The sequence below is a fragment of the Hesperophylax consimilis genome, chromosome 18 (assembly GCF_061612785.1).
Source record: "Hesperophylax consimilis isolate HC1 chromosome 18, BYU_Hcon_1.0, whole genome shotgun sequence".
Lineage (NCBI taxonomy): Eukaryota > Metazoa > Arthropoda > Insecta > Trichoptera > Limnephilidae > Hesperophylax > Hesperophylax consimilis.
The window spans coordinates 31,473,827-31,545,915 of record NC_142853.1 but is presented as its reverse complement, the minus strand read 5'-3'; the positions used below and the strand labels follow the sequence as shown (position 1 = coordinate 31,545,915).

Genomic DNA, 72,089 nt, shown 5'->3' with positions numbered 1-72,089 from the left:
AACACTCCGAAATGAACAATATATTGTAACACACTTTTTAGAGAAATTAAATTAATCTAAGGAGTATTGTAGCGGATGAAGGTCGTACATAATAATGATACTTGAACTTGTACTGATATTTATTGGGGAGCTGCTTGTAACAAAAGAGGGACAATCCTAGAATGCATCGCCTTTTATAGCCTCTCGCAAGCATGCTATCTCGCTTGCACTTACACACATTCATACACACATCACAACTAGTAATATCCTAGCAAAGCAAACGTTGTTTTCTTTAATTTTTATTTATTAAATGAAAAAAAACACATTATATAACATCACTTTTATTAAATTAATGCATGACAGACAACTATGTTGGCGTATTACAAGAGGTTTATTACAAAGTATATTTTTCGAGTATTTGTTTCTTTAAAAATAAGTTTTTAGTTATTTATATATATTTATTAATAATTACAGATGACAAAAAATAGCTTACAAGTGAAAAAGAACGATAAGAATTTAAAAATATGTTCAATCGCTCGATGCTCCAAAATAATAATAAAAATGTCAATGTTCTATAGTGATTCGTTTTTGGGGTACTATGCCGTGTTGCGCTACCTCCTTCTTTAGCCAACGTTCGGGACAGCATTGCAGTGTCCATCATCAGGTGATGATGCAATGCTGCAACCCTGCAATGCTGTCCGAAATGTTGGCTAAAGAAGGAGGTAGCGTAACACGGCATAATACCCCAAAAACAAACCAATTAAATAATTTTGACCGTGAGAATCTCAAATCAGACCTGATGTAAATGTTTTAAAATTTTAAATCTCCGAAAGTTAGTCACTGATTGCTTTGAAATTTTTACCTAACGTTGTATTCGAATACGCGTGTGTTTTTATATACATACATTATAAAGATGTCACCTGTGATAGGTTTAAACAGGTTTTTTAACAGCGCCATCTGTTGGACGTAATAGCAACACGCGCTATTGTTTATCTATCTGCACAGACAGACTGAGCAGCAGCAACAATAAATTAAGGTGTTGGCCCCTAGCGGACAAAACTTGCAACAAATATTTAAAGTTGTACAAAAAAGATTCTAGATATTAGTTAGTTAGACATTTTGAAATGTTTTATTTTTATTTAGATTTTTTTTTACACCAACCCCACATAAAATAATTTCCCAGAAGGCCTATGTCATCTCTGGGGATGCTGTATGGAGGGTATTTTTAAGGAAAGGATGGAGAGGACGTTGGAAGGAAAAAAGTGAGAGGAGTGGGTAGGAATCTAGGGATCAGAGTATCCAGGAGTGATGGACTTATGAATCTATCAAGAGAGACAAAGGAAAGGGCAAAGGTTCTTCATAAAACCGCCTCTTCCGATCTGTAACGCCACGCATCTGTATTATCCAATAAGGATTTGGCTTAGGTGTTAGTGTTGTTATGTATTATAGCAAAATCTTTTTTTATGGATTGATTTTACTCACAATTATTTCAGACCCAAGAGGCGCGTGTCTTCTGGCTACAGATTAAATTCTGGAATTGAATAACCATAACATTATGATAGGATGGGAATACTCACTTTACAGGTTGTTATGCGCATATTAAACAATGTAAATACATCATTAGAATATCGGTCATAATATACTCTAACGTAATAAGTTATTTTAATCAAGGCTCATTACCAATTTACATTACTATTACTCCAGCTTCTAACCAATCATCGAAATTGACAAAATAATATTAAATACAGAGTTTGGGTAATCCATCAAATCTAATAAGAACCCATGGGATGTCTCGTGGATTTAATGAAAATTACTAGTCAATTGCGTCGTAATATCGTAATAGAGAAGATATCTTTTCTATTACGATATGATATCCAGGGTATCGATTCTCCTATCCAGGTCGCTCGCAATCGCTGTCGAAAGTATACACATTGGTCGACATTCTTATTATTAATTATCGTCAAAGGTATGTTCTTCCATACGCCAAACGTTAAAATTGGGACGAGTATCAAGGCCCAAGGCTAATCAATTTGTAGAGCTACTCGTACCCAACAGTAAGAGGAACACAAATCATATGGTTGTATCACGACACTAATAGCTGAAATAACTGCCAGACATTTATCTCGGCGAGATGCACGCCTGCTGCACAAATACTCTTGTTTGAATTGAAAGCTGAAATAATTAGTTTCGAGAGTGTGTTATTTGGATTTCTACAGTTTTTTCACGGATAGGCCCTTTGCATCACATCACATCACATCCCATCACATCGCATCACATCGCATCACATCGCATCACATCGCATCACATCGCATCACATCGTATTGCATCGCATCACATCGCATCACATCGCATCACATCGCATCACATCGCATCACATCGCATCACATCGCATCACATCGCATCACATCGCATCACATCGCATCACATCGCATCACATCGCATCACATCGCATCACATCGCATCACATCGCATCACATCGCATCACATCGCATCACATCGCATCACATCGCATCACATCGCATCACATCGCATCACATCGCATCACATCGCATCACATCGCATCACATCGCATCACATCGCATCACATCGCATCACATCGTATTGCATCGCATCACATCGCATCACATCGTTTCACATCGCATCATATCGTATCACATTCGTCACATATTACTCCCCACGTCCTGCTCGGGTCGGAGACCCATCGCTTTGACAAGACGCCTCCTGGCGTCCCTGTCCCGGCGGTCTAGCACAGTGAAATTGATAACTTTACAATCCTAAATGGTGGCCGTTCACAAGGATGATACTTAAAGTATGTGCCCTTCTGACCAATAAAGAACTGAAAAAGATTAATAACTAATTTATACATTTTAAGGGTGTTGCTATTATGCAAAAGGGACAGATACTTCAACAGCGACGCCTTGTACAAATCTCAAAAATGTCCAACAATTAAATTTGAGAGCCACAATACTTAATAAAACTACTTGATTCTGTGCAAAGGAGGGCGGTCCGTCTGATCCATTTTTAACAGACCGATTGCCACTCTAATGAAAACATTTACTGTGGGCATGCTGAGTCTGTTCTGCAGCATTGATCACCGGTGCATCAGTGCACGTGCGTGATACTCGACGTACACGAGCGGAACACACGTTCACAGTTGATATTGGCTTCACAAGAACGGGACACTTCTTCTTAGACTCGTTTTGTGTGGAACGAGCTACCGCCATTTGTTTTTTTCTCCTTCATATAATCAAGACCCGCATTGAATACAATGATACACTAATTAATTACTTCCTACAGCCCCTACTTCAACCCGCCTCACAATGCTCCCCAACCGGGTAGCATATAAAAAAATAATAAAAATAAATTATTTTCACATATTTTTATCGAACTAAAATACATTATTTGAATCCAACCGAAAAAAAAGTTAATGAATTTTCAGGCTGCTTATATTGTAGTGTCACCTTCGACCTATGACTGAAAATAAAAATACTAATTTAAAAAATGTAATCAATTGAATGAGTTCAAGTAACATGTCAAAATTGATATTCATCAAACGCCCATTCCTGGAAAGGCCAATTCAGTATCTGAAAAGTAACACGGAAAAGGAAATTTACTGTTGAAGCGCTGACTGAATATTTTAAAATAATTAAATAAAAATAACAGGAAGCTTCTAGCAATTTAACAAATTAGTATTCACTCATTAATGACTTTCTAATTATTTCAAATTGTGGAAATCAAATTATATTTTGGTTGATTATTTTTTTCACAATCAAGGGGTAATATTGCCTTAGATGCTGTGGGGAGGATCTTTAGAAGGAAGTAGAAAAGTTTTGTTTATATATTAAATTAAAGTATCACTTATTTCACAAATACATTACATTTCACAAAATAATATATCGACAAATGAATCAAGTATTGCATTTATATAATCATACACAAATTTCGACTATCATAATACGGACATGTGTCTAGTGTGGTAGTCGAAAAGCATGTAAAAAACTGTAATATATTGGTATGAATAAAAAAAAATACCACATAAAAGTCCCTACTGCTCCCAACTATCTGGAGCCAGGGAAACTATGGCATCGCCATTTGGGTTATGTTGTGAGGCTATAAGTCACCTCTACGTACCTCTTGTGGTGACCTATGGCAGGGGTGTTGGTAATCCAATAAATGGTTCCCAGGGCGGCGGAACCCTAACCCGTTTTACTTTGGTTTGTAAAAACAGTCTTAAACCAGGCTCAAGGCTGGCTTTACCAACGTTAAACGTGCGTCTAAGAATGTAATTAGTATAACAGTTATATTATCAAATCTTAAAAATTTGTTGATTCCATTCTTCGTTTAGAGGTTATCAAAAAAGAGATTGTTAATGTTTATACGCTCTTGGCCAGTGTTCCTTTTACCATTTACAGTCATTACTGTATAAGAGTATAATTTTTTATAGTTTTCTTGTACTTGTGAAGTTCTTATACAAGTTTTGTAAAAGTCCGTTTTGGATTGAAATTAAAAAAAAAGAAATTCACAAAAACCCCATTAATATTCAATATGATGACGGGCTTTATATCCGGTTTCTGACGGCTAAACCAAAACTAAACACCGAAAACTACATTAATTTAAACAACTAATTATACTGAAATATCGGCTCTCATAATATTGAAGTACGAAACACGGTATCGCTTTTACAAAAATAAATCTCGATAATATTGGTTAAGAAGTTTGAATGTGATTTTTCAGTGATTGGGAGCTCATACAAAATTGTTTACATATTAAAGAGCATTTTTACACTTTTTTCCCGTTATCTTTACGTGTAAATGTTATGACGTGTTATGACGTGTTCCGCCGAGATCGAAATTACTGTGCAACTGGTCAACGCTTGGGCGGAGGTGTCTTGCTCGCTGTTCGACGCGAACTGGTAGCCCGCGGGCGTCCAGAGTGGCACTCAAAAGCGGAAGACTTATGGTTATCCTTACAAATTAAGAGTTCGTTGTACAATACTTTAAACATATGTTGTGTTTACCTTCCCAAAGGTCCAGCGTATAATGAAAACATGGAAAGCTTTCTCAGCGAAATTTCAAGATTAACCTTACAATGTCCTTGTGAAAAATTTCTTATTTTAGGCGATTTCAACCTCACTGACATTCTGTGGAACAAAAGTCCAAACAACACTTCATACACACCTACCAATCGTTTATCTCCTCTCAGCTCTGCATTTGTTGATTGCCTGCATTTTTCGGGTCTCTGTCAATATAATGGGATTTCAAACTCCAACGGCCATTTTCTAGACCTCGTCCTCTGTAACGATTGCGTTAAGGTATCAGCCTGTAATGACTCACTAATCGTCGAAGATATTCACCATGCATCCATAACGATAGATGTAGCATTCTCAGAACCCGTTGCATTAAGGGAGGAAATACGAAAGGTTCGCGTCTTTAAACGTGGTAATTACGAACTTATAAATTTTCTTCTTAATAAAGTAAACTGGCACGAGCTTCTCTCAGTTGGTGATATAAATTCAGCTTTACTAAATTTTTACTCACAAATAAACCAACTTATAGATGCTCACATTCCGCAAAAATCGAGTAAAAACTCAAAATATCCTCCATGGTATAACTCAGCTCTTATAAAGTTAACGAAGGAAAAATACAACTATTTCAAAAAGTTCAAAATTTACAAAAATCAATCTGACTACTCCATTTTCTCTCTCTTAAGATCACGCCATAAAAAACTACAACGAGAATGTCACAATCAATACCTAATTAATGTTGAACACAAAATATCCTCTGATCCAAAAAATCTTTGGAATTATGTTAAATTAAACTCCAAATCACAGGGTGTGCCAAACACTGTATTCCTAAGGGATGAAAAAGCTGAGAACGGATCTGAGATTGTTAACTTATTCTCCAAATATTTCAGTTCTGTCTACACCAACGACATTCAAACTTCTCAAAATATGCCAGACAACTACAACATTCATAATTCTTCCACTATTCATTGTATTGAAGTTGACGAACGTCTGGTGCAGACATATCTGGAAAATTTAAAACTAAATAAAGGCGCAGGCCCAGATCAAATTCCCCCCTTCTTCATCCTGAAATGCGCAAGCAGTCTCTCTAAGCCGTTATCCATTATATTCAATCGTTCCTTAAAAGAGGGTGTGGTACCTAATACTTGGAAAACTGCCTTCATAACACCCATTTTCAAAACTGGGCAAAAATCTGACATTGAAAACTATCGTCCTATTTCAAAATTGTGTGTCTTCAGCAAGGTGTTTGAAAAAATAATATACGATCAGATGTTTCCCGCTTTGAAATCCTCACTCAATGTTAACCAACATGGGTTTATGAGTGGAAAATCAACAACAACCAATCTAATAGCATTCACGGAATTCTTGCAAGATTATATGGATCAACGTGTACAAGTAGACGCAATATACACGGATTATAGCAAAGCTTTTGACCTAGTGAATCACGACATATTATTACGCAAGCTTATGCAAATCGGAGTCCACGGTGATCTTCTCAGATGGCTCTCATCTTATGTATCAAACCGTAGTCAAGTCGTAGTTGTGGGTGGCTTTAAATCGGACTGGGTAACCGTCCCATCAGGTGTGCCTCAAGGATCTCTATTGGGACCGTTACTATTTAACATTTACATCAATGATATAGGCCAATGCTTCAAATACTCCAAAACATTACTTTACGCAGATGATATGAAGGTTTTTTATCCTATCAGATGTACTGCTGACTGTCAAAAAATGCAAGAGGACCTAAACCGTCTTAATATTTACTGTACACAGCATAACCTTAAAATTAATGTTAAAAAGTGTTTCGTTGTGAATTTCACACGAAATAAAAATATCATTATCAATGAATATAATCTGAACGGCTCAATATTAATCAACAAAAAAGAAATCAAAGATTTGGGAGTGACATTGGACTCTAAGCTAATTTTTGATATTCAAATAGACTTAGTGACATCAAAAGCCTCTAAAATGTTAGGATTCATTCTTAGGACATGTAAAAAATTCTATAACCTTAGAACAATGAAAATCCTATATTTTGCTTATGTCCGCAGCTTACTAGAATATGCGTCACAAGTTTGGAACCCGCAATACATATCGTATGTGGAAATTCTAGAACGTATTCAAAATCGTTTTCTACGATACTTGGATTTCCGCAGCTACCGCCCACATCTAAGTCACCAAGATTCAGCAGCGTACTTCAATATACCATCATTAGAAGTTCGAAGAAGCTCGGCCGATGTACTTTTTCTTCAAAAAATAGCCAGGTCCGTTGTTGATTGCCCTGAACTCCTAGAACGAATTCAGATACGAGTTCCTAACAGACGAACCAGATCAAACATGATTTTTAGCCTCCCCCAATGCAACACTAATTCTAAGCAGAATTCTTTCATATATCGTGCGTCCAACACTTTTAACACACACTATTCACAATTTGACATATTTAACTCTGCACCACACTCCTTAAAATCCCACAGACACTCTCTCGATACATTACAATAACAATAACTACAGATACCATCTAATACAACCACCACTTTATTAACTTCCTTTATACATACCTCAACCTAACCGATCCCTCCTCATCCTACCCCCTCCCTATTCCCCCCTAAATAACATGTTTCTTGAAATGTAATTTTCATTAGTAAATATCTCGGAATCACACTCAGATACACTTGTATATAATACCTATGTGGAAACCTGTAAATGGTTTATTTACTGAAACTAAATTATTATTATGCTGTTATTGATGTAAACTGTTGGTATCCCAAATAAAATAAAATAAAATAAAATAAACACAAGAATAATCTTTTTTTTAAAATACTCATTCTGACTAATCATTTTGACTAAGCTTGACAGTGGATTATTGATTTTCTGATATCTTTGAAGCGTGAAGAGCACTGAGCAGGAACCCGTTATTTTCCCTCTTTATTGGGAACGCAAACGGAATTCCACGAATTTCTAAAAAAACACGATGGAGTCTTGGTTCGTCGTCTTTCGGAAATGAATTTTCTGACAGTTTCTGTTTGTCGGTTTCAGCAAATTGAAATAATTTTGTGTAAATTATATTTTCATATTATTTTTACAATTTTATGGCGAAACTGACCTGACCCTAACCGAACCTAAAGCTACGGACAGATCCTCATTAGTAGCACAAAATCAGGCTACTACAGGCGACATTGTTAATATTGATCATACTCCCGCGAGCATACTCATGAAATTATATACAAAATACTAATAGAGAATATAAACTATAACTATAGATTTCTATCTGATGTTATTTTTGTTTTTTAAATCATCAAATCCCTTATTGACAGCCTTGCGTTATTGCAAATGATTTGATTTTATCCTCCTAATAGTCACACGAACCAAAAACATATTTAAATAATGTCAATACCAATTCGTTTATTCCCTTTTACCTCGTATACACACTCAGCTTAAGTACCCAACCAATACCCAGAAATGTCAGATATTCTTGATAGCACTACCTTTATAGCTTTTTACGAGCACCACTGCGTAGGTAACCAATATGAAGAAGTAGCAAATATTATTGATAGCACTGCCTTGATAGCCTTGCACTTGATAGCCTTATACCACTGTTTGGGTAACCAATATCCAGAAGTAGCCGATATTTTTGATAGCACCGAAATATTTTACAATAAACGATTCGCGTATTTCTATAACAGTAATTAGTTAACATTTTTGATCCTGATATTCCATACAGAAAACGTTGTGTAGACGATGTCAAAGCTCTCCGTTGAAAAGCTTTTGCTACATCAGTCACCGATTTGATGCCACTCTAAATAAGAATACGAAAAATCTGCACTCTCTCCGTTTATAAAATCTTCACGTTCCACTGTACTGGAGTGGTTCATTGGTTGGCCTGTAGTGCAGCTAAATATGATAATAATAATATTATGGAGCTGTTGAGTGCTAGCTTTGGTTTTAGTATGAATTTGTGAGTTGTGAATCTGCAGTGGTTCCGTAATGGGGTGTGGACTTTCAGGGAGAATGCTTAGTTGGGGCTGACCGGATTATGGTAACACGATTAATTATTTATTTAGCGAACGCCCGTAAAGTTTTAAAGACACAATAGAAAAAGGAATTGAACATAAGGCAGACATTTAATATATAAATTACATGTAATAAACATCAGTAGGTCCAATAAATACTTTTCATGTTCTTTGAAGTTACATTATCATAGAATTTGAATAAAGGAATTCAGGAAATTTATAGAAAGAAAATTTATTATGTGTTAATGTCAGACTGAACAGTATTTTACATATCCAGAATTAAACAATTTCACGGTACAAATCAGCTATATTTGATGAAGAAAAACGTATGAAAGTCAACTTCAATATTATTGAACTAAATATACCTACAACAGAGTAAACTTTTAATAAATTTTTAATTCATAGGCGTATGATATTGCGACATTGAAGAATAATTATTACAACAGCAGTTAAAAACCCGCTCCGCGGGTGGTACTTGATTGGGCTTCGCCCAGTTTAAGTGATTCTAACAACAGTTACATTTAATAGGTAGGTCATTCACAGAGAGAGGGTGAGTATATATTGTTAATACATGGAACAGGAAGGAGTTAATGGATAATGAAATGCTCAATTTAGGCATAATAAGAATGACAGTTGTTTGAATAAATAAAATGGATTATTTTAAATGAAACACTATTATTCACTACATGTCTACACCTGATATTAACTGTTGCCGTATCTAATACAATTTGCTCATAAGAGACTTGCAGTGCTTAAATATGTGTTACAACCTTCAATGTCTATAAGGTAAATCAATATCGTATAGTTTGTCACAACAATTAAAGATAGTTATAACAAAGTTGACTGAAATAATAGATTATTACATATTGATTAATTGTCCCCGTGTTTATGAATACAAGAAGCATAATTGTGCGATGAGATTAGCAGTCGCTTAGTTAAAAGGTGTTAATTTTACTCCAACTGATGGTAATTTTTTTACCTTTTACTGTATCTAATAAAGTTTAAAGTTAAAACAAAGAAGAATGAAATAATAGATAAAAATTAAAACATAATGTTTACATTTTATTGCGTTCATATACATTGATATACAATGGGAATAGATCAAATAATGTAATATTATTAAACTTTATTTTATTAAAACACAAATAACTTTGTTTACATCACTTTATTATATACAACCAATACATGTTTCATGAACGAAGTTCACCTCGTAGGAGTAAGGAGTAAGCTTCCAGAAGAAATCTTCTTACTAAACACTTGTTAATGGTCAAGTAATTTCGCATAACTATGCGTATTGTGAGCTGCATATTTAAATATTTGCGCCAGTCATTTGGTTCGTTCTCCTACCGCCAGAGGTGCGCTCTGTCGGCCACCAGGGAAACTATAGCTGGCGTGTGTATTGGCCATTTTCAAGGACATTGGAAGTGATTTTTTACAAACGTCAAACATTATAACGTAATTGTGGACAATTTTCATTGTAATTTAATTAATCCAATGGATTATGAACTTTCTAAAACATATTTTCTTCGATATTATCCTAAAATTATGACGCGATCCTATTTCAGTATGAAATCGGGTCTTAATTTTAAAGTCTTATTTTTTTGGATCAGGTCTCCTGCAAACCGAAATGTGGTTAAAATTGAGTGGCAGAGTGGTCGAATTTTGCCTGCAGACCCCCTATTCGGGATTTACCCGAAACATACAATTTGAATTCGACCAACCAGAGGGCCTAGATCGTCCAGACGCTAGCGTAATAATACTATCTGATGATAATATTATAGTTACTGTCTTCTAACTGTCCCGCCATTACGTTACTAATTTAAATCAATTATCGCGCAACTGATACTTTAATTATTTTATGTATGTATGAATTGAAAAAAACATTTTTAAACAAATTCTGTCTAACTATGTATATATAAATAAAATTTCTGTGGCGGGCAAGGCGTAGCGTTGTTTTTAATATATTACAAACCTACAGTTTCACTCCGTGATTGATGAAATATTCAACACTTTACCTCAAAAATCTGGTAAAGGTCACTGTCCAACCACCCCATCTCCTATTACCACACCTTAAAGCAGATTTTCGATGAAATTTTGCACACTTGATGAAGATGAAAATTACTGTCAACATTTGATTTCTAAAAACTCTGCGTAATGCCCGGGCAACGCCGGGAACCTCGAATAGTAATTTATAAATAAAAGAGTATTCCTGTGTGGTTTCGTTTTCATAAAAAAAATACAGCTTCATACCGAGATTGATGAAATTTTGCACACGTCACTTTTAAACAAGAGGAAGGTCACTGCCTACATAAAATTTCTAAAAACGACCCTGTCCCCTTTTACCACGGGAATCAGCAAAAAATGCAGAATTATTTTAGTTGTCGTTCAACTTTCTATAGAACATATTTTTTGTATCAGCTTTTATATATCATTTTCAAAAGATGCTTACATAAAATGTCGATTTATTATTATAAGGGTCTTTATGAAGGTTCCTCACTAAAGACTATTTTCTCAAATTCATTGAAACTCTTAGATTTTTCTCGCTTGGAATATTTTCGACGTGTTTTTTTCGCAGTTGGGTTTTTTCATTGTTCTCTAATGGACCTCAAAACCTTTTCACTTCTCTCATCATTGACAGTCCAGATTTAAGGAATACTTGCGGTTCTATGTCACGTTGTTTATTTGTAAAGGACACGTACACTGTACAATATATACACTGTATAGTTCCAGTATGCTTTAAAAGCTGTTTCTATTCGATTGTTAAATAATTACCACCCATTGACATAAAATATACCGGCGAGTTCAAATTTAATTGCAGTTTTTTACATTAGCTCCACACAGAAGACCATGAGGAAAAAAACCTTCAGGGCATCTTTGGGAATGCTTTGTGGATGTTTTTGTTAGGGGAGAGAAGGGGGAAATTTGTTGAAAAATGATGGGTGAATAGGAATCTAGGAGTCAATACGCCCAGGAGTAACGGACGTACATATCCATCAATCCCACTGCGATGCAAGGCGATGTGTCGAGAGAGTCTGGCTAGAAAGTTCAACAGGTCTCCCTCAACCAGTCTCTCTCAATCCGACTCGCCACGCAGTAGGTGGGCAAACGCATCCGCCGCCAAAACCTAGACAAAACTCACCCCTTGAACCTGGGCACCCCTGCTAAGTCACCAAACGTCTCCCTAATTGTATTATTTTCACTCACACAAAAAAGTCTGAAAATTCAATCTTTCAAATCCTTGGTCTTGTAAGTTTTCAATCTATTTTATCTATCAACGAAAGTAAAATTGTGAAAAACGTTATCAATTTCACCCAAAGTTAGGGAAAATTTATACAGAAAAACTTTGGATACACAAAACATGCCCACAAAATACTAATTTATAATTATCTTGATTCAAATTATACTGATCTAACAACTGAGCGATTAGAACTAATAAAATCGCAAGTGCGCCCTACTGTCGAATTTGGCAGCCATCTCTGGTCCGGAGCCCCTAAATACCTGAAAAAAAACCCTTGACTCTGTGCAAAAACGGGCGGTCCGTTTGATAGATTCCCCAATCTTAACAAACGGACTGCAATCTTTAGAGCACAGGCGTCAGGTAGGTATGCTGTCCTTATTCTATCGGTATTACAATGGAAGATGCTCTGAGGAACTAGCGTCATTGATCCCTTCGGCACCGGTGCGTAGTCGGGATACACGCCAAACGCGCGCCCAACATTTGTACACGGTTGACATTTGTCACATGAGAACGGGTCGCTTCTACGATTCGTTCTTAAGTTCAACAGCTCGGCTGTGGAATGAATTGCCGGCCTTTGTGTTTCCTCCCTCCTACAATATGGGACTCTTCAAGACCCATGTTCACTCCTTCCTCACCCCAAAAAGACCCTCCACACAGCATCCCCAAAGATAACATAGGCCCTGAGGGAAATTATTTTCTTCAGGGCCTCCTGTGTGGAGTTAATATAAAAAAAAGAACTGAAACCCTTTCCTTATTCTTATTTGCTACAAATAACTTTTTTTCGTCGTGGAATCAATTGAAAATTATAATTGAAACTTTTTTAGACTATACGGCATAGATAACCCTTGTCTGAAGTTACTAAGAAAGGTGGCATAAATTATATAAGAAAAATTATACAACTAAAGGCTACAATACTATTTGCTATTAGTTGTGATTCTAATACACACTGATTAAGAAACGATTAATAGTCCAATTGTTAAGAGCTGGATCTCTACATTGAGACCCTTGACTTAGTGAAACGAGTAAATGCTAGCACAGCGATAGAACAGTGAAATCGATAATATACACTGACGCATCTCTCTATGAATTGACATTCCTTAACGTCAGATGGATACGTAAAAGCTTAAAATACTAATAAATTTACAATTTCGAATTAAAATATTAACTTTAACATATTGGCAGTCCTCATGTACTTTTGACAGTGAAAAGGGAGTTAATTAGTTCATGAGGTTATTAGTCAAAAGTCATAACTAACAAACTTTTGTTTCTTGAAGCTGGAACGGAATCAATTGATTAGATAAATGAATTAAGTCTACGGATCGTGTGAACGAGTTATTTCAGTTTTAAGAGCTTAGTTAGTTCACCTCCCATTGATTTTCAACCTTAATGAACGAACGACATTATTTAAACCTGACATTTCAGATGAACAAATTCCGGAATTTAATTCTGATATAAACTTGCAATTATCAAATATTAATATTAACATCACCGACATTACAAATTACCTTAAAACACTTGAACCAAAATTAAGTTCCGGGCCGGATCAAATTCCACCCATTTTTATTAAAAACTGTGCAGACAGCTTATCCATTCCGTTGTTCATATTATTTAATAAGTCTCTGTCAACGGGAAATTTGCCAAAACTTTGGAAAAAAAGTTACTTAACTCCAATATTTAAATGCGAGGATAAATCTGCAATTAAAAATTATCGTCCAATTTGTATCCAATCATCAATACCCAAGATTTTTGAAAAATTAATTCTTCTAGAGATAAACCCCAGCGTGAAATCCATCATTACAACTTGCCAATATGGTTTTGTTTCAAACAGATCAACCTTAACCAATCTATCCCTGTACGAAAATTATATAACAAATGCACTTGCTAATAGACAACAAGTCGATTCCATATATACTGATTTCAGCAAAGCGTTTGATAAGGTTTGCCATAAAATTCTTGTTAGCAAACTGGCGAAAATTGGCATAACCGGTAACGTACTATCCTGGTTTAAGAATTATCTGTCTAATCGAGAGCTTACTGTCTGCATTAAAGGTCAACTGTCCTACACTTTTTCAGCTACAAGCGGTGTGCCCCAGGGATCACATCTAGGACCCATTCTTTTCAACATATTTATAAATGACGTTACAAATGTATTTAAAAATGTCTTTATTTTTATGTTCGCAGATGATATGAAAATTTACCGAATTATTGACAATATTAATGACTGCTTATTATTACAATCAAATCTCATTAGCTTTTCTGAGTGGTGTATCCTAAATAAATTAACCCTCAATGTAAAAAAGTGTCAAGTCATGAAATTTTATAGGAAGAAAAACCCAATGATTTTCACATACTGTATGAATAGTATCTGTACCCGAAATAAAAGATCTGGGGATAATATTTGACACCAAATTAACATTTATCTCCCACATTAACAATATAACCACTAAAGCGATGCAAATGTTGGGTTTCATATTAAGAATTTCAAAAGATTTCAAAAATTTAAAAACTTTAAAAGTATTGTATTCATCCATTGTCAGAAGCCACTTAGAATTCAACTCAACCATTTGGAATCCATTTTACAATATTAATGAAAAATCTATCGAGGGAATCCAACATAAATTTTTACGTAACATAAATTATAGATTAGGTATTCCTATTGAAAACATTAACTACACCTCACTGTTGAAAGTCATGGGCCTTGCCACATTAAAAGAAAGAAGAATATGTTCTGATCTTTTCTTTATAAAATTGTTAATAACATGTTTGACTCCCCTGAACTCCTTAGGTTGATCGACTTTCATGTGCCTAGTAGAACGGTTCGTCAGAAGGTACCTTACCATTGTAACATTGCTGGTACCAAAACAGAAATAAATTCAGTAATGAACCGACTACACAGTAAGGTGGAGTGAAATTTTTTTTTTGAGAATTTCGAAATCGACATAGTTGGGAAAGATGCTCCATATATTAAAAATTACAACAAAAATAATTAAAAAAATATATTCACAATACCTGGACATCGCCAAAGCTTTATATTCTATCCTTTTCACGATTTTACCTAAGTATTTATAGCTCATGTACGAGAAATAAAACACACATAAAATTTGTATTTTACCATTTATTTTACAGATAATACATTCGTTGATTGTTAGAATGAAACAAATAGTGGAAATAAAAAAATGTACATATATTATTTCGCATTGAAAAACTTGAAAATTACAAAAGTTACTATGAACGGTACTGCATTTTGGTGTTAAAAATGGGCATAAGGTGTCGTGACTCCAATCTTGTTTTTATTAATCCATCTCGCCTCAAGGGTCCACAAACAACGGCTAAGGCTTCTGTTACAATTTTCACACATCTCTCTGTAGCTTGAGTGTGGCAAGGAAAATTCTTTATCATTGCTAGTATGACATCTTCAATTATCGTGTGATCGGTAATGCCTTGTAAAATTGTCTCGTCACTTACAAATTTGGTTAGTGGTGTCTCGGTTATATTTTACCACTTTATAACATCAATATAATCATCTGCTGAAAAATCAAAAACAGGCACTTTGAAGGTACGAATAAAGTCTGTTTGCATTTTCATTTGCCGAGCTTTCAATATTCTTCTCCACGCCAACTCTCTTACGTATTTTCGGTTGTCGTTTAACATGGCTAACAATATATTTTCGTGATGCCCACAAAAGCCATAACGCTGGATTACTGGATCAATAATATCTTTTAAATCACTGGGCAAATACCGTGAAAGCACTATTGTTTCGTGTAAATGCCTTGCACCGAAAAGACATAATGGTTTGGTCTTAATGTTGAACCACATAGGTGCGTAAACTGTTAATACAAATGTCGTTAAAGTTACCATATTTTTTTATGGTTTTAGGGTAAAAATTTCAAGTCGAAGAATCCGATTCGCTGTAGTTTAGCCACCTGGATTGTACAATTTTACCGGGATTTGTTTTTGATAAATTTTCATTGCAGAATCCGGAGTCAATAGTTTTATACATTTTCAAGAGTTACAGCTGATCTGTACTTAAATCCTGTGTATTTGTCATACTTGGTAATGAACATTAAATGATTTTAAATTTCACGACAGGAAGTTGTTCACACTTATTTAAAGATTTACCAATAATTCCAGTGAAACTTTGCGGTCCAGTCGTGGTTCCGTCGATGTTCTCAAAGAGATGTCGCAAAATGAGTTCGTTTGCTTGTAATTGACAGACAGTCCACTGTAAAGGCCGTTTGAGATGTGATTCAAGGCGCCGAATAACACCTCCTTTGTACCCCGTATTAACTGCAGTTCCGTCGCATCCAATTGCAACAATTTTTTCCAAAGCAATATCTTTCGAAGACAGTAATGAAATAATTCCATTACTTTTTGATTCAGATTTTCCGGTTTTTAATGAAATTTGTCCCATGCACCCACTACCTGGTTCTTTTACTAAACTAACGTGTTCTTCAGTTATTATTTTTCGCCCCTTGGCGTCCGTGCTTAAAGTTTTGTCCTTCCGTCCATCGAAGTATAAACCAAATTGATTGGAATCGATTACTAACGGCTTACTAGTAAGGGCAGTTCTTTTCTTCATTCGAGCTCGACGAATTTTACTCCTATCCACAACGCGAGATGTATCGTTCTGTGAAATTAAACCAACATCTTGTAATACAGCGAAAACAATTGCAGCTCCTGCTCGATCTGAAATACAATATATGTCTAGTGTTCTGGCCACAACAGGGAAATCTTTCACCTCATGGTGAGAATAATTTGGTTGTGCTTCACTTTGAATTATTTCTTGAGGGATTGAAGACGAAGCACATTTTTTTAGAGTCTAAAGTTTAAATTACAAGAAGGAATAGCGTCAGTAACCCGATCTACTAGATAATGTCTAGCGGATCGGAAACTTTGCCAAGATGATACGCGATACACTGCACTCTGTTTGATACGCGTTTGGGGTAGAAGGATTCGTTCCTTGCGAATTGTTTAACTGTTCCTACAGTCCTACTTTATAATTATATTATAAAATAATAATGTAATTATATCAAAGGTAATAAATAAACACTCAATTTTTTTTTACATAATTATAAGCATTTCTAAGAATCGGGAGAACATTATTGGTGTTTTCAGTGTTTTTATCAAAAATTCAAAGTGGTGGCGATGTCGTAATTATAAGTAAATATTTTTTATATTTTTTTATTTGAGATAAATACATAACGGAGCATCAATCCCGCGTATGTCGAATTCTATATTACGAAAAAAAAATTTCTCCATACTAGACCGCTCCACCTTACTACACAGTGCAGGGAATAAATATTGCGTGAACACTAACGGTACTGAATGTCTATCAGCCTATAAACAAATTATTATTAAATCTGTATGTCAAATATGAACTTGGCAAACATTAAACGGAGTATGTGCGAACTATTTCTACTACTCTACAAAATACGTTTAAATAAATAAATATTATAATACTTAGTTTAATATTGTAGTACTGAACTTAATATTATAGTACTTTGTTTAATATTATAATATTTAACTTAATATTGTAATACTTAGTTTAATATTATAATGCTTGGTTTAATATTGTGATACTTGACTTAATATTGTGATACTTGGTTTAATATTGTAATACTTAACTAAATGTTTTTCTATTAGACTTTTTGTCGATTCTTATCCTAATCTTGCGTAATAGAGATTGTTAATTAGAGTTACATAGTTTATAGGCTAATGTGAGCAACAATTTCATCCTTTTTTATTCAATTGATTTGGAGGATATTGGCAGATCATATATTTTTATTTAATTTACTTAAATTTCATGTTACCTAAGTTTCGTAAACTCTTGTTTCATGTTACATATATTTTGTTAACCTATGCATTGTTAAATCTTATATTTTATGTAATCTGTATATTCTTATATATTATGTAAACTCTTTACTGTTATTGTATTTAAAAAACATAATTGCATTGTATGTAAAAGCCCTATGGGCGTTTAAATGAAATAAATAAATAAATAATTATGCAAAAAGTTTTGCTTATTGACAGATTATACGACACCTCCAAGATGTCAGATAAGCTGTCAATACGACCCTAAAAGTAGCGGCTTTTATCTGCTGACAGTCGGAATCATATTCTGACCGTGCTTGCAAATATCGCTAACTGACCATAGATGACGAATTTCGTCAATATCGTATTGACACAACTTTATCGATCGTCAATGCTAGACCTCTTGTATCAAAAATGGCTCGATCTTTACACAATAATAACGAATCTTGTTTTGTAAGTGATATGATGTTGTATGGATTTGAAACCTTCGTGTTCAACAATGCCAGAGAATGTAGGTTGAAAGGATTTTGAAATGTCACGTTCATTCATTTGGTGAAAATGCTACGTAAATAGGTTTATACAAATAACCGCACTGAATAACATAATGATGATTGATTATCCGAATTCAAAACATGCCTAGAAAGCTGCTGGATCAATGAAAAACACGTAGATTAATTCTAACGCACGAGCAGTGAACTATTTGTTTAGGTACTTGGTTTGCCACCACCAGCTGTGTGGCCTGCCAGATCGGGAGAGGCTTGTTTGGGGAGATCCTTTGACCTCTCCAACTGATCTCTCGACCAGTAGCCTTGCGCTACAGCGGGAAGGTTAGATGCATAGTCCGTCAATCCTGGTCACACTGATCCCTAGATTCCTGCTATTAAAATAGCTTAACTACTTAACAGCTGTAGCCAAAACCATAATTTAATTTGAACACTTTTTAATGCCGAGCTTTTAGCACAACTCAAATAATAACATGCGGGTCACGATCAAATTGGGTGACGTTTAAAACAATAATAAATGGTGGCTGTCATGCACAGTTAGGTACTGCATTTTTATATGATAATATCAACAGTGAAATTATTCCTTCCATTAAAAAGGAACAATTTGGACGACGACTTAATAATTATTATTATCTGTTTATCCAAGACACTACTTCAGTTACAAACCAGTTCATTAGAACGTTGAGATCTGCCAAAAATATATGAAAAAATTTGTTTCAATATGATATTGTTAATTCTGAATAATGAAATATGAGATTGACTAATATGACATTTAATAATCACGTCTCAATGGTTGAGTGATTGACGCTGCCTTGGGTTCAATTCCTAGTTAATGATAACAATGTTTGGATTATTTGTATAGCGCCATTTTCGAGAGAAGATCACCCCAAGGGCGCTTAACAACTTAGTTTATACATTTAATGTCTTCTTATGACTTGTTACCGTTATATTTTTACCACGTCTTGTTCTGTATCATGTATCTTTTTTATTTCATTTCATTTCTTATTTTCTCCATTTATAATATTAGTTTCAATTACAGGATCAAATAATTATTTCCAAAAATTTTCTGTTAATCTCAAAGTCACAGAAATTTCCCCGTGAGATTGGTATTGAAAAATAAATGATGATTGTATTTTTATCACGGTAAATAAATACATTTTTAATAGACTTCTGAAACTGGTAGATATGTGCCAAAGTAATTTGGTTAAAAACAAATGTAGGTATTTGTTTGTATTTTAATTATGGCAAGGCACTAAGTATTTTTTTTAAATTATATGGCTGCGTCCTTGGTCAAGGGGGTGAAGCTCTCGACTAGCAATCAAGAGCTCACGGGTTCAAATCCTAGCGTGCACAAACTAATTTAATTTGATGATATTTCACAATTTCTTCTTTTAAAAATAATTTAAAGTGTACTTGCGGCACGTTCCAGAGTGGCAGATATTCTCAGTATCGTCCTGGTGTTAGACTATTATTCAGAATTGAAACGTTGCTTGAAATGGCTTTGGTGACCAGATCTGAATAATCAGGTATTCCCCCACTTTCCTCTTCCCAATCTCCTCCCCCTCCCCATTACCTTCAGCCTCACAACATATCTAATTTGGTTATGCCATAGTCTCACTGGCTTCTTACGGTTGAAAGCAGTTGGGACTCTTGTGCGGTATTCACGTAAAAAAACCTCACACATGAGTCCCTTAGAAAAATAATGTTCTTCAAGGCCTATGTCACCTTTGGGGGTACTGTTTGGATGATCTTCTTGAGTAGAGAAAGGAGGGAATTGATGAGACCATGTTGTAAGAGGGAGAAACAAAGAGGCCTGCAAAATCGTTTAGCGCGACGTGTTTTCTAACTTAGCACCGGTGCCGAAGGAATCAATTACGTTAGTTCCTCGAAGCATCGTACATTGTAATGTCGGTAGAACGAGGACAGTATTCCAACCTGACAGATTGCAGTCGCGTTGAGATAGAAAAATCTATCAGACGGAAGGAAGTAAATGCATTTTACGAATACGGAATAATAATGATTCAATTTTGTTCTGTTTCAGATAAGATTTTGAAATTTTTTGAAATGGTAATGTACATTTTTATTTGTCAGGACAGCAACGCAACGCATCAAGTATTATAGTAAACTTGTAGACGACTGCATAAAATTTTCTTTCTCCCAGTATTTTTGCTGTAGTTGGTAATGCTGGTCTGTGATTTTAAAATAGACACCTGGTACTGATCGGATTCGCCTGGGGTTGCATCTTATACGGCAAAACAAAGCTAAATAATGGTACACGAGATGGGATGTAGATAACTGAAAATAAGTGAATTTATACGAAGGATTTAAGCTGACGTTGTATCTTTTTAATATAAGGTGAGAAGACGTAGCCAGGTCTGAACACGCGAAACGAATTCTTGAATAACTCAGATTGATCGAATTCTTGTTATACCACGAGGTAGGGAAAGTGCTTTATAGGTAGGTTTCGGAAAATTATCCACATTTCATTGGTATTTCAGGAAACAAAACCCCATTCAAAGGAAACCCCAACATTTGTGAAATTAAGGTAGGCAAGTCACGTACCTGCGATATTTAGTTTAGTTATGCCCCTTGTTTAATGAGAAGGGTCGACAGGTTAGATGGCGACTGAGTACGTGTATATTTATACCACAGCCACAGGGGTGGAACACACCCTTATGTGTGAAAGAAGTTCGAACCTTCGCATTACACATTGAACATTAAATCACGTGATATGAGCTGAAATGAAAAATAATCGTCTGTTATCTGTTCACAGAGAATATCAATTAAAAATAATCTTGAATACGTCCGACATTACATGAAACTTTTGAATGCAAAGCTCACACGGTTTTCCGTCTTTGGCGAATCGTTATCATTAATCAAGATTCGTCATTATGAATCACGAATCGTCAAAAGTGCATATATACTTCACACGGACACGGACTGTAGAACTGAGTTCTCTTCCTGCATTCGATAATTGACGAATCGCAAAAAAATAAACGAATCTCCGAAAAAATAAAAGTGTGAAATTAGTATATTTTCATGGGTCCGACTTTTAACCTTATTCCGCATTCGTTTTTGAATTTGTTGACAAATCCTATCGAACTTCGCGTTCTGATGGGTTCGTATTTTTTCACCATTCGTTACGCCGCGATATAGGTGCGACTGTACTCGCTTGTAGAAGTTCATAGAAGCCATTTAAAAAAAACGATTAATTATCAAAATTGATCAAAATTCGTTACAAATCACTGAAAAAAGAAGCAGATACTGTGAACTTCTTTTGCATACATACATCAATATAAATTTTGTTTACTTTTTAAACCTCTTTCAAATATTTTTTACAATGGCCAAGCAGACTAAATTTAATGAATTACGAGAATTCCAAACGAAATACACAAATTAAATTGCCGATAAGACACAGGAAGGAAAACATTAATTTAAAATATTGCAAAAAAATACAGTGATTTATTTTTGGGGTTTAGTCAACGTTTCAGACAACATAACAATGTCCATCTTCAGGGTATCAGACACTGGAATTCTGTCCCAAGCGTTGGTTAAAGAAGGAAGCTGACAACATCCAAAATTATTTAGTAAGACAGAAAAAGAGGTAGGAAAATATATTTAGAGGGGACGGCTTTTGTCTGTAGCACGTCTTGTACAGTATTTTTTTCGTGCATTTAGTAACCACGAATAATATGTGTGAATTTTTTTTTAACGAACAGCATATATGTGTGTTAAATTTTTTAGCGTGAAGTTAATTGAATATTGAACATGTCATAAATAAAGACTTGAAGGCAATCCTCGAAATAATTGTTCTGTTACACGCAAGCAATAAGGTAACATGCAAACAAAGAGTTAATCTTGGAATAAATAAAAACGTTACTGTTGTGGTTTTCATTATCTTGAATTCGTAAACATCTCAGTATTCATGTTTTTGTATTTTAGAACCCAAGTTTAAATAATAATCAAAATAGAGGTAAAAAAATATTATTTTATGTACATAGAAAACGAGCATTTTCCGTAAGAAAAGATGATTAAAAAACGATTGACTTAAAAAAAACGTTTTTGTTTTCACATTCTATCCAGAAAAATAGATAAAAACGACATAAATAATTCTGTAATATTAAATGTGTTGACATTAATTTTATTTATAATATACCCAACAGATAGAGGGTTACCAATAAACATAGAATAAATAAAAAAGCTTTACTAATAAACGTGTTTTAAATTTTACACAACGGATAAACATGCATTTCTTTATGCTAAACGGTTACTTATCAGATGACTAAAATAAAAAGTAAACGTTTATGGCAGGCTGTAAGTATGTAAAACAACAATAAAAAACAAGAGATAATAAAGGGTTGACCAAATTAACTTGAGTGGACTCAAATGAATTTTGGTGTCTTAGCAGGGGCAGAGACTGGTCGAGGGAGACCTTTTGACCTTTCCAGAAGGACTCTCTCGGTACATCGCCTTGTATAGCAGTGGGAGGGATGGATTCATACGTCCGTCACTCCTGGACACACTGAACCTCGGATTCCTACCCAACCCTCAAACCTTCTTCCTTCACCACCCTTCACACTGCGCCCCCAAAGATGTCCCCTTCCCTGAGGGGAATTATTTTACTCAGGGTCAACTTTGTGGAGTCAATGTAAAAAAAAGTGAGAACAAGAAATTTTGTAAATAAGAAGTTGTGGGGTCTTTTGATAAATTGTGAGGAAATTGGGCAGCTACAGTGAATATTATATAGACACATATTCGCCTAAGAGGTTGGAAGACGGTTAAGTTGGTTCTCTGGAAAGTAACATGGAAAGTTTAAAATTATTAAATAATAAGTTTTTTGTATTTTAAAAATCATTACGTTCAAATACTTCCGTTCAGCGCCGACAAATTGACGTTTATTGTGATATAGTTTTTACAGTTTCATACAAAAGAAACAACAACAATATTAGTAGATGCCATTGAGGTTTGTATATAGATAGATCCAGCTTTGGCGTTCGAAGTATGGGCCACGCATATCGGATTATTGTCCGATGTGAGATATCACGGGCATCTGTTGGTTACAAGCGCTGGCAGGGCAAAGGTCGCCGGGTATAACTTAAAAATGCCTACATGCAAGTCGTACTGGAAAATATAGATAAAGCAGTGGTATAATCTTTCCTCGGTAAGTAGGGTTTTAAAATAATCAGTAGTCGTGTAAATTGGCGCGCGGTGCTGGTCACCTTCAACTCGTTCGTTCGCGGTTGGAAGGATTCGGGTGACATCGACAGCCGCCACACCCACTTTCCTACTTACCGCATGGGAATAATATTTCCTAATGATATTGAAATGAATTACAATATATTTCTCTGCTTATACAGGGTGCGGCAGAGAGGACGAACGTTTTTGAGATGGGTAGTACTCTCCCCCTCCGTCTACGAAAGAGGTGGAGGGAGGAGTGCCGCTTGCCTCGTTAGTTTCTAGCATTGTTTTACCAGTTGTCGTCATGGAGCCGTGGATGGTGGAGCATCGCGTTTTCGCCTATGATTGTTTCGTCCGAAATAATGAGTCAGTCACCGTCGTACAACGTGAGTTTCGTCGCCACTTCAACATTTATCGGAATAGAGCTGTTCCCTCTCAAAACACCATCCTTCGTTGGGTTGAATCATTTCGCAGGCGTGGTGAACTGATCAACAGAAGACCAAGAGAAGCTCCGCGAACAGTTCGAACTCCTGAAAATGGGGACATGGGGACACCTCAAGGCTAGAGTATACGAGAACAAGCCCCGAACTCTGGACGAATTGAAGGACGCAATTCGCGTGGAAGTCGCCCAAGTTGAGAGAGCGATGTTGGAGAGAGTCTACGCGAACTTCCAAGAACGCCTCCAGCACTGCATCAACGATTTCGGCCACCACATGCCTGATGTGATTTTCCACACTTGACTGTCTCAAATGCTATTTCCTCTCGAACCTGATTCTTAAAACCGATTTTTTAAAACCGTCTGTCCTCTCTGCCGCACCTGTATAAAACTCAATGGTAGACACCGTAATTAATTTCCTGTATAATTTAATTCTATTCTTTATATTACCTACCTCAGAACAGGTAACACCTACCATTAGATGGGGAAGGTGACTGCACTGTTCATAAAAAATATCTAGTTGATTATTGATTGATTAGGTAGTGTTAAATTAGATGACCGGTCAGCGACTGAGTTGACATCGCGTTTGGGTCCCATCCAGGCGTGGTGTGTTCAATTCCCCGGCTGGCTTAGTCCACCATCACAACACAAGCAACATTTTCCACTTACTGTGGTGGTAGTAGGAGATTTTCAAATATAGTCATTGTCAGGTTATTCGTTACCCGGGAATGTTTGTTTTTCTTAAAAAAATATATATATTTATATATACGCGAAGAAAATGAATTAATAATGAGTGTAGTGTGTAAATAAAGAGAAAAAAGGAATTATAATAACATATTAGAAATTAGAAACTAGAGCAATTAGTTGTACATTTTCCATATAACTTAATGAATGTCATTCCTCAAAATATTAATACCAAAACATATCAACTACTCACTGCGGTTTAATACCAATGATTCCACCTAGATTTATCCCATATATTTTTTTACAAAACCAGTGGTTCTTAACCTTGTTGGAGATACTGACCCCCACCATATTCATATGCGCATTCACCGAACCCTTCTTAATTGGAAAAATAAAATATGATTTTTTAAAATTCAAAATGTAGGTGCAAAAAATGAACAAAACCATTAAAAACAAAAAAACAACACCATTACAAACAAAAAACAACACCATTAAAAAACGATTTTCGACAAAAACACAATATTATTTTTCGGAATAACTTTATTGAGTAAAACCTCAAATTGTAATATTTAATTATTGAAGACAATATTAGCATTGTCTAAAAATAAAATAAAATAAGATAGGTTTATCTAAAAATACGCTGTCTAGATTGCATTTAGTTCGGGTTGAATCTTGCGATCATACATAAAGATAGTTGCCAGTAAAAATGTGCGGTGAAAAAATGAAGACAATGTTGGTAGTTCTTATTCGAAGTATGATACAGTTAAAAGTGACCGAGGGGGATAGGGTCCCATTAGCTCAGTTGGTAGAGCGGTGTCCCGGAAAGACAAGAGTCCTGGGTTCGAGTCCTAGATGTGACCGTATCCTTTTCTGATTTTTCTGTTTCCGATTTTCGTTTAAAAGTCGCTAATATTGTCTTCAATAATTAAAAACATAATAATTAATATTTACTGCAAATCAATGTGACTTCTGCTGTTGCCTTTCAGAGACCAGTTCAGAAATGTGCGGCCTTACCTTGGCAAATGCCACTCTCATGTTATTTTCGCAAAAAAGTCTGTTCCCTTTCTTCGTTTTTATGTCCAGCATTCTCAAAAAGGATTTCTTGCAAAGATATGTTGTAACAAACGGTATGAAAATATCCAGAGCTTTCTCAGCAATGACAGGGTACGTTACCATTTGTTGACACCAAAACGTTGAGAGCGTTGTTGTTCTGAAGAGTTGCTGTTGAACCTGGCTCTGCTGAATTTCAATGATTTCATGGAGGTATTCATCATTGACATCCGTTGTCTCAACACTAAACGTGAACGGCTGTCTTACTCATGCTCGATATGACTCGCTTGTAGGGAAGTATCCGTCGAGACGAAGCAAGCTCATCTAAGTGCTTGGCAATTGCTTGCTTCAGTTCCTCGGGTACAGAAATATCCCCGATTCCTGATCTTCGATCTTACTTACACAGTCGTCTAGCAGGGGAACGTTTGTTCCCTGTTCGTTTGTTCCTCTGTTCGTCGTTTCCATAACGGTAGTTTTTTTTAAAGCCTTCAGGTTTTTTCCGCTTCGATGATGTTGACTCCACCGCCCTGCATCTGTTTATAAAGATGATTGAGAGCTGCAAAGATATCGTATGAGTCGGGGGTATGTTTTGACCTCCGCCGAACCCCGAGACTGACTCACCGAACCCCTGGGGTTCGATCAAACCCAGATTAAGAACCACTGCTCAAAAAGTTTTTGCAAACTTGCCATAATATGCCAAAATTCAATGGATAAATAAAATAATACATTGGGAAAATAAGTTTGCATGTTTGAAAATGAGAAGGTTCTATTACGAAACGTCTTCAATTTTCTTCTGAAATCTTATAAGTAGAGACAGCCATTCATAGAATTAAAGTTATTTGTGCGAATTAAAGCGATAAATGGTGTTTTTAGCGATAATAAAAAAGATTTTTTAGTCGCTATAATCTTGTATTGACAGATCGTAGAACGAACATGACACAATCTACCGTAGAAACATGTGCCATGTTGAGTTTCAATCAATAATACAATAAACATGTTTCAAGTGATTTTGCTAATTTAATTGTTTTTCCCCTTTTGCTGACTCCCATTCCTTGATGTTATCCTAATTAGCTATAAACGATATGAAAACGCAAAATTAAAGCTAAAAGAGCAGTATTTTTCAATAATTAATGCAACATTTCTTAAAAATTAAAGCTATAAATTAGTGTCTATACTTATCTGTGAAATATTTCAGAAGGTTTGATTTATTTATCAAGAGAATTTGAAGAACACAATTTAGAAAATTTATTCTCTTCTTTCGTCTTAGGTTCTTAAAGAAAAATACATTTTATTTGAATTTATCGAAACGGATATTAAAAACGTTCCTAATCTGAATGTAATTCTGTTTTCTGAACACTACTTGCCATTTCAACAAATTTAAAACTAAAAAAAAACAAAGAATTTTAACGGATATATAAAGCGAAGTGAAATTGATCAGTTAATCATGACTTCAATATTTATTATAATGGGAACACAAAAGCCTGTATCAACAAGATAAAATAAAAGTTAACGACGAAATTAATTTGCTCTCCCCTCAAAAATAACTAAATTTGGCCCAAATATAAAACGGCACTCCCTTTGGGGTATTTTAATATGCCCCCAGTTCCAAATATGCATTTGGGAAATTAAAAGAATAAATTTGGATTCTCATTTAAAGTAATATTGTTTGGAAAAAATGGGCTTACGCTTTGTTCTACATTTAAAGTCGTTTGGTGAAGGGAAATGTTACAAGGCCGATCGAAATGATGTGTTAATTAAATGTTTGTAAAAGTTTGGTAATTAATAGATATTATTTATGGTCGGTTTGAGCTTAATCGTTCTACTTTAGCATTCCGATCGTTAAAAATAATATCGGAGTTGATGAAATTTACTGGACCAATTCATATCTGTTTCTAGCAGACACGACCTTAAGTAAACTTGTGTTGTAACCGAAAGACATATGTGATAAAATTCAAAATAAATTAATGGAAAATTGATTTTTGTCGCAAATGGGATTTTATCATGAAAATGTCCAGCAATCAAATCCCATTTGCGACAAAAATCCCGGTTTATATTTAGAAAGCGATCAAATCCAATTTTGTCGCTTATCCCATTTGCGACAAAAATCCATTTTCCTAAAATAAATTAATTGAAAAGGGATTTTTGTCTTAAATAGGATTTAATCGCTGGAAATTTTCTAAATATAAAGCGGATTACTCGCCAAATCATTAAAATCCTGTTGAAAACGGGAAAGTATGCCGTTTACTAATAAACTTTTGGTACATTCATAATAATAATTGGATGATTTGTAAAGCACTGTTTTTGTGAAAAATCGGAACACGTGTTCATGCATTTGCATTTGTCCTGATGACGAAATGCGAAAACATTAGAATTTTTATAAACATGTGTACCGACCAAAGATATTAGAAGAACGAGATATGCTATGTTGGCCGCCGGACCGTAGCCGGAGTACTACCTAATTAGGGTACTTTGAACAGTATCGGGACGTGTACGCACAGAAATCTGTTCTATGTATTAGTTCGGATACCTTAACGCAAGCGAAGGTGTGCAGTAGTATTGGTGAACAAAACCGGCGACACTCGGCAAAACAATTCCACTCAGTACGAACTGCGCATAGCACATCTCGTTCTTCTAATATCTTTGGTACTGACATTTGCATAACACATTCGTGTTTTACTGATAGTTTACTAGGAAATGTGTCAATTTATTCGTTAAAGGTCTGCAGTCCCGTTTTTAACCGGAATAAGAATAATTTAAAGATATTTTAATTAATCAGCCGTGATTTTCTTATACAGGGTTTTTCAATAAGAGGTGTTATTTTGAATAGCCCGCTATTTCGGTAGATGTTACATTAAAAGCTATCATTTTTTAATATTTGATAAGTAAAAACTACGCCATTAATAAAAATGGAACCATAAACGCTTCAACAACGCATTGAAATTATTAAAATTCACTTGAGTGAATCAAATGCAAACCATCTTGAGTGATGAGGCCCATTTCCACCTCGGTGGCTTCGTCAACAAGCAAAATTGTCGCATCTGGGGCTCGGAAAACCTAAAAATTATTGTGAAAAAGCCTCCCTATCCTCAACGTGTGACTGTTTGGTGCGGTTTATGGTCCAGCAAAGTCATTGGACCTTACTTTTTCGAAAATGAAGCTGGAGCAACAGTTACGGTGAATGGATTGCGCTATCGAGAGATGATTAATGATTTTTTATGGCTGAATTTGGATGGTATTGATCTGGACACCGTTTACTTTAAAAAAAACTGCGCTACGTGCCACACAAGCAACGAAACCATTGATCTTTTACGATTGAATATTAAAATAACACCTCTTATTTGAAAACCCTTATTGAAAAAAAATTATCGCTAAATTTCGGGCGGTGGTCATTCATGATAATCTAAGAAAAAAATTACCATAAGGTTTTTACAAAGCAATACTAATTATGATGTTATATTTTTATAATATTACAACTTAATGCTTGCCCACTTTTCAGAAGTGCATGAAAAATTTTCTCAGTAAATTAGACATTAATTCAATCCAAATCTTTGCTAATAATAACTGGAACGATGCGAGTGATTTTAAAATCGTAAATTAACAGCTGACCGAGTGGAAAGAAATAATAATTATAGGGTTGTTTTTACAGACCACTTTGTAAACCTCACAAAAATTTATAAAAACTTTTTTTATTTGGGCACGAATGAAAAAAAAAATGTTAACCCTATTGTAAGCGGTATAAATGAAGAACAAGTGTATTAATCGATACTCTGTAATTTGCATTCAAACCTATAATGAAAAATACTAAACATTTTGAAATATTTTAAATCACATAATTAAAAATAAATAATGGTAATAACTATGCATAAGTTATAGTATAAAACAGGAGTGGAGCAGAGTGCTTTCCTGTTTATGAGGTCCTTAGTAACTCGGAACCCTCGTCCGTAAACCAAAGCGTGAAAGTTTTCTTTTGTGGCCTTTGACTGGCCGGGTGGCCAAATCGGAAGCAAGATACAGGATGATGTGATTTGAGGTTTTCACGACCAACGGTATTATCGTGCTTTATTTTTGGGGTACTATGCGTGAAATGAATTCCTATGAAAAGGAACCAAATATTCACATTTTGTGCTTAATAAAATCAGCAAAAAATACTTCATACAAAATAAGGATTGTCTTATCACCTGACCATAAAATCCAATAGCCTATACCTTAACAAGATATTTGTGTACCTGGCATCACAAATACCGCGACAGTGGTATTTGTGATGCCAGGTGACCTCCGGAGTTTGACGAGTGTCACCGAGATTGGTCAAGCCACATCGCCCGCACTATTGTGCAAGTATTCAATGATGTTTTTCTTTATAGTGGTTAGTAGTAATTTTTAAATATTCTTATACCTACATTATTACTCCAACCGATAGCTTTAAATCTACTAGTAAAACAGATTTTGTCTTAATCGTCGTAAGTCGATAGTTACGCAATATTGTGTTGCCATTTCCTAAGTGTTGGCTCTGGTTTTCAACTAGAAAGCAGTTATATCTATTGATAAAATATGATAGAAATACTGATGAAGTAGGTATTTAAATATAATTTCTTCCATTGAATTTTTGAACCCCCACCCACTAAAAGAGACCACGAACTGCCACTGAACATGGGTAAAATTATTTTTTTTTTAAATCAGAATATCAAACAAAAATGCGTTTACGTAAAAATATACATTACATCAAATACAGGGTTTTCCAATAAAAGGTGTTATTTTGATATTCAATCGTAAAAGATCAATAGTTTCGTTTCTTGTGTGGCACGTAGCGCCATCTTGTTGAAAGTAAACATTGTTTAGATCAATACCATCTAACTTCGGCCATAAAAAATCATTAATCATCTCTCGATAGCGCAATCCATTCACCGTAACTGTTACTCCTGCCACATTTTCTAAAAAGTAAGGTCCAATGACTCCGCCGGACTATAAACCGCACCAAACAGTCACACGTTGAGGATAATGAGGCTTTTCAACATTAACTCTTGGGTTTTCCGAGCCCCAGATGCGACAATTCTAATTGTTGACGAAGCCACCGAGGTGAAAATTGGCCTCATCACTCAAGATGATTTGCATTTGATTTACTCAAGTGAATTTTAATAATTTTAATGCGTTTTTGAAGCGTGTATCGTTCCATTTTTATTAAAAATGTAGTTTTATTCGTTACATGTCAAAAAATTACAGCTGCAAAAGTAACATCTACCGAAATAGCTGGATATTCAAAATAACACCTCTTATTGGAAAATCCTGTAGAAATTTCTTCTTTTTAGTCATCAATCCCTATTCACCACGAAGTCAATAATAAATCCAATATTTATATTTATATAATATTTCACAGGTTTATTTGTACCATCCTATACTAGAGAATTTTACAAGGAAACACTATATCAGCAGACCTTATAAGATGAGGTACCTAATCGTGAGAGATAAATTTCTAGAAATGGCATTACAACGTTCTACAATATTATTTCGAATGGAGTACAGAGTAGAATATACGAACCACAGAATAAAATTTTCTTCTTTATTCTATGTACGAGACAAACGAGGAGCGAATAGTATTTGGCCAGAATTTTCAGTAAAAAAATCTGGCGCTACCCTCTAAGACAAATAATGTACTACTAAAAGCAGTAAAGAAAGGGGCTGAAAATGGGGATGAAACGTATATTAAAAAGGTATTCACTGGAGGTTGGGAGCTAGTATTTGATCGTGACTGAATTTGGATAATGGAATATCTCGCTGTTTCCCAGAGGAATAGGCAGAGAGAAGACATTCACATTTATACATCATCTCGTATATACTATTCTGTTATTCTGAGTATTTGATTTGCTTGGGGGGGTCAGCGTTATAACTTTTAAAGGCCTATTAATAGGGTTCTTCAAAGTTATCGAACGAAATACTACCATCCCTTCGACATGCTCTGGTTATCGAGGGTAAGATTCTCAAATAGCAATCCGGAGGTCACGGGACCAAATCCTAGCATGTGCGAGTAAATTCTATTTGGTTAAGTTGTGTTATTTCACAATTTATTCACTTAAAATAAAATGGAGGACATTTGGAAGATACTGTCAGTGTTGTCATGATGCAAGGCCAACATTCATTATTGAAATGTTGCTTGAAATGGCTTTAGCTGTTTTTAGTGTCCAGATCTGAATAGCCAGGTACTTACCCGAAATTCTCTTCCCCATCTCATTCCCCTCGCCAGTACCTTCACCTCACAACATACCCAAAATTGGAGATGCCATAGTCTCACTGGCTCCAGATGGTTAGGAGTAGTTGGGACTCTTGTGTGGTAACTACATTAAAAATGATGAGTTTTGTGGGGGTTGTAGGTTAGGTATTAATTTAAATTGAATAATAATTTAAGTTATATCAAAACTTAAGGTTGTTAGAAGAATTGGCAATGATCGTAAATATTTGAAAATTCGTGATGGTGGAGATATGTCAGTTAACATACTTCTCTTCATTTATCTATTATCTCCTGCCTGACTCATAAAAGCTATGCTATCTCATTTTGTATAACGGTGAGATATGTGATTTAAACATTGTTAGAAACAGAGGATGTCGCGCTCAACATTAAGTATATAATATATATTTTTATACGAAACGAAAAAAGTGAGTGGCAGTATTTTTTTTTATAATCGGCTGCCATAATACGGGTGCCTAGTGTTCTAGTCGAAAAACATATACAAATTCTTGTACAAAATCGAATAAAGAAAAAAAACAAATACGTCTTTTTTAGTTTCGTGTTAAGTGGTAATTACAGTTTACAAAATAAAATCTTCGGTAAGCTATTTTAAAAACGTTTGTTATGTTTGTTTTCAAAAATTGAATACTTCTAATTTCGTACGTCGATTTGTAATACTAAAATCTTTCATCTGCAAACAGTGTTTTGTTCGAAATAATCTGCATTCTGATAATTCATTTATCCATTCCAAAATGTCACGAGCGACATCACTAATCAATTACGCAATGTTTATACTTTTTGGATCGTTGGTGATATTATTAAGTGTAAATGAGAAACAATAAGATTTTTGACAGACAGTGTTTTGAGTCATGAGAGTATTTTATCGTGATTTATTATTTAGATATTGTGCAGTGTTGCTCTATCTCCTTTTTTATCTAATGATTTGGGGAGCATTACAGTGACCGTCATCAGGGTTGAGTAATGCTGTACGAAGCGTTGGCGAAATAAAGAGATAGCGCATCAATTATAATACATAAGTAATCTATCTGCTAAAAATTTAGTAAAAGCAATAAATAGTTGGGCAATACCTCTATTAACGTACTCATTTGGCATAATTAAATGGTCTAATACAGATTTAGATAACTTAGAAAGATTAATTAGAACTACGCTAACAAAGTTTAATTGCCATCATCCAAATTCAGCTATAGAACGAGTTAATTTACCTAGAAATGTAGGAGGTAGAGGTATAGTCAAAATAACTTCTTTGAAACATAATCAGGTAGAAATGCTAAGAACTTTTTTCCATAGGAAAGCTCATAGCTCAGAAATGCACAAAATAATTTGCAAGGCAGATAGAAATATTACACCTTTAAATTTATACGATGAGAATGCCAACATTTTTATAAATCCCAACCAGGAATTATTAGATTCCTGGTCAAATAAAATTTTACACGCAAAACACTTCAATTATCTCAACCAAACGTATGTTGACAAAATTAAGTCAAACAAATGGTTGAGTATTGGAGAGTTGAGCGCAGAAATAGAAGGATTTATGCTTGCCATTCAGGATAGAGTCATTAATACTAAAAATTATAGAAAGCATATAATCAAAGATACAAATCAAATTGATGATTTGTGTAGAAAATGTTTGGCTTTTCCGGAAACTATAGAACATATTATATCGGGATGTTCTATATTAGCACCGTCCGAGTATACATTTAGGCACAATCAAGTTTTAAAAATAATTCACCAAGATTTGGTAATTAAACATAACTTGATTGACTGCCGTAATGTAGTACCATATTATGAATACGAACCAAATTCATTTTTAGAAAACGAATTTTATAAAATATATTATGATAAAACTATACTAACAGACCGAGCGATTAGTCATAATAGACCCGATATAGTTTTACATGACAAAATTAAAAAAATAACTTATATCATTGATGTCGCTATTCCAAATTCCTGTAATATTCAAAAATCTGTTAGTGAAAAAATAAGAAAATACACAGATTTAGGAAATGAAATAAAAAGAATTTGGCATTCTCAGACTATAAAAATATTACCATTCGTTATTTCGGCTACTGGCATTATACCTAGCTCTCTAATTAAAAATTTAGGCGTATTAGATCTATCAAAAAAATTATATATAAAGATGCAAAAGTCGGTCATTTTGAATACATGTAGGATAACAAAAGATTTTTTAAATATTTATGTTGAGGGATCAGTAGGATTTATAGGCCCTGTTAGAAGTTCTACCGAGCCGAACCCTCTGATATGAAAATATCTGGAGACGGTGAATTATTTTCCCATTTGATCTCTGGTGATTTGACGTGTTGTTCTTGTATTGTTTTGTATTTATTTTGCTTATATAATGCACTTACATAATGTTGATTGACTAGATGATCATTTGTGGAAAAGTGAGTGGAAGGGTTAAGTTTTTCCTTTGGGGAAGACTTAACCCGGACAACTAAATCGGAAGTTTTTAAAAAAAATAGTATAATCAAGTATAAGGCCATTAAAATCCCAAATTTTAACTAGAGTAGTGTCGTTGTAAACTGAAAAATGACAAATCCACAGTACATATTGTATTGATTGCACCATAAGGATAGAATATATCGATTGCATCCTAAAAAAACTATAGATCAAGAAATATTGATAAGAAAGCTTAAAGAAATTGGTTTCTCAACTCTAGCCAATAAATTAATAAAAGAGTATTTGAAAGACCGAATACAGGTAACAAAAATTAATAATCAATTTTCAAAACCAATGCAAAATAAATTAGGAGTACCACAGGGATCATTCCTTGGACCTCTATTGTTCATACTATATAATAATGACATGGTGAAAATATTTTCAAAATGCAAAGTACGACTATTTGCCGATTATACACTTATATATATATATATATATATATATATTTATATATATATATAATTGGAGAAAACTATGAAGAACTAATACATATTTTAAATAATGAACTAGATAATGTATCAAGATGGCTAAAAATAAATAAGCTTAAATTAAATGCAAAAAAAATGTATGGTAATTGGTTATAAAAAGACATCCAGTGAAAGCAAAATCAAAATTGATGGTGAAATTATTGAAAATGTTACCAATATAAAATACTTAGGAGTTATAATAGATTCCAAACTCAACTTAAAAAAACATGCTGAATATACCCAAAAGAAAATTGGAAAAAAGATATCTTTTTTGGGAAGAATTTGCCAAAAACTGTCCGAAAAAACTGCAATCACCATTAATAACTCTATTATTGCTCCACATTTTAATTATTGCTCAACTATCCTTTTCCTGTGTAACGACCGAGAGCAAAATAAATTTCAAATTCTCCAAAATAGGGCAATGAGAACAATACTTAGACGAAATAGTTATTCAAAAGTAAATAAAATGTTAAACGAACTAAATTGGCTAACGGTGAAACAGATGTTGACCTTGAACACGATGATATTTTTACACAAAATAGTAAACAACCTGCTACCCAAATATTTTTCAAATAAAATTGTATACAACAAGGACATACACCTCTGGTCTGGAGCACTAAAATACTTGAAAACAAAACCATTGACTCTGTGCAGAAACGGATGGTCCGTTTGATATATTCTAACAAACTGATTGCAATCCTTAGAGCACAGGCGTCAGGTAGGTAATCTGTCATTGTTCTACCGGTATTACAGTGGAAGATGCTCCGAGGAACTAGCCTCATTGATCTCATCGGCACCGGTGTCGTCAGGAAATTAAATCCCTTAATTATAACACAAAAAGCCATCTTGAAAATACTACTCAAACACCTATCAGAACTTGCTCTGACCATATTTTTAATAATCTAAACATTATGTCGGATAAACAACTCCATGTTAAAACCATAATTATTTATACACCTGATCTACTAATAAACATACCTAATAAAATCACTAGATTCTTCAACCGAAAATACATCCAACAAGCAAAAATGAAGACAACATTTGTATAGAGAAATTTCATTTATTACTGTATAAAACTTTACAAAAAAATTACCACTCTTCTACAAAAAACTAACAAATGTCAATATATTCAAAATATTCGTAAAACAATGGATATGAGACACAGGGAGACACGACATTGATAGAATATTGCAACCAAACACAGACCTGTGTAGTGTGTAATATCCAAGTGATATAAGTATAAATAAAACCATCTATATTAGGTTTAGATCTACATCGTATACTGTTAAGTTTTAAGAAATACAAAAAAATGTAGCACACATTCTAAGTAATGAAATAAATTATGTTAAAGTGTAAATTTAATAAAAAATAAGGGCAATGTAAAATGTCTTCTGGTAAAACGTTATGAAATAAAAAAAATGGGTGTGTCAAGCCTACGCAAGACAGAAGTGAAACTTCTAGTATTCTTCTCTCTCTCTCTTTTCATTTCATTCTCTCTTTTTTTCTGTCTATTGACATATTTATAAGTAGCATGTGATAAAAAAATTAAAAGTTATAAAAAAAGAAAAAAAAAATTAGTTAAAGCGGGGATCGAACCTCGGTTCTTCACGACCACAGTCGTGCGCTCTGCCTGTAGACAGCGAAGATGAGTTAGGAGAGTGAGTTAAACTAGGTATATAATATTAGCTAGGCTCCTATAGCGAAATGATCCCGTTTTTTCGTCACGGTCATGAGTCGGTTTTACTCCGGTCCTCGAAATTGCATGACGCGCGTAAAGAAGTTTCACTTCAAAAAATTCCTGCAAAGTTATGGATGTAATTACGATCTTTTTCAAGCGCGTATGTAATGATTATTGAAGTGAAACTTCTTTACCCGCGTCATGCAATTTCGAGGACCGGAGTAAAACGAACTCATGACCGAAACGAAAATGCGGGACCGATTAAAGTTCATTTGATCTAGTCAAAGTTTTGAAGTAAAATATAAATGCTTCTTAGCTCATCTCGACAACTGGCGTTGGTGGTGTAATGGTCAGCGTAGTTGCTTTCCAAGCAGTTGATCCGAGTTCGATTCTCGGCCATCGCACATTATTTTTTTGTTTTTAACGCCTTTTTTTTTTTCAATGGTTGACCATAATATCAATCCACTAAGTAATATTTTAGGCCTGTAGCATACTTGAAAAGTTAAAGAATGATATAAGATTGTTTATGATGTTAACGATAAAAAAATAATCAATCCACTAAGTAATATTTTAGGCCTGTAGCATACTTGAAAAGTTAAAGAATTTTATGATATTATTAATGATAGTAACGATAAAAAAATAAAAAAAAACATAAAATTACCATAAAAAATGGGCCAACGGCACGCGGTGTTCCCAAGCGGTCACCCATCCAAGTACTGACCGCGCCCAATGTTGCTTAACTTCGGTGATCGGACGAGAACCGGTGTGTTCAACATGGTATGGTCGTTGGCAAACGCTAAACAATATTAATTTCTATTCTACCTGCCAATAAATATATGAAAATTAGTATAAAAAAGCCCTAATAATACTGAAAACATTAGCAAGGTGTGTGCGACGTTGATAAAAATAATCATTACATACGCGCTTGAAAAAGATCGTAATTACATCCATAACTTTGCAGGAATTTTTTTTTTCAATGGTTGACCATAATATCAATCCACTAAGTAATATTTTAGGCCTGTAGCATACTTGAAAAGTTAAAGAATTTTATGATATTATTAATGATAGTAACGATAAAAAAATAAAAAAAACATGAAATTACCATAAAAAATGGGCCAACGGCACGCGGTGTTCCCAAGCGGTCACCCATCCAAGTACTGACCGCGCCCAATGTTGCTTAACTTCGGTGATCGGACGAGAACCGGTGTGTTCAACATGGTATGGTCGTTGGCAAACGCTAAACAATATTAATTTCTATTCTACCTGCCAATAAATATATGAAAATTAGTATAAAAAAGCCCTAATAATACTGAAAACATTAGCAAGGTGTGTGCGACGTTGATAAAAATAATCATTACATACGCGCTTGAAAAAGATCGTAATTACATCCATAACTTTGCAGGAATTTTTTTTTTCAATGGTTGACCATAATATCAATCCACTAAGTAATATTTTAGGCCTGTAGCATACTTGAAAAGTTAAAGAATTTTATGATATTATTAATGATAGTAACGATAAAAAAATAAAAAAAAAACATGAAATTACCATAAAAAATGGGCCAACGGCACGCGGTGTTCCCAAGCGGTCACCCATCCAAGTACTGACCGCGCCCAATGTTGCTTAACTTCGGTGATCGGACGAGAACCGGTGTGTTCAACATGGTATGGTCGTTGGCAAACGCTAAACAATATTAATTTCTACTCTACCTGCCAATAAATATATGAAAATTAGTATAAAAAAGCCCTAATAATACTGAAAACATTAGCAAGGTGTATGCGACGTTGATAAAAATAATCATTACATACGCGCTTGAAAAAGATCGTAATTACATCCATAACTTTGCAGGAATTTTTTGAAGTGAAACTTCTTTACGCGCGTCATGCAATTTCGAGGACCGGAGTAAAACCGACTCATGACCGTGACGAAAAAACGGGATCATTTCGCTATAGGAGCCTAGCTAATATTATATACCTAGTTTAACTCACTCTCCTAACTCATCTTCGCTGTCTACAGGCAGAGCGCACGACTGTGGTCGTGAAGAACCGAGGTTCGATCCCCGCTTTAACTAATTTTTTTTTTCTTTTTTTATAACTTTTAATTTTTTTTATCACATGCTACTTATAAATATGTCAATAGACAGAAAAAAAGAGAGAATGAAATGAAAAGAGAGAGAGAGAAGAATACTAGAAGTTTCACTTCTGTCTTGCGTAGGCTTGACACACCCATTTTTTTTTTTATCAACGTCGCATACACCTTGCTAATGTTTTCAGTATTATTAGGGCTTTTTTATACTAATTTTCATATATTTATTGGCAGGTAGAGTAGAAATTAATATTGTTTAGCGTTTGCCAACGACCATACCATGTTGAACACACCGGTTCTCGTCCGATCACCGAAGTTAAGCAACATTGGGCGCGGTCAGTACTTGGATGGGTGACCGCTTGGGAACACCGCGTGCCGTTGGCCCATTTTTTATGGTAATTTCATGTTTTTTTTTATTTTTTTATCGTTACTATCATTAATAATATCATAAAATTCTTTAACTTTTCAAGTATGCTACAGGCCTAAAATATTACTTAGTGGATTGATATTATGGTCAACCATTGAAAAAAAAAATTCCTGCAAAGTTATGGATGTAATTACGATCTTTTTCAAGCGCGTATGTAATGATTATTTTTATCAACGTCGCACACACCTTGCTAATGTTTTCAGTATTATTAGGGCTTTTTTATACTAATTTTCATATATTTATTGGCAGGTAGAATAGAAATTAATATTGTTTAGCGTTTGCCAACGACCATACCATGTTGAACACACCGGTTCTCGTCCGATCACCGAAGTTAAGCAACATTGGGCGCGGTCAGTACTTGGATGGGTGACCGCTTGGGAACACCGCGTGCCGTTGGCCCATTTTTTATGGTAATTTTATGTTTTTTTTTATTTTTTTATCGTTACTATCATTAATAATATCATAAAATTCTTTAACTTTTCAAGTATGCTACAGGCCTAAAATATTACTTAGTGGATTGATTATTTTTTTATCGTTAACATCATAAACAATCTTATATCATTCTTTAACTTTTCAAGTATGCTACAGGCCTAAAATATTACTTAGTGGATTGATATTATGGTCAACCATTGAAAAAAAAAAAGGCGTTAAAAACAAAAAAATAATGTGCGATGGCCGAGAATCGAACTCGGATCAACTGCTTGGAAAGCAACTACGCTGACCATTACACCACCAACGCCAGTTGTCGAGATGAGCTAAGAAGCATTTATATTTTACTTCAAAACTTTGACTAGATCAAATGAACTTTAATCGGTCCCGCATTTTCGTTTCGGTCATGAGTTCGTTTTACTCCGGTCCTCGAAATTGCATGACGCGGGTAAAGAAGTTTCACTTCAAAATTATGTCAATACAAATCATAGTAAAAAATAAAATATTAAAAAAAAACGCCAAGCGGGCGCCAAATATTTCTATATTGTTGACATTTCTGATGTTAGAACTGATCGCTTCTACGGTTCGTTCTTGAGTTCAACAGCTCGGCTGTGGAAGGATTTCTGTGTTTCCTCCCTCCTAGAACATGGGTCTCTTCGAGACCCATTTTCACTCTTTCCTCTCTTCAAAAAGACCCTTCACATAGCATCCCCAAAGATTCCAATAGTTAGGTTCACTCCAATAATATAGAAAGAGTTCAGCACAAATTTCTTAAGTACGTAAATTTTAAGCTCGGAATTCCTATTGATTACATTAATTATGTCAGTTTGATGAATCAATTGCATCTAATAACACTGTCTGACAGGAGAATTATTTCAGACCTGGTTGTGTTACAGAGAGTAATTAACAATTTAATTGATAGTCCTACCATCCTTGCCACTATTAAACTACATGTGCCGACTAGGAATACAAGACAAAATATAACATTCTTCTGTAATAAATACTTCTGTAATAACTATCAGACACACTCAATGACCAATAGGATGCATGATCTGGGCAATAAGTATGGGGGTGCTATTGATTTATTTATTGACTCCATATATAGAATTAAGCATAATCTACACCAACACTTTGTTGAATCCTACAAATTAGAGTAGCGTTGGTAAATAAGTTTTAATGATTTGTCTTATATGTAGTGTTGTTGTAATTTCTTTTTTACTTTATGTTACTCTTACGTTTTACTAATATTGTTTCATATTTTTTAATATTTTCCCATTATACTTGTAATCACAATTTTACAAGTGTGAATTTTGTACTTTTTTTAAAATGGACCACATCTATTTACTGTCAATATCTCCTGTATAATACATATTCTACTATGTACACTGCATCTTGTATCACTTCTATATAAAAGCCTTTTTAGGCGTATGTATATATAAATAAATAAATAATTAGAGGATGTTTGAAATGGTGGAGTAAGTGTAAAAACAACAAATTTCCCTTTTTTTTGTAAATAAATAAATCTTAGTCGTGTGTTTCAGTGAATGAAGATTTTTCAGTAGGTTTTTATTTAAGCTAAACACAACATATTTTTACAATTGGATTTCTTGCCATAAAATGATGAATAAAAAATAATAGTATGTCTAAGGATTGTAAATGGTTCAAGTTGATTTCGAATCAAATATATCTAGATATTAAATCAAAAATGAAGATTTTTCAGTAGGTTTTTATTTAAGCTAAACACATCATATTTTTACAATTGGATTTCTTGCCATAAAATGATGAATAAAAAATAATAGTATGTCTAAGGATTGTAAATGGTTCAAGTTGATTTCGAATCAAATATATCTAGATATTAAATCAATCCAAAATTCACTCCATTTATAACACAAAGGTTTTTCAATATTATCTGAAAAATTACTTTGGTCTTTGGTTTCATCTTATCCCTACCAGGGGCGTTCATTGAAAGCTAACATATTGAAATCATGAAAAGTAAGATTATATAAACACAAAAATAACTTCAAACTAATAATCAAATTCTGCATTTAGTAGAAATATTTACCAAAATACAAAAAATTATTTGTCTTTGGCCAAATGCATACTTTCCATTAAGAGATTTCTAAGTTAACCTCGATGCTAGGCTTTTACAAGTTTTACAATGTTGACATAATTGATTTCTACGAGGTGAATATGGATACGCTCTTAAATAAACTCGAAAAAGTTAGTATAAGTAGAAATTATATCAGATTGTTCTCACCTTACATTTAAAATAGAAGTCAACCTGTTGCTCTAAAAGGTTTCATGTTACAAATAATAACCATTCACCTGGGGGTACATCAAGGTTCCTATTTAGGGTCCCTGTGCTTTACTTTATATTTCAATGACTTTAAACAAATCATAAGTCATTCTGAATTTATTTTTACGCTGACGATATGAAAATATTTAAATACATAAGCTCAATAGATGATCGCCAAAAATGTTAAAAAATAATAATAGAATTAATGAATATTGCATAGAATATCTACTATTTCTATACGTAAATAAATGTAACACGATAAAGTTTTCATATAAAAGTCACACACACGTAGTGAAAAAATCAGACACCTTGGAGTATTTCTTGTCTCTAAATTACTATTTCTAAAGATAATATTGAAAATATACTCGTGCCTCTTAGAAAAAGCCAACGAACAAATGGGTTTCATAAATTATTATATGCAACAATTAGTCGCCTGTAATATCAATACAAATTGAAATTATCTCCCGAGTAAAAATAAATGCCGCCGACGGGAATTGAACCCGTGCCTTCTGATGTTCAGTCAGACGCTCTGGACCACTGAGCCACGTCGGCTTATTTCCAACACGCCAAATAATTCAATATGTACTAGTACTATAATCAACAATTACTGCTTATTATATTTTTTCACTTGTAAACAACCAGCTTTATTTTTGTAGAAAAGGCTTTGTTAGTGCTAAATTTCCCACTAGATGGCGTCGAGACATATCTACATTTGTTGGTGAAATATTTTGACTTGTCAAATATTATTATTTTTTTAATGATAAACTAATGTTAAATACGCCTCCCAAATGAAACTCAACTGGTTTATTTAATATTCACCATTAAATGTAAAATTAATTTCTATATAACTGTAAAATAATAATTTTAAAAATAACTAAAATCAAGGAAATAAATTTTTTCTCATTGAAGACAATATTAGCAACTGTCAAACGGAAATTTGAAACAGAATAATCATAAAAGGTACGTACGTACTTACGTATGTTTTACTAATTTATGAGTCGCTAATATTGTCTTAAATGATTAAATATAACAATTTGAGGCTTTACTCAATAAATCTTCCGGATTTCCGGACTTCCGGACTTCCGTATTGATAGTTGAGAGTCTTACCCCTTGACCACAGAAGCCGTCGTTCATTATTAATGTTTTAAAACTTTCTGAAAATTTCGGATTTAAATTTTAAGTCACTCTAGAAATGAAGTTCAATTAAAAGAGAATATAATTAATACAATGATACGCCCTTGTCAACTTCCAATAATCCATTTTGTGTGTTTTACTGTTAAAACAACAGCGAGCCAGACTAAAGTCTTGGATAAAACCGATTTTCCAGGCATCCAAGCTTTTGAGAGGAGTTATAATTTCACTCTTCAGGAAAGTATTCTAGTGGAAAAATAATATTTCAATTCTGTTTTCTTGGATCTCAGAAATAACATTGTGATCGAGAAATATATACCTACTCACGACTTTCTCTTTATCTTGTGAAGTTTACGGAGATCAATCAAGTTGATAGAAATTATTTTCATTTATGATTGGATTAGCACAAATCAAATTAACTTACAGTTTTAGAAGGATTTAAAATTAGAAGGGTACATATTATGCCAGGGTTAAAAGTTGGAAAAGTTATCGCTGAATATTTTCTAAAATAGATTTAAAGATTTATTATTTTTCGGAATATTTTTTATTGAGTAAAACCTCAAATTGTAATATTTAAATATTGTAGACAATATTAGTAATTTTTAAACGAAAATCTGAAACAGAAAAATCAGAAAAAGAAACGGTCACATCTGGGACACGAACCCAGGATAAAGATAGTTGCCAATAAAAATGTGCGGTGAAAAAATGAAGACAATGTTGGTAGTTTTTATTCGAAGTATGATACAGTTAAAAGTGACCGAAGAGGATAGGGTCCCATTAGCGCAGTTGTTAGAGCATTGTCCCGGAAAGACAAGGGTCCTGGGTTCGTGTCCCAGATGTGACCGTTTCTTTTTCTGATTTTTCTGTTTCAGATTTTCGTTTAAAAATCACTAATATTGTCTACAATATTTAGATTTAAAGACTTTGAAAGTTTAGAATTCGTTTACATAAATTGAAGAGATTGTGATTATATTCTATAAAGAAGTGCTTATTGTTTTAATGACAGGGTGGCGAGCATTATATTTCATTAGGAGCTCAGAGGTTAAGAGTTATATTAAAATAAAATTTTATCAAAGACTACCATTCTGAGTCGAAAACAGCTCGAATTAACACTGACAATGTTTGGAAACTACGCTGGACTCCATTCTACGCGATTTTTTACACGGTTTCGAAATAACATGATGTTACATTCTTTGCATTTACTTACTAGAGGTATGCAGAAAGCAGAGCAAGAATCGCGTGCTAGGCAGGAAATTTAGTCATATTGTTTACTTTTATTTTTATCATATTACGTAGAATGTATCCACCGTGAAAAACAGGAGTCCATTGTATATGCATATATTTATAGTGAAGTGCTTACTACATTTACCTGCTGTTTGTTTGCCAAATCAAACTGCCTCATAAAATTATTTTATCTAAGGATTTTATATTTAATTTTAAGTGAATACCGCAAAAGAGCCCAACCGTTCCCTACTGTCTGGGGCCGGGGCTGTAATAAGTATAAGAATAATGAAAAATTGTTCACTAAGAAACCATGAAACTTTCCATATGCCATATACTATATTACAATGTGTCGAATATAATATATAGTGGTTGCCACTGCAGTGGCATGATACTGGACATATTAAGCGATAGCCCCCAGGAACTTTAAATTTCTCGAAACTCTTGTTTTCAATTGACTTCTTCACTTGTCGCAAAAATTATTGTCTCTTTTTTTTGTTGTGTTATACACATCTACTTATTTATTTATTCTTACATGTTGTACACCGCTGTCGGATGGTGTGAGAGTGTCTGTGGCGGGCGGCTTGGATTTAATTTATACGCAAATCTGCATCTTTAAACCGATATTAATAAAATTTTGCACTCATTACCTTCAAAACAAGTTGACGATCAAAATTTCTAAAAAACACCCTATCCCCTTTTACCGCCCTTAAAGCAGAATTTCGACACTTCTACATGAAATTCTGCACACTGTCTTGACGTCTCAAGATATGCGTGGATGCGTTTTCCCATTTACTTCGTTGCGGGACAGATCGGAAGAGACTGGGGGTTGAGAGAGACCTTTTGACCTCTAGTCAGACTCTCTCGACCCATCGCCTTGTACCGCAGTGGTAGGGATGGTTTCATACGTCCGTCAATACTAGACACATAGATTACTAGAGTCCTGCCTTCCCCTTATCCTTTTTTCTTTCTCAGAAGGTCCTCTCCTTAATTTCCATAAACGATTTCGAATGCTGGTCTCTAACCAGGGCATTATAGTGAGTGCCTGTTATGGTCGCACTGGCTAACTAGATATGGCACTGAGACTTAAGATTGGTCCACTGGTAACACTGAGACACGAAATAGTTAAAAAAAGGATCATTTTTCCGTAAACATACTTATCATTAAAAGATAGGCACGTATATAGTAAGTACTTATATTAGCAGTTCTGTGAATAACGTCTAAAAAAAGTGTCATATTTTTTTTTCTGAAATCAAAAATAAATTTTTGCCTAAAATCGTATAATTTTTAAATAGATACTTAAACACATCCCTAATTAATTATAAACCAATTTAAATATTTTAATGAAAATTCTTTTTTCAAACGTTCTTACGTTCGGTAATAACCATAACTAGTAGACGTATATTAGTACAACAAAACGCTCATGCGAACTCTGACGGGATAAAAGGTAGTATCCAACATCGCCACCGTCTTGAATCGGAACCGCAGCGTAGCAAAAAAAATACAGACAGCTGAAATGCCAAATGGACGATTTTAGGCAGGAATTCGCTACGCCAGCGTTTAGCCAGCTTATGTTTGTCAAAAAATAATCCGATTCAAAAAAGGTTTAAACATGAAAACGTTTGAAAAGGTTCAGTCGTGTTCTCTTCGTAAAGCCTTTATTTTTTCATTTGCATGAACGCTGCCCAGTCCCCTCAGACTCAAATTTGTGATGGACGTACCGAATACAGTTTTATACTGAATTATCCTTTGTGATGGATTTGATAAGGGTTTTATCTGTGTTAAATATTACCATGAAAAATATAACAATATTAAACTCCCATCCATCCACCTTGACAGAGCTACGTTCCTCGGCACCGGTCTGGGGCTCGAATATGGCAAAAGTTTTATTGCATTTGGTAATTTATTTCAAATAGTATTTTGAATATATTTTTAGTAGGTGCTCACAGACATCCAAAGTAATAGACTTGCCCTAACATGAAATTTGGGTGTCACTTCGACGAGTTGGAGGCGAACCACGTGACCTATTTTTGGCACCAGCAGGGTACGAGAATGCTTTTTATAAACTATGACATAAATGCATTGACCGCCAAAACACTCACATTGAAATAACAATATAAAAAAAAAACAAACAATTCTCCAAGCCCGAAGCAATGACATCGATGTTTAACTCCCTTATACGATTTAAATTAGAATACGCTTCTGTTGTCTGGGCCCCATACCAGCAAAAATATATAGAACTATAAGAATTGCTAATAGTATGGATGATCTGCAGTCTCTCGTGTCTAGAGTGAACGAAGTATGCATGAAGAATGAGTTAATGATAAATGTAAGTAAGTCCAAAGTAATGGTGTTTGAAAGAGAGAGTACGAAAACAGTGTGCAATATAGCTGTGAATGAGGAATACTTGGAGCAGGTGGATGAGTTTGTGTACTTAGGAAGCATGTTTACGAGAGATGGGAAGGCTGATAGAGATATTGAAAGAAGAGTAAATGCAGGTAACTCCATTAATGGAGGACTGAACGCAGTTGGCGCTAACGAAAAATTATCCAAAGAAGCGAAGTTAGCAGTCCACAATGGAGTGCTGGTACCTACCCTGATGTATGGAAGTGAGGCATGGAACTGGCAAAGAAAGGATGAAAGTAGATTGTATGCTGTTGAAATGAGGTCCCTGAGGCGTATGTGTGGTAAAACCATGTATGATTGTGTGAGGAATGTGGAGATCTCTAGGTCTCTTGAAATTTTCAACATTGGCCTTAAAGATTTCAAAAATCATTTTAGGCAAGAACTCTAAAATATTGGTTATTGTAAAATGTTTCATTTAACGCTTTGTATATTTCATATGTAATGTAATAGGATTGAATCAATCTTTAATGAAAAAGGCGTATGTGTTGTAAAACCATGTATGATCGTGTGAGGAATGTGGAGATCCGCAAAGAGTGCAAGGCTGATGTAAGCGTAATGAGTAAGATCAAGAAAGGGAAGCTTAGATGGTTTGGGCATGTAGAGCGAATGAGCGAAGAAAGGAGTGTAAGGAGAATATACGATGCAAATGTGAATGGTAGCAGAGTCGGGGACGCCCGAGGAAGACATGGCACGACCAAGTGAATCAGATACTTGAGTCGGGCCATGTCAAGAGTCAGAATAATAGAAGAGTATGTATGAGACGATGTATGAATGTGAATGAGGCAAGGAGTGTGTGCCAAGACCGAGTTGTTTGGCGGTCCTTCCTCTCTACCTACCCCTGCGGGGAAACGGCGTGATAATAATAATAATAATAATAATTGGATAATTTGTAGAGCGCCGTTTTTGTGAAAAATCACCTCAAGGGCGCTGTACAATTTATTTCCTAGGATCTACATTTGTTATTGGTGATGGTTAATTAGTTAGTTAGTTAACTATTAGAAAAAATTCAAAGATATCTTGATATGAGAACGCATGGTGAATACCCACGATTTATGCAACACATAGATTTGCTCTCCGAAACGCACTACGAAAGTCTCCAATCTAAGAAAAATGGGACCCTTCAAGTAACAGCTTTTAAAATCATGAACTAGTACATTGACAGCCCATACCTCTTGGAATGCTTTAAATTGTTTATACCGAACAACTACCGTCAGGGTCGACACCACGACTTGCTCTGTATTCCACACGGAAGAACGGACGTTATTGCCCAGCAAAGCATGACAAGAGGTATAGTGCTGCTAAATGATACCTCTAGGTCTCTTGAAATTCTCAATATTGGCCTTAAAGATTTAAAAAGTCATTTTAGACAAGAACTCTAAAATATTGGTTATTGTAAAATGTTTCATTTAAAGCTTTGTATATTTCATATCTAATGTAATAGGATTGAATCAATCTGTAATGAAAAAAAAACATCATGTGAAGTTTTTTAAAGTAATACATATGTTTGCAGCGCTGTCAATTGTGGGATTTTCCTGTGCAAGATCTGAAAGTCCGTTCTTAAACGAATCGTCTTTTTTAGCGACGTTAAAATTGAGTGAGTTGGCTAAATAAGTAAAAGTGTCTTATTAAATTGTGTGATATTATAATCAATTCACGAAATTTGCGTATAATACTATACGCGTATACTATTTACTATTTATTTATTGTACAAACCATGCAATATATATTAAGAACTGTTGTTTTCGTACAAACAGGTCTCCAACTCGTTTTGGAAGGAGTTGATAAATAAATGGTTCTTTTAGATTAATCAGGGATTTATTATTACTCCGCGAATAATAATGGTGACTCGATAGTCGACCTAACTAGAAGCTGGCTCATTGGAATCTGAAACAGTATGTTTATCTGGGAGCCTTCCCACTGGCCCTGGCGACTACTGGCAACTGGCCCAATCTTGCGGACTTCCACGCAAGCTCTATGAACTGCCATCTGTGTGTGCATCCATGAAGCTCTTACTTCCCAACAAGAATGAGATTTGTTCAATAACTTAAATAACGAAAAAAGATCGACAGATAAAATTCGACTTCCTCTCCTTCTAAAAAGTTTTCTTTCATTCAAATCTCTGTCCTCTTCCCTCCAAAATCTACAAAAAGATCCTATCCTTCCTATTTTCACTATCCCATTTGATTCTATCAATTATATCCCCAATGTTATAACTTCAGACTTCCGAACTGATATTTTAACCTCATCTAATCAAAATGTTGAGGAAAAATTTAAAAACATTACATCTTCTAAGTTTCCAGAATTTTCACTCATTTACACAGATGGTTCTAAGTCTGATAACAAAGATTGTGGAGCTGCGGTACACATTCCCGAATTCGATTTAGATTTGTCTTATAAATTGCCTAAAGAAATTTCTATATTTACTGCAGAATGCTTCGCAATTGAACAAGCTTTGAGCCAAATCCAGCTTTTCAATATTCGACGAGCCTTACTGTGCACTGACTCACTAAGCGCAGTGTTGAAAATTTCCTCAAATATCCATAAACCAGAAGACTATATTATTTATAATATCAGAAACACCCTTAAATCTTTAAATGAATTAAATTTCGAGACAATATTGGTTTGGGTCCCTGGCCATTTGGGAATTGAGGGTAACGAGAAAGCCGATTCTCTAGCTAAACTTGGAACAATTTCTGGCTCTAATCCTTTAGATTTTAGAATTCCTATCTCTGACGTCATCCCTATTCTTAAATCCAATATGATTCGCTCCTGGGAAGAAAATTGGTCTAATACGAAAACCCGAACTGGTGCTTTTTATGCTGGAATACAAAATCATATACCAAGTAAACCTTGGTTCCACGGCAAGAAAAAATCCAAAAGATTTATTTCCTGTATCTCGAGAATGAGAATTGGTCATTGCTCCATTGCATCCCATTTGTTTAAAATCCGGGTCCTAGATAGTCCACTCTGCCAGTGCGGCATGGAAAATGAGACTCTTGATCATGTTTTCTTTAATTGTAAAAATCATTCATCTTTCAAAGGCATTTATCGTTTACTTATAAAAATCACCCACCAATCTCCCCTTAGTATTCCTTATTTACTTTCTCTTAACAATTCTCGCATTTTCTCAGTTCTATACAAGTTCATAGACTTGAATGACTTCAATATTTGAGATTTCCTATTCCCGTATAGATTTCTCATAAAATTATAACCATCTCCCCTAACTTTAACGGCACATAGCACTCTTTTTAGGGTGAATTGCCTAATACAAAAAAAAAAAAAAAAAATGAAAACAGAATTAGCAAATGAAATCACGTATTTTATACCCCTAAACTAACATATTGAAGTTTTAATGGTCTTCGTAAATTTAATCTTCCACTAAAACTAATTAAAAAATAACCAATAAAATATAACACTTTGTTAAATAATTAAAATTATGGCTAAATGACTCCAGTTGTTTCGCAAAAATTCAAATGCAACATTGTCATCAAATGGTCATTCAGTGCCATTGTATATTGTTGTTTTGACATTTGAAAGGACCCCGTTATACGTTTGATTCTAGCTTTCTATCAAATTGTATTAAGCTGACTAGCTAGTTATCTTCTTCTGTTGATCACAATTTGTTTGAAAACTCAAATCGGCATTTCATTGTGAAACTAAGGACCGGTCGTTTCGGAGAATTTAAACAATTCATCAAATTTCCTGATATTCTTATGAAAATCCTATTCAAGTTCTATTATTATATCATTATAGGCTAGTTGCTTGACAGAACTGAAATAAAAAAAAACTTGAAAAAATCTTTCACAGAACTTGAAAATTAACGTTCCAACTCTCCGAAAAAACCTGTCCTAACAAAATGGCGCTGAATTGCCATTGATGACTTTGTCAAACATGAAATTATACGAAACAATTACGGCTTTGATGTTTTTTAAATACTTCTATCTGATATTCGATTTTGATTTCTCCATTGAATGAATGAATTAATAAGAATAAATAAATAGAATCTTGGACGTGGTAATCAACCCACTTCCTTACAGTCAATCGAGTTGAAACTCGGCAGATGTACTCGTTGTTAATGACAAAACATTCTATCAACTTTTAGCGGCTCTTGTAAACATACACGTGCGTACAAACGCAATATTCTGAACTTGGAAAACATTAAATGAAAAAAAAAATACGGCAGTTAATATTCAAAACAAAGGACGGAACTACCCAATTGGAGTTATTAGCATTGTTGACTCCTTGATCGATCCTCCCTGGGGAGGATCAATCATAGATCAATTATTTTTGTTTCAAAAGAAATTTTAAAAGTTCACAGCAGTTTAAGAACCAGCTTCTGGGGAGGAAGGTTCAATCCTCAGTCAAATAAAAATATTCTTTGAAATATGCTACTATTAGATCGAAAATTGAAAATAGATAAATTATGGAAAAAAACTTTGTTTTTTACGTTACTATATGTATCATTTAACTGCGGTATTGCGAACACTCAACTAAATACAGGGTTTTCCAATAAGAGGTGTTATTTTGATATTCAATCTTAAAAGATCAATATTTTCGTTGTTTGTGTGGCACGTAGCGCCGTCTTGTTGAAACTAAACGTTGTATAAATCAATACCATCCAATTCCGGCAATATAAAATTATTAAAAAATAATTATAGCGCAATCCATTCACCGTAACTGTTGCTCCAGCCTCATTTGAAAAGAAAGTATAGTCCAATGACTCTGCCGGGCCATAAACCGCACCAAACAGTCACACATTGTGAGGATAGAGAGGCTTTTCAACAATAATTCTTGGGTTTTCCAAGCCGCAGATGTGACGATTTTGCTTGTTGACGAAGCCACCGAGGTGGAAATGGGCCTCATCACTCAAGATGATTTGCTTTTGATTCACTCAAGTGAATTTTAATAATTTAAATGCGTTGTTGAAGCGTGTATCGTTCCATTTTTATTAAAAACGTAGTTTCTACTTGTCAAATGTCAAAAATGAAAGCTTCAAAAGTAACATCTACCGAAATAGCGCGCTATTCAAAATAACACCTTTTATTGGAAAACCCTGTACTTGCTTTTGGTTATTGATTTTTTTACATCAAATCATCAATTTTGCGTACCGGAAATTTAATCTATTTTTTTATATTTTAGCTAAGCTTACTAGAGCTCAACTTACACCAAAAAAAACTTTTAAACGATGATCCTATTTAATACATATGTATGTTTACATTACCCACACACAGGCACCATCGGTGTGTAATAGTTTCGCATTACTTACATTTGTTTAATATTCAATTTTTATAAACATTTTTTTTTTTTATATTCATAGATGTAAAAAAAGTACAATATGTTACAATGTACATAGTTATCATTTCACAAAATTTTATGTAAATAAAATATCTGCCAATAAAAAAATCTAAGGTTTTTAAATGGGTTTTCCAGCAATTTTTTAAATGAATTTAATATGCTTTGTCAGACAAAAAGATATTCACTGACCAAGGACTGGTTGATTCTAAAATTTGAACAATTCATCAAATTTCAAAGTTGATTTTAAAGTTCTGTGAAGGTTCTGTGCAAGTCCTTTCATCATTACAGTTTTGTGAAATAATAGGCCAATAATAACTGAATTTGAATAGAACCTTCATAGATTGAAAATCAACTTTGAAATTTGATGAATTGGTCCTTTGTATTTGTAAATAATTTTATAAATGATGCATTTGATAGTGCAGAATTGCTTGCATTGATAAGCTTTTGGATTCCATTACCAGTAATACTCTTTAGTAAGACTTCTGTCTGGATTTATTTCAGTGAAGAAATTCTGGTTTTAACTACCATATGTAGGTATTGCTAATTGTTCACAGTACTTTTGTAGGGCAATAATTATACCGAGTCAGTGGACATCTTTAATTTATCTCTTAACAGATACAACAGATTGTTACTGAGGCAGTTAAGTTATGAATAGTAAATACGTACTGTATTGATTTATAAATTTTACTATTAATATGTAATAAATAAACCGACCTGTCAGTGGCTGAGTTGGCATCCCACCCTGGGGTGGTGTGTTCAATTCCTCGGCTGGCTAAGTCCTCCATCACAACACAGGAGATTTTCAGAGATATAATCAGGTAATTCGTAACCCGGGAATGTATGTCTTTCTGTAAAAAAAAATCTAGGTTTGTGTGTATGGATGGATGTTATTATATTATTACGTTATTTCATTATTAATATATACGGATTATATTTTATGTACGGTTTTTAAAGACGAAATTTAAAACGATTAATGATTTTATGTTTCGGATACTTTCTGGTGATGTGTTAAAAAACTTAACTCCTAGATATATATAATCGAATCAACGAATTGTTATTTTAATTTTGAAGTTGGCAGAATTGATGTGTTCTATTATTTTCATACGTGCAATTTCTTTTAAAATACTAAGGACGGGTTGTTTCGGAGAATTTGAACAATTCATCAAATTTCAAAGTTCATTTCCGGGTTCTGTGAAAGTCCTATTCAAGTTCTGTTATTACTAGTTGCTTGACAGAACCGAAATAAAAACAGAAATTGAAATAATCTTTTGCATAACTGGAAAATGAGCGTTGAAATTTGATGAATTGTTCAAATTCTCCGAAACAACCCGTCCTTACTGAATCTCGCCATGGGTTGCTGTGGATCAGTATAACTGTGTAGATAGAGGAAATATACGCACGTGTTGTTATGTCTTACAGATGGCGATGTTTTATTATAAAAATGTGTTTTTACATGTCACAGGTGACATCTATATAATAAAGGTATACATAAAAACACACGCGTATTCGAATACAACATTGTGTCAAATTTTCAAAGCAAACTTTCTGACTTTAAAATCTTTTAGCAGAAGTTCTGATGAATATGGATGTATGATGTTAAAAAAGAATTATATTTAATATTATTTGTGTGCTATTTATAGCGGTTGCGTGTATTTTTTTTAAGTTCTACCCCATCCTATAATGCCATATTGTATTATTGATTGACAGAATGCAAATTAGGTACTATAATGTTCACTATCATCGTAATTTTCGTTATCATAGTAACATTATTCAAGCGTTTGTGTAATTCCAATTAACAATTCAGTTTCTATTACGCATGGATATACTGCCATGATTATAATAATAAACGAGAACGACCAGTTACTTCTGATTGAATATTTAGGTCAACGACTAGACTGATATTGTCCTAGATTCTTGAAATTCAATTAATCATCGTTGGCTTCATCTGAATAGCGCTAATTACAGACAATCGGAAGGTAAACGTGCGGAAATTACGCCTAATTAATTAATGAACAAAACATTTTCAAATCCGGATCCTGAATTCAGATGGAAGCTTATAAAACTAACCATAAGAGCCAAATCTACCCCAAACGCATTTTAGGATTAGATGAGGTGTTCACATTGGCTGTGTTTAAAGTTAACATATTTATAATTACTTCATATTATCCATATAACTAAGTTTTAATAATATGTAAATTAAAATCTTCAGCACGGGAGATCCCGGTGAGAATATTATTATCTTAATTATAAAATAAACTTAGACTTCTCAAATTACACCGAATTCAATAAATTTCATAATTTGAACTCCCTTCCAAAACGATGTCTAATTTTTGATCAAATCCTATTGTTTAAAATCCTAAATAATTCTGGACTCACCAGAACTTACCAATTTAATAAATTTTCATATTCCGTCACGATCAACCCGACAATCTGATTTATGTTATTTACCCTTGTGAAGAACAAATATTAGAAAAAAATCCTCGTGTATCTGCACAATATAATACAAAATTTTACAGCTTTGACATTTTTAGTAATAACCTAAATAAATATCGATTAGATTGACAGAATTATGTTAAAAACAAAATAAAATAAACTGAGATGAAAAATATACACTGCTGTTCTGAAAACGTATGGGTTTTTTTTACAACAGAAATAAAGTTGTGATTTTTAAAAAAAGGTATTAAAAAATCGTTTTTTTTTTTTTTTTTTACAGTGAATGCCTCACAAGAGTCCCAACTGCTCCCGTCTAGAGCCAGTGAGACTATGGCATCCCCAATTGGGGGATGTTGTGAGGCTGAAGGTAAGTGGGGAAGGGAAAGAGGAAGGTGGGGAAGTACCTGGCTATTCAGATCTAGTCACTAAACACGGCTAAAGCCATTTGGAGCAACGTTTCAATTCTGAATGGTGGTCTTACACCAGGGCGATACTGGTAGTATCTTCCACTCTGGAACGTGCCGCAAATATACTATATATTATTTCAATTAATTAATTGTGCAATAACACAAATTAATCAAATAAAATTTATTTGCGCACGCCGGGTTCGAACCCGCGACCTTCGGAATGGCAGTCCAATGCGTTACCACTGGACTATGCCGGCCGTCATGCAACCTAGGATGCAACCTAGGATTAAACTTTATGGCAAAAGGACTTGCTTTGCGTTTTATATGGTGTGATATCGGCTGAAAGCGTAGTTGTCATCCAATTTAATAAGCAGCAATCCAATTCGGCGGAATTAAAAAAAAATAGATTAACTTAACCAAGGATATTGATACATTGGCGGGCTTTTTGGTATTGACCAAAAAGCCCGCCAATGTCCAAGATAGCAAGATTTCCGATTCAAAAATTCTCCAAGAATCCAATCTCAGATAATCATGAATCTGTCGGGAAAGAAATGACCTCATTTGCTTCTTCAAAATTATAAATGGTATTATTGATTCACTTACTCTACTGCAACTCATTCCCTTCTATATCCCCTCGCAAAGACTCATCATTCGACAAGTTATGGATATTATTCACCATTGTCCAGAATGTGTAGACTGGTCAACTCAAGTCAAAACCTTAACTTTTTTGGGATAAGTCTGAATGATTTTTGCCAGTCGCTAAATAAGTGACGGAATATTATAAGTGTCCTGTGGTCCTGACCCATGGCGTAGTCTTGACTTGATTTGACTTGTCACTTTATTTTCTTATATTATATCTACCATATGTCTTTGCTTTCATGTACCTTTGTCTACTCCTGTACTTTATTTTCTTATATTATATCTACCATATGTCTTTGCTTTCATGTACCTTTGTCTACTCCTGTATTTTTCATTTTACTTTATTCGTCTTATTATTTTGTAATTTGGACGATGTCCGTTAATAAATAAATAAAAAAAATAAAAAATAAAATTGAGAGTTATTTGAAAATTGTGGATCCGTCGTCCGTCAGTCCCACAGACATATTTTTTTTTTTTTTTTTTTTTTTTTATATTTACTCCACACAGGAGGCCCTGAAGAAAATAATTTCCCTCAGGGCCTATGTCATCTTTGGGGATGCTGTGTGGAGGGTCTTTTTGTGGAGAGGAAGGAGTGAACATGGGTCTTGAAGAGTCCCATGTTGTAGGAGGGAGGAAACACAGAGGCCGGCAGTTCGTTCCACAGCCGAGCTGTTGAACTTAAGAACGAATCGTAGAAGCGACCCGTTCTCATGTGACAAGTGTCAACTGTGTACAAATGTTGGGCGCGCGTTTGGCGTGTATCCCGACTACGCACCGGTGCCGAAGGGATCAATGACGCTAGTTCCTCAGAGCATCTTCCATTGTAATACCGATAGAACAAGGACAGCATACCTACCTGACGCCTGTGCTCTAAAGATTGCAGTCCGTTTGTTAAGATTGGGGAATCTATCAAACGGACCGCCCGTTTCTGCACAGAGTCAAGGGTTTTTTTCAGGTATTTAGGGGCTCCAGACCAGAGATGGCTGCCAAATTCGACCGTAGGGCGCACTTGCGATTTGTACAGGGTGAGCAGTTGTGTACTATTAAAGTATCTGCGGGCCCTGTACAGTACGCCCAGCTTCTGAGAGGCCAACTTTACTCTGGCTTCGATGGAGCCCCCGTACCTGAGCTGGTCACTTATAGTTACACCAAGCATATCAATGGAAGGCCTGTTCGGAAGATTGCTTCCGTTGAAGGAGACTAGATTATCATTTGGATCCCTTTTAGACTTAATCAGACAGGATTGGGTCTTTGAAACATTAAATTCGACGAGATTATTTTTTACATATGAATATATAGACTAGACTAGACATATGAATATATAGACTAGAAATTAAAGGTGAGGGGTAAAATCAACTGTTGAAGAACGAAGGGGGTAAAGCTGACTGTGATTCGTCAATAAATAAATCTGACAGTATATAGTCATCTCGCATTTTAATATCACCATTAAGTTCTTAAAAGTAAAATCTGCTTTTGAATGAATAGACATTTTTACATGGGAGCGCAAATTACTCGCCACGTTATGAACAAATTTGCGAAGTTCAAATTCGGCAAAAAAAATTTCTTCTATTTTCAGAGTCGAATATTTTGTTTACGTATTTAGTTAAGACACTTTTATAAGTGTTCATAATTTACTTCCCAGTAACAACGATGCGCACACTTGGGAATCGCTACATTCGACCAATGTTGGAGGGTTGTCACAACCGCTATGTTCCTATTAATAATAAAATATTGAAATCTTTAAGAAAGAAAAGTAAAACAACTAAAAAAACAAATGAAATTATATACACACAGTTTTTACCAGCGATTCCTAAGAGTATTTGGAGTAAAAATTTGGACATCATTTTGCCTTCCGATGACATTTTTTCAATTAAAAACAAAAAACATGATTTTCTATCACACATCGCCACTCGGTATAACCTAGCGCATTACGTGATATGCACTCCTTCTCGTTCCAGCAGTACCGTACATACGAAACAAGCGCGTACCTAACACGTGGTACCTAAAGCGCAAAAGGCAAAGGCACATCCCTGATTCTTATTCAAACGACTTTGTATTTTGCGTCCAGATGTATCTCGATGTGATAGTATATGTTTCTACAACTGATCCATATTATACGATGTGAATAAGCTTAAAATAATGCTTACATATGGAATATAATACGACAATTGGGTTTATTCTCTTTTTCACATCTATTTTTACAAGTTTTCATATCACAAGCCAATTTGCCGTGTTATTTCGTAAAATGCCTCGACCATAGCTCGACGCTAGTTCGAACAAGAATGATGACGTCACATTCTCAAGATTCACGGGAAGCCATACCCGAGCCCAGCCGGCTCCAATGGAACCGGTATGGGGAGTGGGGAATAATACGCTTTTAATCACTTAGGGCAGGTCTACTAATATTCATATGTCTATGGTCAGTCCAGAGGTGGACCAATACTCTCGGCTGCCGTACAAGGAATGAACTCTTGTCCAGATTCCCCTTCCCAGGCGTATCGAAAAATCCAGTCAGCAAGATGACCAAAACATAATTGTCAATTGAGTAAGTACTGGTGATGCCACGCACCGACACCATAGATATAAATCGATTAGAAAGAGCCATAACACACCTTTATGTAACACGCATACAGAATTGAACATGAGTCAAAAGCTTTAAACCGAGACCTTCTGGGGATTGCGAAAATAGTTTCCCCTTGAGCGGATGGAGTTTATGAACTCAGCCGCTCGATGTGGTAAAAAATAATGTATGTGATAGAACGGACCAAAGGATCTCAGACCCTTTTCGAGAGTGTAAACTCAGCCATCTTGACAAATCGGCAATTTCTGAGCACTTAATTGAAACCGAATATTACTTTGCTTGCCTGTCTCGACACAGAATATTCCTAGTAAGATTTGCATAATAAAACTGCTTATGTGCAATTAACAAATAAATAAAATAAAATGCTATTTTAAATAATTATTATAAGATAGGTGCTACTTGCGTGTGGTAGTTAATGAAAAAAAAAATTTACTACATTTTTTATTATTTATTAACCAATAAATTTACATACATTTTTTTTGGTATAATCCACCTCACTAAGCTGAGCCTGTTCCGAGGTGGCGGGAGTTTGATCTAATTTTAGATAATGCGAATTTACATAGAATCAAAGATATATGGAAAAGATAAATAAAAAAGATAAATAAAAAAGATAAATAAAAAGATAAATAATTAGTTAGATAAAAATTTAAAAAAAAAAGAAATAATGAAGATACAAATAAATGAATGAGAACAAAAGAGAAAAAATCAGGCTTGGGGTGTGCTACAATTTATGGTATTGTAGATACTATCTGCCCGCAGTATACAATGCCTTTGTTGACTATTCATGTGTCTATTTTGTGTCTTATATTTACACTTGTTGCCAGGTCTTTGATATCTTTCTCCATTAAATTGAAAATTTTTGGGGCCAGATTATGAAAATGTCTTTGTCCGTAGGTGGTATTCATCTTCGGGGAAATGTGTTGATGTCTGTTTCTTGTTTCGTAATTGTGTTGTATTATATGATGATTAAATTTGTCTTTTTGGTAATGTAGAGTTTTAATTTTTATGTATAGTTGCTGTATGTTCAGTACGGTGAAGTCCTTAAATAACTGTATTGTCGAGAATCTGTAAGGTTTTTTTGTGATAACTTTAATTAAGGCTTTTTGCGCTTTGACAAGAGGGTCCATATTTGTTTTAGCAGCACCACCCCAAACAATCATACCTGATAATTGATTGGGCTAGTGCGTAATATATTGTATTTAGAGTCTTCGTTTGCATTATGTTTCGTATGTTCTTAATAAAATATATCAGTTTTCGAACTTAACCCGCTGTTTTATTTATTTTTTCTGTCCATCTAAAATAGTTGTCAATGTAAATGCCTAAGTATTTAATTACCTGGGTTCGTTTTAATGGGTTGCATAGGCAGTTGTTTGTAGATTTGCAGTCATGAATGGTTAAGTTTTCATCGAGTCATGGTTGTCGTCTGGGATCTAGCTAAATGTCATGTACTTTGTTTTATCTATATTTAGTGTCAGCAGATTATTGTCTAACCAATATTTAATCTTGTTTATTCCTTCAGTTGCATTTTTATATACACTTGTCCAAGAATCCGAAGTAAAAACAAGAACAGTGTCATCCGCAAAGCAAATAACATCTCCACTTATGTCAAGCTGACATAAGGAATTAATATATAGTAAGAACAGGATGGGTCCTAATGTACTTCCTTGGGAAACTCCGTAAGTATCTATTTATTTGGACTTGTTATATTGTCTAATTTGAGTGAGTGGCTGCGGTCAGTTATATATGATTTGAACCAGTTATAAGCTGAATTTTTAATACCTATGTTTTCCAGTTTTTTAAGGAAGATGTTGTGGGACACTCTATCAAAAGTTTTGCTCAGATTTAGAAATACCGCAATGCAGCTTTTTTTTGGTCAAAATTTTTTAGAATGGTCTTTGTTACTTTTAATATTGCATCTTGTGCTCCCATATTCTTTCGAAAACCGTACTGGTTTTCTGATAAGATTTTATGTTTTTCTAAGTAGTTATCTGTGCCTTACGCAGCGCAGAAAGGGTCGGAAATTGTCAATATCAATTAAGAATGGACAATATTTCATAATATAACCTTTTTTTTTAAATATAAGATATATGCGACAATATTATCAGAAGGTGAATATGGGAAGGAACTAAGTGAGATATCACGTTTCTGGCGGACGGGCGCTCAGATTCTCGACGAAGTCATTCCACTCGAACTACGAGTGGTTCGACCTATTCGTTGTTCGAGTGACTTTTGATGTTTGGCGAATGTAATTATGTACCTTCGATGAGACTCAAGAATAAGATCGTCGAAAAATGTATGTACTTTCGACTGCGATTGCGAGCGGCCTCGATTGGAGAATCGATGGGGCTACCTGTTTCGGTCTGGTCAGCTGGTAGACCTTGCGAGTAATTAAAAATTAAATACGCGATGGCAATTCCTACAACTATTAAAATATTTTATCCCTTCGTAAATATAAAAATTATTGTGGCTTTTTTGTGTATAAATAAAGGAGTGTTTATGATAACATCAATCCACAACCCGTCGTTGCTTGACTTGACACACAGTTTTTATGTTTGTTTTGTATTTTTTCGCAGTCTTCTGTAAAATTTTAATTCATATTAGTATATTAAATTACCTATTATAAGAGTACCGTCATAATAGCACCTACTCGTAAGTCAATTTGACAGATGAGAAGATGATGACATTCAGCAAGGCGGCAAATGCAAAAGCAGAAATTTGCAATCCTACCAACAATTTACTGGGCTACAAGCTACAAAATTATTACACGACATCTGCCATGTTCAGAGATAGATATCACGCAGTATGCATTGTGCAACATTTTCTGCATCCTCACAGTCAAGGGGGTATAACTCCGATAAAAAATTGGGACCGAAATATTGTGACGTCATATGATTGCCTAACTGTATCCAACAATGAAAAACTCTGAAAGTCTATGGAATAAAGCTTTCCATTGGTGTTTAGTATAATAAGTAGGCTCCGAATATGAATTGTACTGTCAATATATATCTATGGTTTTTTAGGACCGATTTGAAACAGATAGCATTAATTCATCATTGTAGAAATAACAATGTTTCGACAAACACATTCTGCACTAAACATAATAGTTTCAAATCAAATAATCAATGTCAGCTTCATCACAACACAAACGAAAACATTGGTTATTTAAGGCTGGCCGCATACATACGTTTTCCGTATTCGATTTCCGAATTCGTTTTCCGTATTCGATTTCCGAATTCGTTTTCCGTATTCGGAATTCCGTGAGACTAGCGCAAACGTTCGTTTTTCTTCATTCGGAATGTATAAACGTCAGTACCAGTGTTGCCAACAAGGGCGATATATCGCCATTTAGGCTACTCAGAGCGAGAATCGGCGCCGCTGGTCGCCAATTAAACTACTTCAAAATCATCAATTTTAAACATGTCTCGAAATTCTCTAGCCACCCCCCCCCCATGAAATTTTATTTTTTTGAAATTCTCTAGCCCACTCCCCCCCCCCACGAAATTTTTATTTTCACATTAAAACATCAATTTTAAACATGTCCCACCTAACAGCAAATTCGGCTACTTTACGCTACCTTATGTATGAGAAACGGCGATATTAGGTCAAGATCCGTTGGCAACACTGAATTACTGAACAGAAATTTCCGAACGTTTGCGTCGGCACAAACAAACTGTATGCAATAGCTGCGTTCCGCATGACGTCATTAGGTTTTTTCCATTCGGTTTCTCCGAACTCGCCGGCTCGCATTCGGAACGTGCGTAAGGAATTTGTTCCGTTTGGAACTAAAACGAACGTGTGCGGCAGTTAATGTATTTTCTACTGATTCCGTGCATTCGGATGTCCGAATACGGAAAACGAATTCGGAAATCGAATACGGAAAACGTATGTATGCGGCCAGCCTAAATCAAACGAAATAATTTGATTTTAAATTTGAAGGTTGGAGATGTTTACATATTTCTGCCTTATTTTAAGGGTTTTTTTTATTTTCCTCGAAAGCTGGGTGATTTCATTTCATGTTTAAGAAATAAATTGTTTTCATTTTATTACATATGAAAAACAGTTTACAAACTAAAGAGGTAAATACTTCAAAGGGCTGCTTTTCAAACACTTCGTATGATTATTAAAAATATATTAAAAATACTAGGAAAAACAATTTTCCATTACATTAAAAAACCTCTTTTTTTAACCTTAAGTTAGTTACGTCTTGGATTTTTATATGTAATTTTTTCTCGTTCAATTTGCGTAATATCAGTTGGGTAAAATGTAAAACACGGTAACATTAAGGAGCAATGTATTTTTAATTATCATAAAAAGAAGAGTGTCTGTGGGTAGGTGGCTTTGTTTTTTATACAAATCTTAAGTTTTATATATATATATATATATATATATATATATATTAGGGTGTCCCAAAAAAATTAATGTTGTTATTTTTGAACGCATACCCTCTAATTTTGTTTTAATAATGACAAAACACTTATAAAAAAAATCGTTTACTTTGGACAACTGCAACCCGTGCCGACTTGCATCGAAAGATGTCAGTACTTGTACAAGACGCCCGCGAGCAAACGTGTTAATGAGCTTGTAGTAACTTGCTATTTTGTTAGTAAACGAAAATCACTCGTTCAGGCAAGATGTTTTTAGATTTACGCACTTCTAAAAAGAGTATATTTTTAATACGAGTCGTAAAACACCAAATATAGGGTTCTAAAATGCCATCTAATGGACAAGTTCTTGAAGTTTTGTTCTACAATATCCGGAAAGTGAATTTAACTGTCAATATATACCAAATATAGCCATAGTTGGTATTAAAAGATGTGTTTGAAGTAAAAATCAGTCAAGTGACTACAATCCCTGACATACCAGGCTGATAATATATCGTAATAGGCAATATATATATAAAGAAGAAGAAGAAATAAGAACACCCTTTTTTAATGTTGATTAACCTTGATGAATTTCGAAAAAATTTACAGGAAATGACCTGATTTATAAAAAAACAGTGCGTAAAACCCGGCAGTTAGTTGAAGCAAAAACATTATTTATACCTATACTCGTACACCGAGTCGATTTAAAATCACAAGAGTAAGTTATTTTACGTATACTAACGTAGCGCAGTGGTCCAGAACACCTGACCGGACATCATTATTTTTTTAATGTAAAACTAATGTTTATAAGACAAGGTTTTTTTATGCATTGTACAAAGGATAACAAATTATTATAAGCAATAATTCGACAAAAAAGAGAAAAAAACAAAGAGTAAAAGAAAATACATATATAGTATAATATTTATAGCAGTAATTGTTTATTGAAGAACTAGTACATATTGGATTATTTGGCGGGTTCGGAATAAACCGACATAGCTCAGCGGTCCAAAGCACCTGACCGTACATCAGAAGGTGCGGGTTCAATTCCCGTCGGCGGCATTAATTTGTACTCGGGAGATATTTTCTATTTGTATCGATATTTCAACTAATTATTGCTTATAATAATTTGTAATCCTTTGTGCTATGAATAAAAAACCTTGTCTTATGACATTCGTTTATCATTAAAAAAACAAATATTTAGAACCATTTATTTCAGTTAGTTTTATTTTTTTAAGCTAGCTTTCAGTGATTTTCAATTAGTATAAACTTACAAAATATGAACTCAGAAGAGATTTTGAAAGGAATAATGATATGTTTTTGGGGCTTCAGAACTAGCCAGACAGATTTTACGCATACGAAGACCCAGCTTTATTTTTCTGGGATTACGTATCATCAACTTAGTGTTCCATGAATGACGGGATGGATCACTTATGCAAATGAAAAGCATCGATTATCTTAAGCTCTTTTGTTACGGGTTATTAGCTTGTTTGAACTTTGACTTAAGCGAGATTCTGCTCAGCAGTAATCAATCATAACTTGGGTAAGCTAAACATTATTGTTTTCTAAGGTTGATATATAACAAAAAGGACATAAATATAGCCGGAGGATTTCCAAGGATTTCCGGAAATCCTTTATTCAAATTAAACATATTTTTCCATCGTTTTCAATTGTTAAATAAGATAATAATTTTATTTTTTGTAACAAACAGAGATAGTGATATCATCACTAGGATCTTCCGTGTTGACGATTACATTTACATATTATTAGCACGGATAATATGAAGTAATTATAATTTGTTTATTTATTGGATGATTTTTATAGCGCCGTTTTTGTGAGATATCACCTCAGGGGCGCTTTACAGTTAATGCAGATATTACAAAAAAAAATATAAATATTACAAATTGAAATTGAAATAAATAAATAAATATATTGAGTAGTCTTTTTTCTGAAATGATTGTAAATATATTACGTGGTTTTTTGTGGTGAAGTTGAGTGGTTCGGTTTCAGTCTGTATTTGGTGTCAGTATATTTTATATTATTTAGTGTCAGCATACTTTATATGTATTTGGTGTGCGTATATTTTAGATTATTTGGTGTCAGTACATTTTGTATTATTTGGTGCCAGTATATTATAAATTTTTTGTTGTCAGTATATTTTATATAAATAATAATAATATTTTGGATGTTTTATATAGCGCCGTTTTGTGCATAATCTAATCAAGGCCGCTGTTACCTGGTAGTATTATTATGCTATCGTCTGGACGTTTTCGGCCCTCTGATTCGTCGACTTCAAATCGTATGTTTCGGATAAATTCCGTATAGCCTTTGCGCAAAAAAATTAAATCGGGGGTCTGCAGGCAAAAAAAGACCACTCTGCCCCTCAATTTTAACTGACCGTAAGGTTCATTTCAGTTTGCAGGCGACCGGACCCAAAAAATGAAGATCTGAATTCATACTGAAATACCATTACAAAATTTTCCTGCGACCCCACGGAGACCAAAACTGGAACCTCTCATAACTCACCGAAGAAATTTTGCTGTAGTTATATTTCCAAGCGGCAGATTCGAGGAAACTTTCGTGCCAAAAACATATTTAACTATTATAAGTATCATTTAAACCGGGCGATGTCCAATTAAATACCGCCCGCAGGGCATTAAGACCTGTCGGACACTGTAAATGTCCTATCGGACAGAGAAAATATCCTGTCCGACACTGAAAATGTCCTATCGGACATTAGAAATGTCCATTCGGACACTGCAAATGTCCTATCGGAGAGAGGAAATATCCCGTCGGACACTGCGAATGTCCTATCAGACAGTGGAAATGTCCCGTCGGACACTGCAAATGTCCTATCGGACATTAATAATGTCCGTTCGAAAACTGTAAAAGTCCTATCAGACAGTGGTAATGTCCCGTCGGACACTACTTAAATTCTATAAGTTACCACAGGAGAATCAAAATATACAGCTTCATGAAAACGAAGGTTCCACATGTAATTTGAGAAAAATTTATGAATCCTTTATTAAATAATTTTAAACAAATTGACAAAAAAGCGAGATGAGAATAGTGTTCTAAATACATTTGTCTAATAAAAAGTGTATTCTTTTGGTACCAATAATTTTTTAAAGTTGTAGAGTTTAAACAAAAAAAACATTTTTTTTTTTTTTTTATGTTTACATTATGAGATTAGATATTTATTTCTAATAATAAAATTTGAAGGCGTATTTTATCACCTTTCAAAAACTGTTCTTAGTTTTGAGATACGTTCAGTAATATTCAATTTATATGGATTTAATTGCATAACGGAAAAACTCCGACCTTCAGACATAATATGCCAAAAGCCTTAGGGTTTATAAAGGATATTTAAACGGAATAAGGGTTATAACTTTGTTTTTACTTTTAAAAATGTTTTTTTTTCACTACACATTATTATCATAATATTATCTACCATAACAAGGCAATTTAAATTCATAAGTTGCTCTGCCTCGAACGTGTCGAAAACCCTACTAGCGTTGTTATCAAATAAAAATTAGGCCGAGTCTTACTTAGATATTTTAATGAATGCGGTAAAAAAAACTCCTTAAAATGCCATCAGCACGGTGAGTCAAACAAACTGCCATAGTTGAACCAAAATTGTGCGCTTTTTTGCGTAAAACACCTGCGATTCAATTTTAAAAATTTTATTAATAATTTATGCTGGCAACACGCCTTTGAAAAAAAACCGGATTTAATTTAACTTAAACAGATAAGATTAAAATTCTTCAAACAAATTTTATTATATTCTTTCTGCAAAAGATTTTTAAAAAGCTGGAAGATGGATTATTCCCATGATTTTGTGTTTACATTTATCGAGGTCAAATTAATATTGAATATTAGACAGATAAATTAATATAATCAGATCATTAGAATCTACACTTCAAGAAAAATTATGATTGTATAAAAATTTTAAAAAGTCAAACTTTTTCTAAATTACATTTATAATAAAGTTGTAGTATGATAAATGTAGGATTGATACTTGCATGTTAGCTAAAAAGCGCAGACCTTTGAAAAATCACGAACTCTTAGTTTGCTTGTCAAGATTAACCCTTAGAATTTTAAACAAATTTCAAGAATTGAATTAAAATATTTTTCTGTTTTTTTTTTTATATTTTAGGCAGTTAGGCATTTCGATTTGTCGATTGTATGAATTTTTGACGCATAAGTTCCAATTTTGAAAAAGATCATCTGATAAGTAGCGACTAGCAAAACAAATCCGAGTTCATTGAACCTAGCTTACTATCACCGACTGACCCACGACCTAAATGAGTATTTATGATGATTGATGATTGATGATTGATGATTGATGATTGATGATTGATGATTGATGATTGATGATTGATAATTGATGATTGATGATTGATGATTGATGATTGATGATTGATGATTGATGATTGATGATTGATGATTGATGATTGATGATTGATGATTGATGATTGATGATTGATGATTGATGATTGATGATTGATGATTGATGATTGATGATTGATGATTGATGATTGATGATTGATGATTGATGATTGATGATTGATGATTGATGATTGATGATTGTTGATTGATGATTGAACATAATTTACTAAAAGGGGATATAAATCTCAAAATATACTTTCACGCAATGGATGCTATAGTCCTACTGGCATTGGAAAAGTGGGCTACTAGTACGGTAACGCGTAACAATATTTTTTTGTATTTGCACCCACTTTATTCATTCAAAATATGCACGAAAACAAAGTAATCACGTGTTTGTTAGAAGCTTTAAGCCAATCTTACGCTGGCAAAACATTTTATTTCGTAATCACTGATATTTGCCATTTTAAAAGCAATATTTCACAAAAAATAACGAACTCAGTGGGAATTTACAAAAGGGCTACATTAAGGCACCTTTTCAGGTGAAGCAATTCGTTTTTTTTTCATTTTATTTATCGCCTCATTTCAAACAGATTTTCGGTATCTTGTTGGTATCACGGGAATAAAAAAAAATAACATTGTGGTTTCTGGAAACAAAGTAAAGAAAATGGGGACATTCTAGTTGAGCTTTTAGGGTATTTTATTATTGTGTTTTTTAAGGAAAACCTTTTTGTAATGTTCATTACGTATTATCTACGAATAGTTTCTATTCGAAAATTTCAAACATCCGAAAAAAAAGAATTTACTTTATGCTCTATTTAAATCTTAATCGGAATATGCATCCGTTCTAAGAGAATGTAGGTACTCATCAAGGATTAAATTAATCTTATTTGATTTAGTTTGGTTTGGCTAGGAGTCACTGACAAACGAGTGATTTTAAGTAAATGGCAAGGAAAACCATTTTCAAAATAAATAATTTTGCTATCGTATAACTGGTCAGTGACTGAGTTAACATCGCGTTTGGCTCCCACCCGGGCGTCGTGAGTTCAATTCATTGGCATTTTCCGCTTACCGTAGTAGCAGTAAGAAATTTTCAAATATTGTCATGTAATTCGAAACCCGGGAATGTTAATCTTGAATAATATAACGAAAAATAATTTCTCCAACTATTTATGTTTTTTTTATAAAAGAGAGTGTCTGTAGCGGGTGGGCGATGATTTTTCATACCAACGCTTTGAATTAATATCAACTCAATAATTCAACAATAAACTATCTAGCTAACGCAATTGAAAACTTTAGGTCTCCGACAGAAATAATTAAGGGTAGGTACCATAATTATAAATGTTTAATTGTTTCCCTTTTTTAGTAGCAAGTAGGGATAATAATATACTTACTTAGCTGTACAAATAATATCATACGCGAGAAATGTGGAAATTCACGAGAGAAAACTAGGAGTAACCAGTATATTTCGGCATATTGCTCTGAGTATTTATGTTGGGCAGTGGGGTATTCAGTTATGTTTTTTTTTGTTTAAATAAAAAAATAAATTATGTATGTCAACGAGACGGAAAGACTGATAAAGATTTTGAAGGAAGGGTAAATGCAGGTAACTCCATTAATGGAGAACTGAACACGGTTGGCGCTAGCAAAAAAATGTCCTTAAAAGCAAAGCTAACAGTCCACAATTGAGTGCTGGTACCTACCCTGATATATGGCAGTGAGGAATGAAACTGACAGAGCAAGGAAGAAAGTAAACTGAATTCTGTACAATTGAGATTCCTTAGACGTATGTGTGGGACACCTATTTGCAAGATTAAAGGGATGCTCAGATAGTCTTAACATGTAGAGCTACTGAACAAAGAAAGGAGTGTAAGCAGAGTATTTGACGCCAATGTAAATAATAGAAGACGTCGTGGACGCCAGAGGAAGACATTGCTCAATCAATTGAACCAGATATTGAGTCAGGCCGTGTCAAGAGTCAAAATAATAGAAGAGTATTTATGAGACGATGTATGAATGTGAATGAGGCAAGGAGTGTGGGCCATGACCTAGTTTGTTTTGTGGTGAGTCCTGTGATATCCCGTGCTGAGGATTTAATTAACAAATTACAATTTAATGATATGAATAATAATTTAAAAAATACATAATCTAGTATTTTTAGTGCAGTTGAATGTTTTCGGTTTTAGTCTGTATTTGGTGTCAGTGAATGTTCTCTTTCTGATCTCCCCATCTTTTGAATGATAGTGGGATTTTGTTGTAGAGTTTAATACATACCATAGTATAAGAACCTTCTTCGTCCAAATGTTGTATTTGTAGTTACTTGTTGGATGTATTAATTTTTGACCCTGAGATCTAGTGACAAACCTTAACTAAACTACAAACTTAATCCAGCCCAACTCTACCTCATCTAACCTGTATTTTAATTATTATTTATGGTAAACTAATGTTTAAGACAAGATTTTTTATGCATAGCACAAAGGGTTGGCGTCATGTATCTTTTATCAGGAAATTTTTCAATGTGGATGAGTGTTTCAGGCGAATAATTATTGCTTGTAAAATAATTGTTACCCTGTATTTTAATATTCTGTTTTGTCACTATTCGGTTGTATTGGGTTAATATACAATACGTTTAAAAAATGAATAATAAAGAAGAAAAACTCATAAAACTCTAAAAAACTAAATTAAGGTATTGACAATTTTATTTCATTTTAAGTAATTTGTTTTTCAAAATATTTGTCTGAAGAAACTTCATTGAATTCCACAAATTGGCAGACGCCTCGCCTCAAGACCATGAAATATTAAAACGTGTAATATCACAATAGTCATAACTTGGCTAGTTTTACATCGGAATAATACCAGGAGTAAACAAGTCCCTTAGTAGCGGCTGTATGTTTTAATATAAAATGCGATTTTCAGCTGTAACGATAAACAACGCCGAAATTATCAAAACAATTTGTTCGGTGAAAGTTCTACCAGTTCAACTCGATCGTTAATTTGGAAACTTTTACAATAGGATCGTCTACAATTTATTTCAAAAACAATATGCTCTGTAATTTTCTTGATTTCAAACTTAGAACTTTGACTGACTTTTGATGTTACGTCACATTGAAAACTGAATTTAAGACAATATTGTTTTACACAAATTAAACAAAACATGCTTAAACACGATTAAATTATAACCGATAAGCTAAAAGTTTTATTTTAACTAAAGATATTTCTCTAATAAAATAGAAATAGTCAGAATTGCTGATATAGCTTATCTAAGCAAAAGAAAAATTAGTCGCTTTGTCTATGGACCTCGAAGTCATGGTTTTCTTACCCGACGACGCACATTTTTATAATTTTACTTTGTATTGCGTTATTATAAAATAAAGTGAATTTTATTTATATATCAGAACAACAGTACACAGAAATTATATAATTTATTTCTCAGCACGTACTCGAAATTTTTCATGATTTAAAAAAAAAGAAAAAAATTGTGTTTTTACATCACACGTCGCCACTGCGTATAGCTTAGCGGGTCACGTGATTTGCGTTCCGTCTCGTTTCATCAATACCGTACGGTGGAGACAGCATGAATCACGTGATCGGTGACGATATGTGGTAGCGTTTATCAGTGACGACGTATGATAAAGAAAAATGTACCATAGCTAGTATAGGCAAACCTTTGAATGTATTTATACACACCCATAGTATCAAAAGTTTCTCGAACTAGTTTGAAATACTGCCCGCATTTACTCTTATACCACAAATGCTGTTTGTCAATGTTATTTTATGTCTTTTTTTCTTTCTTCAGCTTCCTAAAAAAAAACAGAATTATGATTATATTTAATCAATTCAGTACACCACTGTACATACTATACAGGGTGTTTGGGGGTAATGTGCGCTAACTTCGGGAGGTGATTCAACATGATGGTAGAAGTAAAAAGATTACAAAATGATATTTTTTTTAAATACTAATATTTATTTTCGCATGCAAAAATATTTTTCCATAGAAGAATATTTATTTTCCCATAAAAAAAAATACAGTGTGTGGCAAGCCTACGCACGACGGAAGTGAAACTTTTAGTATTCTTCTCTCTCTCTTTTAATTTCATTCTCTCTTTTTTTCTGTCTATTGACATATTTATAAGTAGCATGTGATAAAAAAAAATTAAAAGTTATACAAATATGGGATTCGAACCCGAGTCCTGCATAACGAGTGTCGAACGCTCTGCCTCTAGACCGCGAGGAGAGGTATCTCGCGCGACGAGAACCGCGTATACAAAGTGTACTCCTCAATTGACTTGAAAAATTTTCGTTTTCAAACACGGCAAATGAATAATATCACATAACGTCTCGTTAAAGCTTTATATAGGGTCAAATCGAAGATATATCGGCAGTGTGAAGTCATATCTGTCGTTTTCCAAAATATTTCCGTATATTTGTCCGTTTTGGAAAAGATCTATCGTGTTTTAACAGTCTCATACCCGTATGGAGTCTGAATTTGAAAAACATTTCTAAATTTTGAAAAACTCACTTACGGCTGTGTTTTTTACTAAAAAAAACTTATCACGCACGTCTGCGAGGGTAATTAGTCGCGTTATCGGCCTTGATTAGTAATTTTAATGATTCAAAATTTAAATAATTAATCAAAATACCGAGCGACTCTACCGGCTCGATTTGTAAGCTATATTTCGACCAAAATATCATATAGTCAAAATATCTAAAAGTCGCAGCACGAGAGCATTTTATCACTTTTTCTCGTATTAAAAAAATCACAAAAAGAAGAAAAAAAATTAGTTAGAGCGGGGATCGAACCTCGGTTCTTCACGACGATAGTCGGGCGCTCTGCCTCTAGATCGCGAAGCTGAGTTTGGAGAGTGATAGCGAAATGATCACGGTTTTTCGTGACGGTCATGAGTCGGTTTTACTCCGGTCCTCGAAAATGCATAACGCGCGTAAAGAAGTTGCACTTCAACAATTCGATTTTTTAATCAAAAAAATACCTTAAAGATTTCTGAAAAAAATATTGATATTTTTTGTTTGTATTATAATACAGATTCACCCCCCGAAGTTAGCGCACTTTACCCTCGGACACCTGTATAAGCAAGGGTGACTTTAAAGTAATTTACTTGTATCTCTTAAATACTCTTTTATTATGTTACTTACTACCAACTTCTTATACTTGTTTGTGCAAAAACTCATCTATAAGAATGTATAGGCGTAAATAAATTAAATAAACAAATCCGTTCACATATACATTT

At 34.2% G+C, this 72,089-nt stretch overlaps 6 non-coding genes across 6 annotated transcripts; 2 read left to right on the top strand and 4 right to left on the bottom strand.

The window, feature by feature from the left end:
• Positions 1-37,424: 37,424 nt before the first annotated feature.
• LOC149415665 (5S ribosomal RNA) lies at positions 37,425-37,543 on the bottom strand. Its single transcript, XR_016303834.1, has one exon. It is a non-coding gene; the product is annotated as a 5S ribosomal RNA (ribosomal RNA).
• Positions 37,544-37,865: 322 nt separating this feature from the next.
• On the bottom strand, positions 37,866-37,984 carry LOC149415664 (5S ribosomal RNA). The gene has a single exon (XR_016303833.1). It is a non-coding gene; the product is annotated as a 5S ribosomal RNA (ribosomal RNA).
• A 324-nt stretch (positions 37,985-38,308) lies between these two features.
• On the bottom strand, positions 38,309-38,427 carry LOC149415663 (5S ribosomal RNA). The gene has a single exon (XR_016303832.1). It is a non-coding gene; the product is annotated as a 5S ribosomal RNA (ribosomal RNA).
• Positions 38,428-39,099: 672 nt separating this feature from the next.
• LOC149415662 (5S ribosomal RNA) lies at positions 39,100-39,218 on the top strand. The gene has a single exon (XR_016303831.1). It is a non-coding gene; the product is annotated as a 5S ribosomal RNA (ribosomal RNA).
• Positions 39,219-39,541: 323 nt separating this feature from the next.
• Positions 39,542-39,660, top strand: LOC149415661 (5S ribosomal RNA). Its single transcript, XR_016303830.1, has one exon. It is a non-coding gene; the product is annotated as a 5S ribosomal RNA (ribosomal RNA).
• A 2,805-nt stretch (positions 39,661-42,465) lies between these two features.
• TRNAF-GAA (transfer RNA phenylalanine (anticodon GAA)) lies at positions 42,466-42,538 on the bottom strand. Its single transcript has one exon. It is a non-coding gene; the product is annotated as a tRNA-Phe (tRNA).
• Positions 42,539-72,089: the final 29,551 nt, after the last annotated feature.